Here is a 62,891-nt window from a genome sequence, read left to right on the forward strand (position 1 = left end):
GCAAAATACATCTCTAAACGAACTGGATATCTTTCAACATGTTACGATTTAAGGGAAAACGTCGAATCACTCAGTTTGTAAATATTGACTGATTCTTTTAAAGTTGTTTGACGCTTGACCTTATATTAAAAATGACTGTTAATATATTATATTAGATGAATGTTTTTCACATTTGTTTTTTTTTATATACGTTAATATTATTTCTTTAATAATCACAATACTTTACATTTTTTCTCTTGCTATAAAAACAAACATAACATAGCAATACGTCACTTTTTTATTTATTGGTTTCATATGTCTTATTTGTTCTAAGTAATATGTATTCTTTTGTGTTTATTGTTAAATATAAAGAAGTGAAACTCCAGCTGCTGGAGCAGTATTGTATTATCATTATATATAATTAGTTGGTCCTTTATTTAAGGCCAGTGACCAATTGCCAAACAGTACAAAACAGCACAATACAAAACAACATAAACATAAATAAGAATAAAGCTGGGGTCATCGCCTTAGAACGATCAATGCAAAGCATTTGGGGTTTAAACCGATTTTAGAGCGCTCAACCTCACACTTAGCCCAGCAATATTCATGATACATTTAAGTGTAAATAAAACTTAACCTCATAGCATTTTAACTCAAATTAAACAATAACAAAAGTGAATTAAAACGCATTCAATTGAATTACCATTTAATAACTCAATGGTAGGAAATACACCAGAGCAACAGAGTTACAACTTTTTGAGGAACGATGAAATGAAACTACGAACGAGTGTCAACTACATCCATTCTTTTAATAAAAAGAATTAAGAATATAGCATCATATAGTAAATATTTCAGATCATCATCGTGCAAATACAGGAAGAAGCAGCAATAATGGGAGTAAAAGATCCATATTACATAACTTTGTTGTTTATGTGACTGCTAAAACATGCAAAAGAAATCAAACAAGAAACGCCTGTCAGAGAGAAAATATTAATAAAATGTAACGCTATAAACCTGATGACCTAACGATGTAGACTATAACAATGAAGCGTGTCGTATAAAGAAATATAGAAGCGATGACGTCCAAAAAAATCAATGCAGCCAAAAACAGTGAAAGAGTATCGTATGACGCAATTGAGAAGCGAAAGTCATTAAAAAAATATAAGAACATACATTCCACATTAACAATGGTATGAATATGCCGAAAATTCCGTTATAGACAGTTTCCGTTACATATCATTTAGACGTATCAATAATTAAACTTAGATTCATTATTACCTTACATCAATTGCCTTTTATTGTTAACTGCTAAATAATTATCGATTGCATTATCTTCTGATTAGTTTGCACATGTGAAACTATTTATTTTCCGAACTTGATATTGTTTACTTTAATAATCTAAATTAATAAGTTAGAGATAATGATGATATTTTTTATATCTTTTTTATTACATCTAAGGCATGCATTGACTGTGTGCTTTTTGGGGGAAAATAATCCCCAAGCATAAACGTAAATTAACATTATGTAATTTAATAGTACATTGTTTTATGTTAGATATGTTCACTGTTTTATATTATACGTGAAGAGTTATTATTTCATGCAGTTCTTTAATTTAAACATATTTATTTCCAACATGAATATATTTGCACAAATACAATGTATACACCATTTAAGTGAATACATGTTTGAATAGGATTAGAACGAAAGATGCAATCTTATTTAGTTCTTCTCCATATAGTGTAATATACAGTGTATGTCGTCATGCGAACATAATTGGTTTACAATAAATTAAGTTACACAGATGTGTTAAGTGCGAATAATAAAGAAAATAAAATGAAAATATAGGACAATAGAAGCATTTGAAGCATGAGAATTGAAAGAACAACAGTTAGATAAATAATACAGAAGATGAATAGATTAGAATGTAGAGCCACTTTGAATAACACAAAAGCTGAATAGATATCAGAAAATGCAATAATTACACACTTGTAAATGTATATGTGTATAAAGCATCTGATATTTATAGACGGGAAGTAGGAAGTAAGAAAGTAATGGACGTTCTGTAGCAAGTCTTTGCAGTTCTTTGAAGGCCTCGAAATCTTGATTACCACTGTTTCCATGTATATAATACTTTGTTATAATACCGTTGTCTTAATGATCGTTCTTAAGTCAATACGCAGAGAGATCGTGCAACAAACACAGGTCAGTAACTGTGTTAGAATCATGTGCGATCAAATCAAGTAGTTCGCTTCCTCTGATATAGCTTTCAAAATGTAAAATACTTAATTTCTGTCCAGACTCTTGTTATTTATAGTGGATAATTTCATTATATTATTAATAATATACATATAAATTATAATACCATTTAATGAAATAAAATTAATTATTGCCTTAAAAATAAATCATGTTTTTTAGAGGAATGACTTCGCGTTGACACTTAAAAGTAGCAATACATGTAAGGGCAAACGGCTGAAAGAGAAGATGTTCCGTGCTAGAACGTCAGGTGGAAAATGTTATGCGAACAATCATAATTACTTTGCACTAGGGAAAGAAGTTGTAAAAAAGCATTTAACACGAAACATCAAATGGTCCAAACAGATAACTTAAACACCGCATTCAGTACCACTCACGTTCAACAACTTTCTTGTGCAACGTCACTATGTAAATATATATATTACGAGAAGACTAGCACGGTGACTGTGCCGCACTTTGCAGTCATGCTGGAGTTCCAAAAGTGGATTAGGACCATGAGCTCGTGTACAATAGACTTCAGAGAGACCAGCATGGGGGCAATGGTAATGTTATAAGACAGGAGTGTGTTCAGTTTTGTAATTTGGCCGAACAAGAAGCTAAGGACTATGGCTCACTGTCTGATGTGGTCAGGAACAAGTAGACTGCGATTGGAAACAACTGCTACAGCGAAATAACAGTAATCAAAAGTTGTTTCAGACTCGCAAATTTTTAGTTATAGTTATGATATTTGTGAGGAAACAGCATTATTGAACATTTACCATGCTCTAAAATAGCCATGATAGGCATCTTTTGACGATTTAAAAACCTGAAAATTATAAAGCATTGCAATGCGAAACGATTGAATAATTTGGGAGTTCTGTTGTTGTCGTTATATTTTGTGAAACTACGAGGATTCTTATATAAAGTATACAATACCGCCTTAATTGTGTGAGCACGGACGGCCGAGTGGTCTAAATGAAAGTCTTTTACTCCAGGACTCCAGGGGTGCGTGGTTCGAGCCCTGTTGAGGGTTACTTTTTTAAATTGTATACTTCTACATGCCAAAATCTGTGAAAATGCCCCTTTAATTGAAGGATTTATTTGACTCACTTAATAGTAAAAAAAAACACATCAGCAGAGAAACATGAAGTTAATTTTAATGCACAAATTACTAATTATGGATACTTTCTTGTTATTGTTATTGATTCTAGCTGTCTCATTGTACCGATTAAAATCGCATGAATATTAATTTTGACACATTAAAAGTAGATTTTTAGTTGATCTCTAGCCATCCAATCCAATATGTCGGTTTTAATACGTGTCTTCATTCAATAAGCGTTGTCAATTATACAGATAGTGTTCAATCAGTGGTAGGAAAACTAACCAATATCTATTTCTATTTTATTGAGGATTTTAAAAACCACAGAGCTATCTCCAGGGCCGATATTCACAACTTCTTTGGTGAAAACTAAATAACATTCCATATATTAATACAATCCTTAAAGTCGCAATCCATGGAACTCCAAACATCCATTCAGGAGAGAAAGTATTTTTCTTATCCGCTACCTTAATAACAGACCATCAATTATTAACATAAAATGATACAAACTTGGATCATCACTTTAGAACGGTCAATGCAACTCTTTGGGAGATAAAACCAGTCTATGTGCGGGCCGAAGACCTAAGTTTCTAACTAGTTCATGTTTATGTTTTTTGTATATATGAATGTCTTAAATATGTAAATATTTGTTAAATGATAAATGGTTTATAAGTACATGTATGTGAACAGAGAAAACATTGGATTGCATGCTTAAAATGTCTGAAAGTTCTTCTTAAATACAGCTTAATGTAAGATATTTCTTAGGAGCTTGTAAATACGCCCGTCACAGTACAGAACATAAAACATGATTGCAACGAGGTCTGCCACAGTATAGAAACGTTCGATACACATTCTATACAAATGTAATGATGTTAACCAATTTAAATCATCGATTAATAAAGATTTACCTAAGAATTATTATTCGATGCCATTGTTATTGCTTCCAAATGAACTATATCAAACTGCTTTATATTCAACCTCATTTATTCACAAACATGAATGTAAAACGTTACTACCAACTAATTTAAAATACAGTATTTTCATTATATTTCCTTTGCTAAGCGTTATGCAAATTGTATTCACGCAAAACTGCGTCAGTTGGTATGAGTTAACTTCCTCATTCAGTCAGATGGATTCTTTCGGTGCGTAAAGAACGGAAAATAATGTGGTTGTATAGGCTTGCGCGTGCTTTTATACTGGCTACAGTAACAGTAAATGGTAATTATATATAGGTTTATATTTATTTAAAGGTTAAAAGATCTTATTTGGTCAAAACTACGTTAATATCGCATGTTTTGAAACTGAGATTGATTCGATATACTAGGTCATCTAAAAGCGTCACCATGTCGTAACAAATTGTAAGATAGATAAACGGAAAGTTAATTAAGATGTTGGTTTTTAATATGTTAATGATTCTTGCACCTAATAAATCTATATAACGTTGCATCTATTCCATATATTTAATAACTCGTTAAATTTTTTGAAGCGGATAATTTATTGATGTGTCTGTACAGTCTTTACAGTCAACGCTTTTACTATTTTATACCAAGTAGGATTTTGCATATGGTTTTACATGTTCTCGCTGGATGAATTAAATGACACATGCTATAACCGTCTTTATATAAACGTAAACAACGTAAACGACAGTTGCATCAGCAGGTGATTCGTCTTATTATCACTTCATTTATTGTAAGTTACTGATGACCAACGGTTAGGTTTGGAAAAAGTACACTAGTTGAAACCCACAACAACATTTAAACCAATAAAGATGTGTTAAGTATTTTCCTCAGACATAATAACATATCGATTAATAACAACCGTGTTTTTTCAGTGAGGAAACTAGGCCTTACATCAGGTAGTCTAAAATAGAAATTCAACTAGGAAGTTTTTTCGATCATATTCAGGGAATTACGTGTTTAGTATCGTAAAATACAGTTGTTTAACAATTGTAAGGCCAGACCAGAAAGTTCTATAGTTTCATAAGGAAGTGATTTGTTATAAAAGCTTATATAATGTCACAAATATAATCGATTAATATAAATATCTCATATTTTTCCTCTTAAAAGCATTCAGTCTTGCATGAAGGTCATTTAAATGTCAACACGCCACACGTTAAGTGTGTGAAAAGGAAAAATATTTTCATTTCTTTTCATCGTTTAAACAAAATAGGGTAGGAAGATCGTCTAAATATTCGTGTTAATCGGTTTAACGATTCAAAAACTAATAAGAGAATGCGTTGACATGCATAATCTTCCGAATCTCTTAACCATATTTATTTGGTTAATTATAGATAATTACACCTTTATCTTTGTGAGGTTATCAGAAACGATCGTCAAGTTAAAAGTTATTGTAGTAAATTTAGTAAAACACACCAAAAACTCAACTTGGAGTACTGAAAGGATGGGCACAAAAATTAAAGGTGTGCTGGGTATACGGAAAATTACAACTTTTTAAGGCTTAATGGCTTTACGGAAGCTATCGAATGGGAAACAAAGTCACACTTTCGTGTATCATCACCGACACATGGCAGCTATAATATAGTATTGCATCATACGACATTACTCATTTCAACAAAAACAATATCCTACTATAATTAGTATACGTTTCAAAGTTATAATTATGTATGTACATTAAGATGAAAAAGACTATGACACAAAAACAGCAGTCGGGGTGGAATGGGTGGGGCGGGTGTATATTCTATAAACATTCGTATTTCACAACATCAGAAAAGAGCTAGCTTTGGTTTGTTATTGGAAGATTCAAATGTAGTTAAACATGTGTTTAAAATTGTTTAAAGTATTTCAGTACGTGTTGGTATACAAACATATTGTTTTATATACAAAGGGCGTTAACGACAATGTTTAAGATTTTAAATACAAGTTTACATCAATCGGGTCAATGCTCAATTGTTTAATCCTGAAACTGGGTTTCAAGCACCTTTCAACTGTTTTTTAATATATCTGAACGTCAACCACCAAACAGTTGTTATATACATCAATATCTGCAGGACCTATTTATAACAAACATGTTACCGGTCAAACTTTAACATACATTACAACTTGAAAGATTAACGTGTTCGTATTTTTATGCGGTGGATGGTGATTCATCTAAAGTGGGAAAATATACATCTGTTTAAGTTAAGTTCATACAAACTGTAATGAACATGATATTTGAAACGTTATTAATGTTCATATGAACTGATGTCGATTAAAAATGGAGTAAATTACATTATATGGACTTCGGTTTTAAAGAAAGCTACGCAATCTGGTATAGCAGCAATGTATTCTTAAGTTTAAGTGCATGCATACGTTTGCAATGCGGTCCCAATATGTTGCACATTGCAAGCCTCAAGTATAAGGTAAAATGCTAAAATTTTATGTATAAAATATCGATTCTATATTCAAAGGAAACTATCTTTCATGGATATAGTTTCTACTCACAAAACTATTGTGAACTTTTTATTGGTTGCAATAATATTCAGCGCAAAAAATTGTATAATTGTTATGTTATTACGCTATTACTTTTTTATCCCATGCTTAAAGTGTTTCCTATGTAATACAATCATTAATACGCGGGTTAAAGTCTACTACACTGTCCCCTTTTTTAGATAAAATCGTATCGCCATATATTGCATAGTGTATTGGGACTTATTTATCGTTTAGTACCTACTCATGCAATTTCTGGAGATATCTCTGAGGTAAATCGAATAAGTAGACCTTGTTCGTAAAAATCAGCCTTAGTCTGTTGCCTAGTGTAACTAGATACAGACTATAGATAGCTGCATGCTTGAATAACCTTACTATTACATTGTACAGTGAGCGGATACGCCAGTCTCACTTGAGCCACCAACGTAGTAACATCACTACACTACATAGTATAGCGCATATAAGTGTTTGTTATTACTATGATTATTCACATGAGTGAAATAACAACTAAGCATAACATCAACAAATGAAACAAAGTCCATTTACATCAAGCGAAACTTAAGTGAGTTTAAGTCAATTTTAAACATTTAATAACTGTATTGCAATCTCACAATATATTGCTTTAAGTTATAAGTCAAACAATATCAATAACAGAAGCGCGCCATAATGTTTTCACCAATGTTCAAAGTATTCCATTCATATTTTCAATAAACTTAAAAATTATATTTCATTAATAATAAAACGTGTTTAGCACATTGCTAGCAGAATAATCTGGTATAAATGTTTCTATCTTTGTTTTGAAAACTACTTATATATTTGTTATGGGTTAAGGGACATAAAGTAGGAATTGTATTTAACTGCTTTAAGTTTAATTCTAAAATGGCAGCGATCTATGTTTTTGATTAAAGATAATTAACATTTTGCATCCAAACACAAATGAACAATGTTTGTGTTTATATAGTTAATATTGATGAAAAAATGGAGTTTTAAATGTCAAATGTTAAACAAACTAATCATCGACAACCAGTATCAAGTACACATTCCAGAATATTTAGAATGTTTGGCAAACGATATACGATTTCAAAGCAGCGTTTTCTTTGTTTCAGCAAATTACTTTGTAAGCCATGATTCGACGCATTGGGATATGGCAACCTGCAAATTCGCAGAACCAAATCTTACTTACGTGGACGAAAGTTATCATGTCGACAAAACTATTGCGGCACAGATAGACGATACTGATGTTTGGATCGGATATCAGCTCGCAAAGATGCCGTTTCTATTCTTAGGTGATTATTTATTTATTTAGTTTTCAAACTGACATTTACTAGAGTTGTTAAGTCATCGTTATATTGTATTGTGTTTTCTAATCAAGAATACTTATGACATATAATGACAAAAAATCCACAAATATATAGCATGGTTAATTGTATTTTTAACCAAAACCTGAAGAGGTACTGACTTTCAAAAAAAGATATCTAGTGAAATTCATTACATTTATATTATATCTATAATACTCGACAGCCGGTACACACCTGTTTGTCTGAATGTGTTCTCAAATGAATTCAAGTAGTCAATAGTATAGACAAATTTGATCTGAAGTGTGCTTAATAACAGGAATCATGGCAAAACGGACCAAATCTATTAACGTTCATTAAATTGTATGTAAGGTCTTAAGGATCAATTTTAAGAACTAATGCGTTTTAAGTCAAACTAATAGGCAACACAATAATACTTTAAGTTTATATTATTGATAGAATCGTCGTGCTCGTTTTAGCATATTAAGTTACTTTGCATTACTATGTACACACCATCAATGCTTTTCACAAATATATATACTTAGTACTAGTTATTCATATACCGATTTTGAAATCCATATCTTAGCCATCTAATAAATACCTATAAGTTAATGTTCACGTCTAACCATAACGTCCCATTCAACGTTCTCATACTTGCTGAATTGTTGGAAAAACTATATAAAACTTAAAGTCTTCTTTCAATGTTGATATTCCAAAAAACCGGTTACGTCAACTACCCTCGAGTTAAATTTAATTCGCAGCCCTTACTGAAGTACACATTTTTGCACTTAACATACATGTTTTGATGTGCTATGAAATCGTATCTAAAACTACGTGAATCACGTAAGACTACTTTGTTAGACCGCTGCTTTTGTGAAATGTAATAAGACCACCATGCAAAAGATTGGCGATTTGTGATTAAAGTATATTAAGCATGAAAGTTATCCTTGAAGTGTAAATAAGCCTGGCTTATATAACAAATGTACATTGACTTATAATTTATGATTTAACCTTTTGTACTATTATGGACTTTATGGCAGTGTATCCGTTGTTATGGTACACATACATATGACTTACACAGGTTGTGGAAGATGGAATACCATTACAACATACAATATCAAGATTATTGGTGATTGTTTCCACCTGTGTGATGGTGGAACATTCGGAATAAAACCCACCAGTGGAGAAGATATTCTATCTATTGTGAGTTAATATGACAAGCATTCATTTTATGACAATAAAAAACAAGTTCAAATTATTTCTAACAATATATTCACCATTTTTGATTGTGATGAGTTAGAAACAATAATAAAATAAAGTTTATGAGTTCATTTGTATAAAACAAGGCGTGTTCGGCGTCCACACAAACTGAGCGAGACTTACAAGATCCGAAAAAGTCATACAATCAATAAGCATATGTGCATATATCATCGGTCTGCTAAATTTATGTTTATTTTGTCATGTCAAAGATCATACCACGAAGACATGTTGAATACATACATTATGAAACGCGTGACAATCACGTACTGCGTTTGTTATGTTATTTGCCTGAATCGACAGTGTTAAATATTTTTAGATTTGCAACGCAATCAATTATTTTTAATCGTTAAAATTATTCCTCCGTTGACATACGTCTCAACCTAGCGATACAATTTGTTTGTTTGCAACAGCACAATATTATTGATGACGCTGTTTTTATTATATTTATCGAGCGATTGTCAATAATTTTCGATGTTATGATCAAGCAGCGTGTTCGTTAACTTTTTTCTTATTCATTTCGACAGGCATACAAGGAGTGTAGATGCGTAGCATCTCCTGATCTTGTCAATTGGAATCAATATGGTTTGTGTGACAGAAGAGATAATTTTGCAATTTTCAGTCCAATTAATGGTAAGTACTTTAGATATATTTATTGCGAGCAATCAGATATTGTTGTACACGATATAAGTTATATACGTTAGCGTCAATCGAAAAATTCATTTTAATGGCGATAATCCACTGACCCGATTTTAACAAAATATAAATATTTGAACAACGTAAAATAGTTCGCTCCCGTACGGAAACATATAGAAATTCCATACACATTATACTGACGCTATGTACAGTAATATGTAACAGTTATCAAGCGAATTAGTGTTTTAATTTGCTAAACAAAAACTGTTTGCTAATTATAGATATTCACAGTATCCGAATGTATACGGCTGCATTCGGCTCAGCCCGGTGTACTTCGTTTTCCTTTACACTTGTTCTTTTGCATTATACATATAACTAAATTATATGTATACTTAGGACTGTATGGATTGCTGGCTGTTTATACAGAGTGTAAGCAGTACCACTGAGAATGAACAAAAACTGTCACGTGACCCCAAAAGTCAACGTCAGTAGGTTTTTTATGAAGGAAAACAGCCGCGACAGGTAGGTGTATTTTTTTCAATATCTTTGCTGATCGTACATTGGCTTTCATACGACCTAGTGCATGCAATAAAGCATGTATAAAGCTTTCGATCGGTATATTACGCTTTGTGTGTGTTGCTCTGGTTTTCGAGAACACTTCGACACAAATTTCCCATGTAGAAACAAACGTCAATGAATTTTCTAGGTTTTTTGTTTCATATTATGATCTGCACACCCAACATAACCTAACATATCATTAAAATGTTACCTAAAATGTTATACTCCTTTAGCATCGTCCTCTTTGCCTTCCTTTTTCCTATACTCTCTCTTATCTCACCGTCCTATTTGAAGCAGTTCTGTAGCAAAAGACGTAATCCAATGTTAATATCAGCATTGCAATATGTTTCTATGATCAAATGCATTAAACGTATCATGGCAGCGTTTCTGGCTCACCTCGTCTTCATTGGAACATATCATTATGTTGTACCTTAAACAGAGACCAGAAAACGCTGTCATGAATGCGTATCGGCCACCAGCTATTTTTCCAATTCTCATACATGTAGTATTTGCATGCCAATTATGGCCTAGTGTTGTTAGTCTCTTTTCATTACAAAGTAGTGTCTACCAGTCAATAAATATATCACGAAGTATTGAACACCCACGTAAGCGTATCCCGATAGGAAAAAATATACATACTGATATTATCTTTCTCAAAACTGTCTTACAATGTTTCCTGTTTGGTTTAACATGCTGCTGGATGTCTTTAGTTTTATAACGCTCGGGTGATATACATCCAAACCCAGGGCCTACCTTGCCTGAGACATCTTATAACACAAATGCAAATAATTCCTTATCCACTTCCGATGCCTCTGCAACACACCACTTAAGTTTTATTCATTATAATATTCAAAGTCTGATGCAAAAAATAGATGTTTTGTATACAGGGCTACGTGATTTTGATATAATTGGTTTTACTGAAACATGGTTAAATAGTTCTATTTCATCTACTGATATTCTTTTCGAAGGCTTCCACCAGCCAATTCGCAAGGATCGTCTAGACTCTTATGGCGGCGTTGCTATATACGTTAATGAAAATATTGCTTTCAAACGAAGACACGATCTCGAATTAAATAACGTTGAGTCTTTATGGATTGAAGTGTTCCCCTCAAAACATAAATCCGTTCTGTTTGGCTTGTTTTATAGACCGCCTAGTGCGGATAGATCGTATATGCATTCTATTGAAAATTCTATAGGACTAGCCAGAGACACACAAATAAATGATATCATTATTACAGGTGATTTTAATATAAATACTATCGCCGAATTATCAGCACGAACAATTAACGAATTATGTCTACAATATGACTTAACGCAACTAATAAATGAGCCAACACACTATACTGAACACTCATCTTCCATAATTGATCTTATCTTTGTAAGTAATCCGAATACCGTATTACTTTCTGGAACAGGTGAACCCATTTTAGACCAAACTATTCGGTACCACTGCCCTGTTTTTGTTACATTAAAATTCATTAAACCTTTACGTAAAACGTTATATCGACATATCTGGCGATACGACATTGGTGATTATTCAAAACTTCGACAACTAATGACAGATACTAATTGGGGTCTTCTTAAATGCGAAAATGTTGATATTTATGCAGAAAATATTACGAAGACAATTTTACAAATTGCTGGCTCATGTATTCCTAACAAAAATGTATGTATACGTTCTCGTGATCTCCCCTGGCTAAATAATATTATAAAGAAAAAAATTCGACAACGAAAGCGTCTATACAGAAAGGCCAAGCAACTAAATAGCGATATGCATTGGTTAAATTTTCGTCGTGTCAGGAATGAAGTCGTTTTACTTCTACGTAACTCAAAAAATGAATACTTTAACAATATTGCACGTAAACTGAAGTCATCTGACCTTTGCGCAAAAGACTGGTGGAAAACACTTCGAACATTTATTCCTACTAACAGAAACAATTCAATTCCACCTCTTTTCGACGAACATTTAGGTATCTTTGTAGCAAATGACTCCTGTAAAGCCGATATGCTAAACAGGTATTTTGCAAACCAATGTTCAATTGACGAAAGCAACCACGAACTACCAATAATCAAAAATTCAAACGCTAACACTCTTCAGAATTTTCATATAACACAGGAAGAAGTAACTGACTCAATCAAATGTCTTAAGTTAGGCAAAGCATCTGGTCCTGATGGAATTGATAATCGTATCCTCAAAGAAGCAATGCATCAATAAAGCTACCCATTGTGTGATCTTTTTAACTCTTGTCTTAATACTCACAAAATGCCTTCTTGTTGGAAAATTGCTAATGTGTGTCCGATTTTTAAAAAGGGTGATCCAGCGAAAGCGTCCAATTATCGACCAATATCATTGTTAAATACTATTGAGAAGGTCTTTGAGAGGATATTGCATAAACACATTTTTAATTTTCTTCGAGATAATTCATTCTTTGCGCCCACTCAATCTGGCTTCTTGCCTAGTGATTCGACTGTTAATCAGCTTACATATATTTATAATACTTTTTGCAGAGCACTAGACAATGGCCTTGAGGTCAGAGTAATCTTTTTTGATATTAGTAAAGCTTTTGATAAAGTATGGCATAAAGGTGTATTATACAAACTACAACAAGCAGGCATTCGTGGAAATATATTATCTTTCTTGACTAATTATCTTTCTGATCGCAAACAAAAAGTAATCCTACCGGGAGCGCACTCAATCCCTATTGAAATTCTCGCCGGTGTCCCTCAAGGTTCTATTCTAGGTCCACTTATGTTTCTTGTGTATATAAATGATATTATTGCTGATATACAAGCACATATACATCTGTTTGCTGACGACACTAGTCTGTTTATGGTCGTAAATTCGCCAAACGAATCTGCAGTCGTTTTGCAATCAGACATTGATAAAATATCCAGTTGGGCTGACAAATGGTTGGTATGTTTTAACCCCTCAAAATCCGAATCAATGCTTATATCTCGAAAACTGAATAAACCATCACATCCACCATTGACCATGCATAACGTGAATATACCCATCGTTGATGTCCATAAACACTTAGGTGTTTTTATCTCTAATGACTGCACTTGGCATGCTCATATTTCATACATAAAGGAAAAGGCATGGACACGCGTTCATATAATGCGTAGGTTAAAATCAATGCTTGATAGAAAAACTCTCGAGAAAATATATTTTTCTTTTATAAGACCAATCCTCGAGTACTCAGACGCTGTATATGATAATTGTACGCAATATGAAAAGATGACCTAGAAAAAATCCAAACCGAAGCCGCGCGTATAACATCTGGATGCACACGCTTAGTCTCAATAGAAGAACTTTATAATGAGCTAGGCTGGGAAACTATCAGCCAACGAAGACGCAAACACAAATTAATATTAATGTATAAAATGAACTCTAGTAATGTACCAAACTATTTGCAATCCCTTTTACCCGCTACAGTTGGATCGTTTAGCAATTACTCATTAAGAAATTCGTCACATCTCCAAACTATTCAAGCGCGAACGTCACTATACTCAAATTCGTTTTTACCATCCACTGTTTGTGAATGGAATAATCTTCCGGATGAAATAAAAAACGCCGAATCGATAAATTCCTTCAAAAGTCAAATTAACATAGATCGACAGACTCCGAATCCATTATTTACATACGGTGAAAGACGCTTTCAAATGCTACACACGCGCTTACGAACAAAGTGTAGCGCCTTAAACGAACACCTTTTCCGACGCAATATTGTTGCATCCCCGTTATGTCTATGCGGACTTCATGAAACAACGTCGCATTACTTTCTTGAATGCACTCGGTATGTACATATTCGTGGCGAATTTCTGAACTCAATATCCGCATATTCCGTTCCTTGCATTGAAACTATTCTATATGGAGACAACACTTGTGACTACTTAACGAATACTAAAATAGCCGATGCAGTGCATACATTTATTATTAAACACTCTAAACTATTTGTTTAAATACAGTTCGAGGTAATTATATACGTTGTTGTTTTTTTTTCACATGAACCAGGGGCGGATCTAGGATTTCTGGTTAGGGGGCGAAGCCCCCCGTAAGCTCCACGATTTTAGTGATTTAGAAGGCTTTGAAAACCACTTCTAGAGCATGTCACGCCTTATATACTTTCATCAAAATAACTTCTTATAATGCCCCAAAAGTGCATAGTTTATCGTTTAGGGGGTCCATGGGGGCGAAGCCCCCCGGAAGCTTCACGATTTTAATGATTTTGAAGGCTTTGAGTGTTTGACAACCACTTCTCGAGCATGTCACGCCTTATATATTTTCATCAAAATACCTTCTTATAATGCCCAAAACGTGCATAGTTTGTCGTTTAGGGGGTCTAGCTTCTCGATTTAAATGATTTTGAAGGCTTTGACAACCACTTCTCGAGCATGTCACGCCTTATATACTTTCATCAAAGTACCTTCTTATAATGCCAAAAACGTGCACAGTTTATAGTTTTGGGGGTCCAGGGGGGCAAAGCCCCCCGGAAGCTCCACGATTTTAGTGATTTTGAAGGCTTTGAACAGCTTAGGTGATTTTGATCTAGTAAAGTGTGAAACATCCAATGAATTGACTTTAGGGGGGGGGGGAGTACGCCGCGTCCGCCCCACCCCCCCCCCCCTGGATGCGCCTATGTGAACCATACAGTTCATACACTTGTACACATTTGTTGATTGACATCTACTAAGGAGACAACAGCAACCTTAATTATATATATTACCTTATTATCAAAACCAAAAGTAAATAACACAAAACATTATACACTGTATAATCAATAAATAATACTTCATTTTATTTACTTGTGAAAACCTTACTCAATCTTTTGAGATGTCTTTTTGTATAATTTGTATATAATTTTATTGAATTCCCTGAAATCTGTCGCTAATAAACAAATTCAGTATTAAGACTATGTAAATTCATGCGAGATATGCTTTTAAATGATGTCAGCTGATATAATTCATAAATCCCGTAATATTTCAAAGATATAGTTTCTTTCATTATATCTTCTTATACTAAATTAAAATATTAAATTTGTGGAAAAAATATATATTACTTTCAGAATGACACGAAGGAAAAATTTTCTGTCGTACAAGAAAGGTCGATCTGCTAATCCGATACAATGAGTTCTTATAGAACATTCTCCATTAGCATCGCCGGTATGATAATCAGTCTCCAAGAGCAAATGAAAGCTCAGCTCTTGTAAATGGCCTGCTTCTCAAGCTATTCGATCACCCTTGTACAAAGAAAAACGATTGGCCTATATAAATATATTTCCTAGTGCAGAATCAAACGATGATAATATGAATTGATACAAACAAATTGACGATCAGTACACTATATTAAGTTGAGTCTGTAACATTTATTTATAAATGAGTGTATAGCATATGCATTTTACTACAATATTTTGGTAAACTGTTAGGAACTATTTTCAAAATATAAATCTCTGTCCATAATTATTACAGAATAGCCAACACTTTATTTTCTCCCTGTCTACACAAGTCGTGTTTGTGGTAGAATTGCGAGCCATTGTAGAATTGTTTCGGTGTAAATGTGCATTAATACGAATTAGCATATAACTAGTCTTGTATGAATATACTATCAGATTTACGAAATGTTCTTACTGTGTTGACTATGTAGTTTCTTTTATTGGAATGTAAATAAAACAACTACGATTTCTCCCATTTACTTATTTTATTTTTGGCACATATCATTTCCACACACGCGCACGCAGGCGCGCATACTTGGGTGTAGCTCTTCGAATAAACCTTAATGTAATACTAAAATCAGAATGTAGCATTAAATAGGAAAGCAAACTACTTTCTAATTATGATAATTGCTACATAATTCGCCTTGAATTTAGTATACATTAATAGGTTATAAAAATAAACTACAGAAAAAAAGCAAAATATTTAAAATGGAAACGCACAGAGTATTTGTGGAATATCACAGCATAATTTTAAAATAAAATTTAGAAACAAATAACATAATCAGAAAAAACAAAATCACAGAAGGATATAAATAGTGCAGCATAATTTTAAATTCAAACAGTAAAAAAAAAAGGAACTTGGCTTTCGAGTAAAAACTTTTTTTTTTGTTTTTTTTTTTCAATCCGAAAGAAATTGTGACATCGCGAAGCACCATTCAAGCATTTGACTATATAATCGCACAAGTGTATTCATCGCCTTCGATGCTTAAAGTGTTTAAGGATTCATGAACAATTGCATTCAATAAGAATACAAAAGTACTATGCATCCGAACTTCTATGTCAAGTAAAACAAATAAATGATCTGCTAAATTGATTAAAAGTGACCCATGACTGATATGCATGAATGCATTGTGATTTTCGGGTAAACACACATATTCGTACCATGGTAATTTTCAATTATTACAAAAAAAAGACAGAATCTAGCATTTACCACCTCAGTATGATGATGCACTTTATGCAAGGTTCGTGAAATTTAATACAGCGGTTGTAAAACATCTCTGGGCGGAAAAGTTTGACGGAAGAACGGACGGACAACGCTAAAATAGTGTCTCTCCGCCTTCGGAGGGATAAACATTATACCTCCTCTTTTGGACGGAAAAAACAAAACAATGTGATATTATATTAAATGTAAAATGTACTACCGGTAACAATGGAAAATAATATTTAAAAACAAAACGAAATTTAATTACAAACATAGCGTGCAACAACTTGATCTAATCTAAATTATATGTCCAACCTTTCTTTCAATCGAGCGCCACACATTACATTTGTATCTTACGGCTGATTCCTCTCTTCATCGGTATTTAGCCAAATCTGTTTTGATGCGAAATTCTGAACAGCACATGTTGTCGCGTGTCCCAATGCACACTGCACCTTAAAAAATAAGTTCACAAATACCGACACTATTACACTTATTTGAAAGGAACAAGTATATTTTAAACGATACGCATTTCCGACTGCATTTGAATCTTGTGAACTCCAAGACACACACAGCTTAACATGTGTTTGTTTATTTTGTAATCCTTTATACTATTCGTAAAATTAATTTATTTATTTTTTGGAATTAACACATTTGTCAGAAGATTTACTGTTTACTGTTTACTTAACAAATACTCACATGCGTTTGGTAAGGTTCTCTTTTCTTCTAAATTGCTTCTCACAACGTGAATATTTGGACAAGCCGATGTGCCTGTCATCGAGCAGTTTTAACCCCCACTTTGTTTTGAAGGCGTCTCCACAAAAACGACACACATATGACATATCTGAAAACAGGGTAAATATACCGAATACAAACTATGCATCGTGTTAAGAAACTTAACACAGCTTATGTATAATATAAACAAATTATTCAAAAATATATACCTTGGAAAGTTTTTAAAAACATAATTTTTGCGGGATAATTATTTCTTGTTACAATTAGCCATTTAAAATGAATAAGATTTTAAACTTAGGAAAAGTCGGAAGTAAAATGTAATGTTAGCATTTTATGGCATATATTTATTATTTATAACAGTTGACTATCACTATTGAGAAAAATTACATGAACAACACACATACGCGCATCGAGCTCTTTTACCATTTTCGTTCATAAACGTCCTATTTCAAAGGAACCTTTTCACTTTTCGTACGTATTTATGTATACAGCACAGTTGCAGTTCTTATGTGTGCGTGGTAATAAATACTATTAAGGTTCTAAATCTCTTTTTTAGCAAAAATGCAATACTTGTTATTATATTAGTAAACATAGTAATAGGTGTGCCTAAAAGGTAGAACGAATGCCTGCATATATTCTACCGTTTGCATATTTATTCCTACTATTGACCTTTGCCATATCTGTTTTTACTCTTTAAACGTATATTTATTATCCGGTACACATACTTATGTGTTAATGCATAAACAAATGTTATATATGTTCGTCCGGTAAGACATAGACAGTTGTGTGATCGTTTATTTTTGTGAACACCGACTCTTTGTAATTTTACTACTGACGTTTGCTTCTACAATGGAAATTTGTATCGAAGTGTTTTCGAAAACCATAGCAACACACACAACGTGAGAAACACCGATCTCAAGCTTTATGCATGCCGTCTTGCCTGCACTAGGTCGTATGAAAGCCAGATGACGATCAGCAAAGATATTTTAAAAAAACTACCTGATGCGGCTGATTTCCTTCAAACAACACCTACTGATGTTGACTTTTGGGGTCACGTGACAGTTTTTGTTCATTACCAGTGAGTACGTCTTCTTGAAAATGCATTATCACAGAACACTTACTAGAACCGTGTTAATGTTTTACTTACACAAACAGTTTTTTTTAATTATTCCCATGTTGTTATGTGTGTAATTCTGTTCTCATTATCATAGTTTATGGAGAGTTGATGATTCTTCGGATAGTTAACTAAAGTTTAATTTGTTAATGCCATGAGGACAATGTATTAAGTCAATTGTCGAAGTATTTTTTTAGGAATTTATATGATAAGCTACAAACCATGGCATGTCTAGAAAACAATTACTGGAAGGTCATGTTTAACTTTCTTTCGTCAGTGTTAAGAATATGTGCGGAACATATGTGGTTGTATGTTCCTAAATTATTATTATATAAAGAAAATTAAGACAAGCACACTTTGCGCACTTGGTATATCATGTTTATCATACTTACACAATTAACATCGCAACAATCTCTCTAAACAGCGGAATGAACCTTGAAATGTCAAGAGTGAGACTGAGAGATCGACACTTTTATTGGTAATGTGTTTTATCTGATACAATTTATGCAGTCGTTGAAATCCACTTGCGAAGAATGGTATAAGCACATGCTCCAAAATACATGAACAATTTAGCTTCAAGCAGATGAAAAATATGTACATTTATATAAAAAAAAATATTTACACTCCACTATACTGCATACTAATGTAGATTCAATTAAATTAAGTTCACATCACTTAGTTACATTCAAATTTACCTTTTATTGGCCTTAAAACAGTCGTACTAGCCTTCGAATTACAGCTTAGGCTCATACAGCTGTCTGCAGCACAAAACAATACCGATATTAATGCAACTAATATAAACATTATATACAAACAATTTGTTTTTTCTGTATCTATCATTTTATATAAATGTGTATGTTGCATTTACGTTTAAAGTTAACACCTCAGAAGTGACCATAGGCCACAGAATTTCAGGAGATTGCCTTTTCTTCTATTTCCCAATGTTTTCGTGGGGGCCATGTGAGCGAATAGACAATATACCAATCATGTGTAGCACAGGCCCATATACAGGTATGTATGCTATTATCAATGCAAAATCAATTTTTTTATGATATTCTGTAGTAAAACAATTTATTTAAATGAACTTCGCAGTGGTTTTGTGTTTGTGTTATGCAATCGATAAATCTGGAGCTGAAACCATACTAGGCAAGCGTTTATGTTATGCTCCAGAAGCGGTTTTGAAAGTGTGCATGTAAGAGACCAAATACGTGCTTTAATGTGTTCTCAAAGAAAGAGGAAGATAGCTCAAGATTATTTTCGGAGATCATTACGCTTTGGCGTATTTAAATAAGACACAACTACATAACTTAATCAAATATAAAATACATATTGCACATTTTGCAGGATCAAATACAACAGCGGAAACTTTTAATTTTTCTTCAACGGGTGCAAATTATACTTGGAGTGCTGCCAACAGTATTTGTTTGAAACTGAACTATCACCCAGCATCAATAGCAAGTATAATAAATAGTAAATTCGGCAATCAACAAAAGCAGTATTATTGGACAGGCATTACCAGATCTACCGCCATCATCAAATCAACAAGTGCTGGTGTGAATGTTATTTGAGTCAATGATTTCTAGTTTTATAATTAATAACACATACAACCTAATGAAACGATTTTTAAAAAACCTGATAAAGAATTTCAGAACTTAGCCTTTGAAAGATATATATGCTTTTAATGTATAACGTTGACATGTTACACATATTTTATTCAATTTTAACCGCAACAATCAAGCAATTACTATGGTACAAATACAACATTTTAAAATAATGTTAAGTTTGTCATTATTCAGATACAATATACGTGCATGTCATTGATATTTGCTGTATTTGCAGATATATTAACAAATCATTTAGTGCAACAGTTTGCGTTTTTGAAAAATGGTAGTTGTGCTTTGCAATTCGCCGGCAATGATGTCATCAAAAGAGCTCTCTGTATACAAGGTAACAATACGACCGAAACTATTAAATTATAAATTTTGATTTTCAAAACAATTTTGTATATACAATATACAATAAAGCCACTGAATACAGAATAATCCATGATAATCAATTGCGTTATAGACTTATTTTACTATATTGATAACTTTAACAACAAAAGACATACACATAGGCAAATAACTACTAAAGTTAATCAAATGAAGCAATATAATGGTATGACATTATTTGTAATTGCGTTATTTTTGTTTAAAGACATTTTTATGCGGTTTTAGTACAACCGTACACAATACTTAAGGCGCCTTTTATGATGACTACTATTTTTGGGTGCCTCATGTTTGAATCCATGCAGCAAGAAAATGATTGTTTTATTGATTTAGAATCACTTTGAGAGCTTTTCTATCACTAATCTTACATACTATTCACAGCAACTGAAACTATCTCTACATCGTTCACACCTCACGTTACCAAATCAACTGTGATTTCGACAGACTTTCCAACAACTGAGATAAGCAAATCCCCCTACTCTACTGATAACGCGTCGTCACACGTAGTTTCATCGACAGGGGAATCGATCCCTAGAGGTCCAATGTCAGACGTGTTAACGTTTCTACTATAAAAAAATCTCTTGTTTAAAACCATTCGCTGGATTATATGACATTATTGTTAAAATTACGTCAAAATTGATTGTCAATAATTGGTCATTACACAAAATTCTAGCATGCATTAACAATTCTATATTAATGTACTTGGCGATAATAGTTCTGGTTGTAAACATACTTCCAGAGTTTCCAGTAATAGTTGGAATTGGTGTGGCAGTTGGAATTATGTTAGTAGTGGGTGCAGTCGTTGTCATCTTTGTACTTAGGAGAAGGTATGTTGGTATTTGATCTACCATTTAAAGATAGAAACACAGGTAACATGTCTTAACCGTAATGGACAGCAATGATACATATCGGTATGAAAACTTGTCTTGATAATTATGTTTTTATTGGAATTCGTCAAATTATGTACATATTTGTATGCAGTACAATGCACTGACTTGTCCCGATAAAAAAAGAAGACACTTTAGGTAATGCTTATGAATTTCATTGTTGAATGAATAATGTATGTCTTGTTCAACTAAATTCATCTGCACGATTCCGGAAGTTTTCACTATATATATATATATATATATATATATATATATACTTTACTGTTCGCTTGGTTCAAATATTTACCAAATTTGCTTAAGAGGCATCACATTCTTGAATAGAAACAATTTAAGAAATAAATTACTGCACTGCGGGCAATATGCCATAATGATTAGCAGCTAGACAGGTTCTTTATTGACCTAAGCCTTGTGTACATATGGATCACAGCCTTGTATATGTACCTCAGCCTTGAATATGGACCTCAGCCTTGTATATATGGACCTCAGCCTTGTATATGGACCTCAGCCTTGTATATATGGACCTCAGCCTTGTATATTGACCTCAGCCTTGTATATGGACCTTAGCCTTGTATATGGACCGAAGCCTTATATATGGACCGAAGCCTTGTATATGGACCGCAGCCTTGTATATGGACCGCAGCCTTGTATATGGACCGCATCCTTGTATATGGACCGCAGCCTTGTATATGAACCGCAGCCTTGTATATGGACCGCAGCCTTGTATATAGACCTTAGACTTGTATATGGACCTTAGCCTTGTATATGGACCTCAGCCTTGTATATGGACATCAGCCTTGTATATGGACATCAGCCTTGTATATAGACCGCAGCCGTGTATATGGACCGCAGCCTTGTATATGGACCGCAGCCTTGTATATGTACTGCAGCCTTGTATATGGACCTCAGCCTTGTATATGGACCTTAGCCTTGTATATGGACCTCAGTCTTGTATATGGACCTTAGCCTTGTATATGGACCTCAGCCTTGTATATGGACCATAGCCTTGTATATGGACCTCAGCCTTGTATATGGACATCAGCCTTGTATATGGACCTTAGCCTTGTATTTGGACCGCAGCCTTGTATATGGACCTCAGCCTTGTATATGGACATCAGCCTTGTATATAGACCTCAGCCTTGTATATGGACCGCTGCCTTGTATATAGAACTTAGCCTTGTATATGGACCGCAGCCTTGTATATGGACCTTAGCCTTGTATATGGACCGCAGCCTTGTATATGGACCGCAGCCTTGTATATGGACCGCAGCCTTGTATATGGACCGCAGCCTTGTATATGGACTTTAGCCTTGTATATGGACCGCAGACTTGTATATGGACCTCAGCCTTGTATATGGACCTTAGCCTTGTATATGGACCTCAGCCTTGTATATGGACCTTAGCCTTGTATATGGACCGCAGCCATGTATATGGACCGCAGCCTTGTATATGGACCGCAGCCTTGTATATGGACCTTAGCCTTGTATATGGACCGCAGCCTTGTATATGGACCGCAGCCTTGTATATGGACCGCAGCCTTGCATATAGACCTTAGCCTTGTATATGGACCGCAGCCTTGTATATGGACCTCAGCCTTGTATATGGACATCAGCCTTGTATATGGACATCAGCCTTGTATATGGACCGTAGCCGTGTATATGGACCGCAGCCTTGTATATGGACCGCAGCCTTGTATATGGACCGCAGCCTTGTATATTGACCGCAGCCTTGTATATGGACCGCAGCCTTGTATATTGACCGCAGCCTTGTATATTGACTGCAGCCTTGTATATGGACATCAGCCCTGTATATAGACCTTAGCCTTTATATGGACATGGCTCTCATTTATTTGCAATTGTAGTCGAAATTGGGATGTCTATTTATTCTCAAGCGATGGCAATTTCAGTTAAATAAATCAGCTTTTGTACAAAGCAACCGCTCATCAACTATTCAGTCTGCTTCCGTGGAATCTGGATTTCCACGCTGTTTTTTTTTGGAAATACAATCTACAATGACTGTTGACAACGTTGTTATATCACAATGAACAAAATCTATTTGTTTGAATACACAAACAATAATAATATGTTATATTCATGCGCGTTGTGTTGTTCATGTACTTGTTGTTTCTGATTACACTATTTATTTAGAGTCAATAAACAAAGAACATATTCATTTAACGAAACGGACTTTTAAAGACGACATTTATAAAATATTGAACCACTCCTTCAAATTGATGAATGAAGGAATGAATGATATGGAATATTCGCATTATTGCGCCTTATCGAGTCTTCCTACAGGAAATAAGAGTTCCCAATGTGTAGCTAATTATTTTTCTCGTTACAAGCATGAAATTAAAAAAAACATGTTTTTAAGAAATCAAATACGATCTCCCACTAAATATCGTGAACATGTATTTTTTCTTGAACACAAGTATATGGCTAAAAAAAAGGCATGAATTAAATTAATATAGACAAAATGTTAAAAAAACTCGTGCAGAAATACAAATACATACGTTAAGGGTTTGCATGAAACATTCAGTCTGCCAGAGACGTAGAAAAAAATATGTTTAAGCGTCGTTCTCATCTCTTCAAAATATGTTGCCATGCGCCAAGCGCTATCGATATCACCATTGTAAACTTAAAATCATGTTAAAACTCGAAATGTTATTATACTATATTATTTACATGTAGATTAAGTGGTGGGTCAGTTGTATAATGTTTCATAAAACTTGTTAAGCGATTCATCATAAAGAGTTGCTTGTTATCCTCCGCCATAGGCGGAGGGATATTGTTTTGGCGTTGTCCGTCCGTCCGTCCTTACGTCCGTCCGTCCGGCACTTTTGTGTCCGGAGCCATATCTTGGAAGTGCTTTGGCAGATTCCATTGTAACTTGGTATGAGTATATATATGGATAAGAGGATGATGCATGCCAAATGGCATTGTACATCATCGTATAATAACGGAGTTATGGCCCTTTGTATTTTGAAAAAATGCTTTATTTGTATGTCCAGATCCATATCGTGTGTCCAGAAGTATAATGGCGGGGGATATCAATTCAACGAATTTGCTTGTTTCAAATGCATTCAGATGCCCAAAACATCCATTTTATTTCATTTTTGTCACTGTGTTGTTGTGTAGCAAAATGTTAGCTGCGGGAAATAGGTTTGGACATTTCATGTAAATGATGATGACTTAATACATAATTGGAAAGTAAAATATAACAAGTAAAAGTGATTTGTATACAATATTGTAATATGAATGTAATTTGAGTGGTTGTGATTATTTCAGGGGAGTTTTGCCGTGTACATTCGGGACGACAACGGACGAACCTTACGCCAGCACCATCTCGTTTGCAAACAGATCGAATGAAGAAACCGTTGATAACCATAACTATGTGATGATAGATACACGCACACAATCAGTTGAATATATAAATGTACAATCCCATACTGAAAGAGCGTATGAAAATAAATAAGATAGAAGTTGAATTTTAAAGAATTTCTCTGTCATTTTTAACACACAATTTGTATTTTTAGAGCATATGCTTCGTTCAGTATAAGTTATTGTTTAATTTTTAATATACACTTCTGATATATATGCATCGGTCCACATACATGTATCTGTTATGCATTTACTTGTAGGAACTATGTTCAAGCAATTTTGCGTTGTTTTATATATTTATATTAGGGATGCAAGAGGTTACAAAAAACAATAACCGGTTAACCTTTTGCCGTAACCGGTTATTAACCGGTTAACCGAAAAACCTTTAGTAGAAAAAATGTTTTAGTATACGTTAAACATGTCATACCGCTCGTACATGCACTCTATAGAAACGAAAGCAATTGCTTGCGTTGATAACATATCGGTTTCTTAATAAAAAAATATTATAACATTTGAACATAACGACGACGAAGAAAAGAAAAGTTGTAAAATACCGTATTTTTTTACAATTATTAGTTTATATTGATTCAAATATCACGACTGGTATAATGCATTACTCGAAATAAAGTTGTTAAGTTTTCATATTTTCAGTATATTTGGTAATACATTTTACTGGGTAAGTCTACCAGGTAACTACCAGTTAACTATAAATAACGCAAGTAGATTGATTATCATCGACACGCGGTAAACCCAGAAATGCAAATTGTGCATGCGTAGTGAATTGTTTTTATATAATGATCAACCTACTTGCGTTATTTATACTAAATAAATCGTTATGTCACCTATTTTCTCGATGTACTTTAGATTTCACATCGCGAAATTTTTTTACCGAATATACTGAAAATATGAACTTTTTTCAAGTAATGTAATATACCAGTCGTAATATATTTTAATCAGCATAAACTAACAATGGTAAAAAATACGGTATTTTAGAACTTTTCTTTTCTCTTCATTCGTGGTTGATAGTCCCTTAAAAGCATATAAGTAAAAAGTCATAAGAACTACACAATGTTCATGTTCACGTGCCATAAATTTATTTTTGGTTGGGCCGCTTATATTACGTTCGGGTCGTATCGCTCACAATAATGTTGCGTTTTTGTGTTCATTTTGTTTTAATTTCTTAATCTAAAATTAACTTAATATAAAAATGTTTTAAAATAATTGTTAAACTAGTTTTGGTGTACCTCACAGTTCAAACAAATCAGCAAACGTACATGCATATGCAGAACATTGGCAAAAACAGTGTTCATTTGGTCAAGAAAATGACATTGTCCACTAGCTTGTGGCTGATGCGGTTGCGAACCTTGGTAACAAGTTTTCGAGAACATTCGCTCCGATGGCACGGATGTCGATGGCATAGATAAAAGCTTCGGGCCACATTCGCAATTGTTGGGAAACGTTGTTTTTTTTCAAACCGGTCGTCATCGGGTTTACAATTCACGCGCGTGCTTGTTAACGTACCATATGGCGCAACTTTTAAGCAATTGCATAAATACTTAATGTAATGACTTTATTGTCTTAAAATAACTTTTTAATTGATATTTATTAATTAAATGAGTTTGAAAATTGCTTTCTTTGTTAAAACTTGCCTCAATCAGTAGTGGCTGAATCGGTGGTGACATAAATTACTTATATTAATATTAATTTATGATAAAACAAATACGACGTCAACTCGACAGGTTTTTAACTACAAATGCACTTCTTGTTAAAAGTGTTACTTAAAAACATTTTCTTTTCGCGAGCAGTCAGTGTTTGATATTTGTAATCTAAATATTAAAATAAGTCGTCCATTGTTTTAACTGATTTTTATCGCGAGTTTGATAAACGTGTCAATCACGTCTTCGCTTATTGCCCCCACTCCCCGCAGTTCGCTAGTTAAATTTTCGCGAGTAAAAAAAGAACAATAGCACCAATTATCAAAACATACCCCCTGTTGTAACCACAAAGGTACTGATTTATTGCTGTGATATTTTGTTTGTTGACACGTAATTTATTACCGTCGGTGGTGCGGCATGTTGCTCTAACTAGTCGCCAGCGCAAGTTGGCAGTATATCGCACGAAAACTTAAAATCGTACGGATTATTCAATGAACAGAGCATAATCATAATTTTATATCACCATCACAGCCCTGTAATTTTCATAATATGCTAATGACAATAAATTTTCTTTAAATACTGTTTGTAATAAGACGCATGCTAACGTTCTAGCTTGGCCCAACGACGAATTTGAGTTATCGGTTTTGTAACCTTGTATGTCAATTGTTTAAACAAAACGGTATCTTCTGCGCTTCACAATTAAACGAAATTTCAAAAGCAGGAGCCTTGTCGGCAACATGGTGTTAACATCACGTTAATTCAGGACAACAAATTGAATGTATATTTAGGAAATATTGTTTTTTAGAGTTTATATATATTCAGAGAAAATATGTAATTTTGCGGAATTGATATGTATGTATACGACATTGCATTTTGTATTGCTTTAGTTGTTTTAATTTATGCTTGTCTATATGACGTTGATACTATTTTGGCATTAAATATAACGTGTGACTTTGTGTTATGTATCATTCTATAATTTATTATACTCATAAACATATTGCCTTTTTATTGCTCATCAAAACTATATCAACTATAAGAATTTGATTTGGTTCGGCTTAGGTTGAGATCAAAGGTTGACAATAATGGGGTCGTGCTTCAAATTTCATTTTTTTATTAAAGCGCTTTACTAGGAAACACATAGCTTATCCTTTCAGCGCGTACTTCTTGCGTATTTTATGATTTTATCCTGCCTCTATTGCAAACATTGATATAATAAAACAGGGTCGAATAAACTTGTTGATCTTTGACAACCGTTAGCACGTATTCCTACGCGCCGATTAACATGTTTTAATATTTGACCTTTTACAAAATGTACATGTTGCATTTTTTTCTATTTCTAACAATAAACATATTAATTTTATACTTTCCGGTGGTTTATAGAGAAATATTAGTGAATTAAAACTGATAATTTCACTGTTTCAAACAATGAAAATTATCAGTGAAAATTATCGATAATTTTCACTGTTTATGTTAAATGACGTCATTTTTTGGACGAAATGACGTCATTTTCCCAACGTAATTCTTTAGTTAAACTCTTTAACAATGTATATAAACTGTGAAATAAAGCATAAAATAAAAAGAAAATTTGTTGGGTTCGGTGGATTATCGATTTTAATTCACTCGTGATCATATAAAATGTATATTTTCACTCGTGGCTGCGCCACTCGTGAAAATATTATTTTCTATGATCACTCGTGAATTAAAATCGATAATCCACCGAATCCAACAAATATCCTCTATATTCTCGGTTCATTTTTTATTTATCCTAATATTTTCAGTAGGAAAGTATTTAATTGAACAGTTTAATGCGGAACTATTTTTACGTGACACAATCGGTAGTTATTCTGTCGTCAGGAATGATGTCTCCATGTTGCCGGCCCGACTTGAATAATTATTTTGATATGTCAATAATTCGTTTGTCTTTGATAAAATGTGTTAAAAAATAATTTAAAATGAAGCAGGATACAGCGAATACATTGTTGGCGCCTAGATAGAGAAAATTTATGCGGTTTGGCCCGAAAATGAAAATAAGGCGAGCGTTTTTCTGGGCATCAACCATGTATTCTCTATTCATCCCATTGCTGACTTTGCAATAGTTGTTCTGAATTGGTAAAATGCTTCAAATGTTTAATTGCACGCATAGAGCAGATTCACTGTACATTGCGCTTTATATTAATTCATAGATATCTCACATATAGCGTCGCGCTTCGTCACTGAAAATAGCTTAAATAATAAAATTTCACGCATTTAAAGCGCTTAAAAAATAAAAAAAAAATTTGAAGAAAATAACTGCATGTAGTGTATTTCGATCAGCAATTCCATGAAATTCAAACAGCATTTTATATAATAATTTGCACAAATTTACAACTCGACAACACTGCATTAAATGCATAAAGCCTGGTATCAACGGTGATTATGTTATTGTGTATTTATGTTCAATTATTAGTTTAACAATAGAAGTGAAGGAGAGTTTTTCTGAATTTGATTCTAAAGGTTCATGAAAAGTATACGGGTCGTTGCTACTTCATGTAGCATCTATCATCTTGATAACGTGTACGTGTGCATTTTACTTTTAAAAATCAGTTATGATTATGATATCTTTCAAACAATGTTGATGGAATCAACCAAGAGTAAGCTTATTGTCAAGATCAATACATCGTGTGTGATTTTACTGTTCACTGCATTGAATTCAAGCGGAAATAAAATCTTTGAATACTAAATGCGTTGGCGAACCTGCGCGTTTTGTCTCCTATTAAGACGAATACAATATTTTCTAACTCCTGGGATGAAACTCATGTTCTATATTGCTTATGTAATACCTGTATTGGATAATGGATGTGTAACCGGGAAATACATGTGATATTAACATTAAATTGAAACTGTAGAGAAGATTTAAAAGAGTTATGTTAAGAGTTGTTTAAATTTAAGTAAAAGCAATTTGTTTTAATTGCAATCACTTTCCTTTCAAACAATACGTCAATATTTTACAAGCATTATAATTTGCAAATTAACACCACCATATACTAATGATGACGTATAATGCAATTTAGCCATCATCTTAAAATGACAATTTAACCATTATATTTGATAATTGTATGTCCACATTTTACTCTTGCTATGACAGCAAACTCATTAGTTTAGTGTTTTTTTTAATTATTATCATTATGATTATTATTTATTTTTTATTTTATTTTTTTTTTTTTTTGGGGGGGGGTTGATTTTTCTTCTCCTCCTAAGAAATAAGTCTTCTTTTTAATAACACATCGGTTTAGCTATTAACAATGTTATAGCAGTTACTTCACATTCACGCTATTAATATGTCGATATGTATATGTCGATATGTACGTCATATACAGTACCTGTCAGGTACCATGTGGAAGTATAATTATTAACCAAACATAAATGGTCATTTACCATTAATTATTGTTTTATGTTAACTGTTAAATTAGTATCGTTTGATTTTATCGTCTGATTAACTTTCACAACTGAATTAAACTATTTATTTTACTTAATTTTCTGATCTGAATTTTTTGTAACTTCTATAAACCAAATTTAAGGGGTCTTTTGACATATTTTGGCATGTATTAAAGTCTGTCATTTAATGATTTAAATTGATAAATGTAAACATTGGATCTAAAAAGCTCCAGGAAAAAATATAGAATAAAATTTAAAAAAAGAAAAAAAGTAACCCTCAACAAGGCTCGAACCACTGACCCCTGGAGTCCTGGAGTAAAAGTCTTCCAGTTAGACCACTCGGCTATCCGTGCTCATACAATGAAGCGTGTATTTATACTTAATATAAGCAATCCTCGTAGTTTGACAAAATATAACGACAATAGCAGATATCTCCAAATTATTCAATCGTTTCGCGTTGCAACGCTGTATAATTTTTCGGTTTTTAAATCGTCAAAAGATGCATATATGGCTATCTAAGAGCATGGTAAATGTTCAGTATTACTGTTTGCTCACAAATATTATAACTATACGAACATTTGCGATTCTGAAACAACTTTTTTTTATTTTGTCATTTTACCAAAACATGAAAAGGCACCTTTAAATGAGCTTCCTTATGATGATTTTTGTTTCGCTTTTAAAAGATTTTTATTGTATATACATAAAAACATCTTTGCTTTTTTACATTTTACATAACACATGAAGATAGATTTTGTGATAAGAATACATTGTTCAAATGTTAGATAAATTTTCGACAACCACATTGTAATGTTAGGTAGTATCTGCACTTGATGTGTAAACGGCGCTTTCCCGTTTGTGTGTTTATATGAGAAACACTATTATCTATGTATTTCAACCCGTTGATAACAAGCTGATCTTCATAAAATTTTGGATAAAATGCACGACCTATTAAAGATATGAGAAACATTTTATGTTTTATAAAACGTACATACATACCCCTTTTCAATAGTTAATCAACGTATGAGCAGATCTTAATTTTAAACGGAGATTCTAGTTTGTCCTTTGGAGTTTAAAGATCTCTAAAACATTAATACATGAATATGTTATGACTACGCCTAGAATCTTCAACTTATCATGTCATACGTCTTCATATAACACTCCTTTTCTTAAAATTACGCGTTATATCTCTTTTTTCAAAATTGCTCAGTCAAATATTGTATAATCAGTGGTAGGTAAATACAAGGCAGTGAATATATTGGAAGCATTACATGGTTGTTTATTTTCAAGATTGTGTGATGTCAATTAACGACTGCGATACCCAAAGTATAAACACATACTTTCCTTCAATATTTTAGTTATTATTGACTGTCTGAAAAAATAAAATAAGTGAATTTAATAAATTTGCACCTATGCAAACATCATTTTTATCAATATACAACTGGGCATATCAAGAATCATTATAAGATGACATTGTATTACGGCTTCCGAATAAACTATTATATAACCTGTTTTACCGACCTCGCTTATCCGCAAACATGAAGAATAACACTAACCAACTGTATACTACCAACACATTAATTTTTAGAATACATTATGCAAATACTGATTCGCTTGTTAGGCTGCTTGTAAAACGTAATAACGCGTAACTGCTCTAGTTGGTCTGAGTTTACTTTCGCTTTCAGTCAGTTCGAATCTGAAGGAGCATAAAAAAGGAAGTAAAATGTGGCTTTGTAGCGCATGGTATTTACATTGTGTCGCCCATGTCGCGAACGTAGTTTATTTCTTAAAACGAAAAAAAAAACATTAATGCGCTGTATCGGTTAAGTGTAGATAGTTCAGTATTGAACCGAATTTTGTCGCGGTTTACCCCTTCCACGAGGACTGCGTGTTACTCGGGTGCTAATGCCACAGTGAAAGGACGTTGCCATGGATGAAACGCTTTAATCGGAGCTATTTTGTTTGGGAAGCGGACAACGACAACGAGCGAGGCATGGTATTGTAATGCGCATGGGGGGGTTAGAGGGTTAGGGTTAGGGTTAGGGATAGGGGTCGGGTTTGGGTTAGGGTTAGCCTTAACCCATACCTTAACCCTTACCCGACCCCTAACCCTAACCCTAACCTTACCATAACCCAGGGTTATCTCCCCTATACCATGCCTCGCTCGTTGTAATTGTCCTCTTCCCATTTTGTTTGCGAATGCTGCACTTTGTGGCCTTGCGTGTGTTTTTATACTGGCTACAGTTAAAGTAAATGGTAAATATATGCAATTTTATATTTCATTTATGTACATTTTAACGAGATTATTTCGTCAAACTTCGTAAATATCGTATATCTTAAAGGGATCGTCAACCACAAACGACGAAAAAGAAAAGTTCTAAAATATCGTATTTATTTTTACAATTATTAGTTTATATTGATTAAAATATCACGATTGGTATAAGACATTACTTGAAAAAAAGTTCATATTTCAGTATATTCGGTAATAAAATTTCGCGATGTGAAATCGAAAGTACATCGCGAAAATAGGTGACATAACGATATACACACTATAAATAACGCAAGTAGATTGACCATTTTATATAAAAAAATATATACAATTCACTTCGCATGCCCAATTTGCATTCCTGGGTTTACCACGTGATGATGATGATAAATCTACTTGCGTTATTTATAGTTAACTTGTAGTTACCTGGTACCTGTACCCAGTAAAGTTAAAATTTATTAAAACTTAACAACTTTGTTCAATTAATGTAATATACCAGTCGTGATATTTTAACTAATATAAACTAATAATTATAAAAAAATACGTTTTTTTAGAACTTTTCTTTTTTCGTCGTTTGTGGTTGACGGTCCCTTTAAAGCTTGGGATATTAATACGAGTGTGCTTTGTTTATCTTAAAGCATCATTCAAATTCTTAGATACGTAAACGTACAATTAATTAAAACCAGAGGTTGTTGTTAAATGTTTGTACAATATCAACGATTAAACCGATTCAAATCTGTTTAAAAGAATGCTTGACAAAGGGAATACATTTTCCTCTTAAAAGTATTTGGACTTACACGGAGGTCAAAAATGTTCTAAATCTCTATTAAACAATATATCTTTAGTTAAATGTATTAACTAAAACGTATTTGTGAATATGATGGAAGTAACCAAAATGTTAGTCAAGTTAGAAGTTAGTGAAGGTAATCAAGCAAAACTGACCGAAAACTCATCTTGAAATACGAAATGGGTGCGCACATAAATTAAGTGGAAAATAACAACTTTTTAACGCCTAATGGATTTACTGAAATTATCGAATTGGAAATGTAGCCACACTTTTGTGAAACATCACTGACACATGAGAGCTTTAAAATATTCATTTCAGAATACGACATAACTCATTTTAATACAACACCAAATTGAGCTATAATTAAAAAGGAGCATTGAAACCCCAGAGCTATAACCAGGGGCCGGTATTCACAAATCTCAGGCAGATTCCTTAAAATGAAGAAGTTCCTTAATAACAAAATAAACTCCTGAGTCTCTAACAGGAGAGACATTCTTGTTCTTATCCACAACCTTTATAACAGAACACCAACTATAGACACAAAATGATAAAAACTAGGATTACCGATGTGGAACGGTAAACGTAAAGCAAAGGGGGTTAAAGGGGATAGTGTGCGAGCCGAAGTCTTTGGCTAATTCTTGTTTAGGTATATTTGCATTTCATTGTCTAAAACAACGAAAGGTTAAAAAATGATAAAAAGTAGGGATGGCAACGAATACCGATTTCGGTATTCGAATATTCGGTCACCTTTCCGAACGAATATTCGGTTATTCGGTCAACATCTGTTGGAAAAAAAGTCAACTTTGTTTACCGTCATTGTGTCACACCGGTCTTACTGACGTAGTGATAATAACGTAGTGACGTCACCATCTATGTATAGAATGTGTTTACCGTACCATTACTCCATGAATTCTACTTTCGTTTTTACCGGAAGTTCACCGGAAGTGACTAAATATTGAAACAACGTTGCCGTCGCTAATTCGAAGCTGATTTTGTTGATTACTTTTTATTGTTAAAATTGAATGACAAAAACTGTTTTTAAACTATTAATATCGTACATCAACAATAGAACGAGAAACATAATATTACATGACGACAAAATAATTACATGACAAAACAGTTAGATCTACTTATAATTAAAGCTGAACTTAAACGAATTATGAACATAGCCACAACACACTTTTAACCTGTTTAACAGACTAAACAGTCAGTCTTTTAAAGTTGCCACGTTAAAAAGACACTTGGATCGGCAGATTCTTATCGGATGATGTCGTGAAATATTTCCAAGCAGCGGAAGGTGTAGGTGGCATTTTGCTTGGCCAGATATTTACTGTATGCGTGTAGCAATTATAATATTTTCAATTAAATGAGGGTGCAATACCAAAAACATTTCTTTAAGTATAATACCTGATTGAATATTGAGTAATTAATTTATGTTTTGACCATACGATGCGCAAATACTCATTAGAGGTTGAGTAAATTATTTTCTAAAAGCTTTTTTGATTGATTATAACCATACGATCTGTTTTGTTTTTCACACCATGTCGGCTCTTTCTTTACTCATTTAATCTTTGATCATTTAAAATGTAATTCGAGTTATTAGATCAAGACGGGTCGGTGTTTTAATTGCCATACGGTCTTATTTGTTTTTTTACACAAAGTTGGCTTTTCCTTTACTCATTTAATCTTTGATAATTTTAAATGAAATTCGAGTCATTTGGATCAAGTGCAGGTCGGTGTTTTGATTGCCGACGCCATTTGCACCTATCATAATTTTGACACAAAGTGTCTGGCTTTGTTAGCGGGATTTATGACCGGTATACTGTCATCACCATAGCGACGCATTATCGCGCCAACCGGAATAAACATTATGACACGAGGAACAACTTTTTTGACAAAGTTTGAAGTAAATTTTACTAATACAAAGTCTTTGAAATTACTCGATTTTTTATTTTTTCTTCCGAATATTCGATTCGGAAAACAGTATCCGAATATTCGGTCCGGGACCGAATATTCGGATATTCGGATATTCGTTAACATCCCTAATAAAAAGTATATCATTATGTAGGAAGGCATAATTGTATTTCACACCGAACATTTTATCAGAATTTTCCATTAAATTCAGCTTGAGTTAACATGTCGCTTTGAAATTTTTTCAGAACTTTAGAGTCACTAACACGTAATACTAATATACTATTGTGCCTATGAAGAGTGAGTTTTCATTATTCGATGACATTGTTATGGCTTCAGAATAAACTATCAAAAAAATGTTTTAACCGATTTCGCTTACTAAAAACCATTGCCTTACCTACTTGATATTACCGATACAATTTAAATCCATTGTGCTAATACTAAGTCGCTGTTTAAGGTGCACGTAAATCGTAATAACGCGTCATTGACCATGCAACTTCGCTATTTAGTCTGAGTTGACTTCCTCATTTATTCATTTTGAATATTTAGGAGCGTAAAGATTTAAGTACGGGGAATAATGTACCGTTTCAAGCTTGCGTGTGTTTTTATACTGACTTCAGTATCAGTAAATGGTAAGTATATGTAGTTATACATGAATCTTTAAGTACAGGTAAACATTTCTGTTTTCGTCAAAAGACGTAAATATTTTATGTCTTAAAACTTATTTATATCGATACGATATAGTGGTTTCATCTAAAATCATAATTCGTTCGTATCCAATTGCTAGATAATTACACGGAACGTTTATTAAGAGGTTGCTATTTAATATGTTATTGATTAGGGTCACTAATAAACCTTATATCGATACGAAGTAATGGTTTCATCTAAAAGCGATTTCTGTCGTACCAAATATTTAGATAATTAAACGGAAAGTAAATAGAGATTGTTATTTAATATGTTATTGATTAGGGTACCTGATGAGCTATGTAACTATTGTTATATAAAGCCCATTTATTTTATAACTCGTTCAAATTTAACCTCGGATGTTTTATAAACTAGTAACCATAAAGTATTCTTAACAGTCCACTTTTATTCTTTTTTATGCGAAATGGGATTTTGCATATGTTTTTACCTTTTGCATTCATTGTTACCTTACATTAATTGCCTTTTATTGTTAACTGCTAAATTATTATCGTTTGCTTTTATCTTCTGATTAGTTTGCATATGTGAAACTATTTATTTTCCGAACTTGATATTGTTTACTTTAATATTCCAAATTAATAAGTTAGAGATAATGATGATTTTTTTTATATCTTATGTTTATTAGATCTAAGGCATGCATTGCCTGTGACCTTTTTGGGGGGAAAAATACTCAAGCATATACGTAAATTAACATTATGCAATTTAATAGTACATTGTTTTAATGGTAGATATGTTCACTGTTTTATATTATACGTGGAGAGTTATTATTTCATGCAGTTCTTTAGTTTAAACATATTTATTTCCAACATGAATATATTTGTGCAAATACAATGTATACTACATTTAAGTAAATACATGTTTGAATAGGATTAGAACGAAAGATGCAATCTTATTTAGTTCTTCTCCATATAGTATAATATACAGTGTATGTCGTCATGCGAACATAGTTGGTTTACAATAAATTAAGTTACACAGATGTGTTAAGTGCGAATAATACAAAAAATAAAATGAAAATATAGGACAATAGAAGCATTTGAAGCATGAGAATTGAAAGAAATACAGAAGATGAATAGATTATAATGTAGAGACAAGTTGAATAACAAAGAAGCTGAATATATAGCAGAAAATGCAATAATTGCACACTTATATATGTATATGTGTATATAGCATCTGATATTTATAGACGGGAAGTAGGAAGTAAGAAAGTAATGGACGTTCTGTAGCAAGTCTTTGCAGTTCTTTGAAGGCCTCGTAATCTTGATTACCGTAATAACTCTATGTTTTCGGAAACTTAAAAATATTTTTTTATTTTCGTGTCCGAAAACTTAGATACGAAAAATATTCACAAAATACAGGTGTCCGAAAACTTAGATTCGAAAATTAAAGTGTCCGAAAATAGCGTCAATTGTATCAACGACTACCGGTAATAGCAAGCGCTTGTAAAATACCATGCCATGTAGTATACATTACAGTTATATATGTTTGCACTGCGTTTTAAATAATTTGAAATGCTTAATTGATTTGACAGACAGTTACTACAAAGTTGTATTTTGACCAACGAGTTCAAAGATGAGCATGTCATGTACCGATAATCGCTAGTATGAACCTGTAATTAACGCAATAAAAAAAGCAAACTATGAATTCTTTGTTTGTTCATTTCCGATAGTTGTTGTCTAACACCTTCCATTGTTCTTCTTAAAACTTGCAATAGGGTGCATCACACGTTGAAGCGTTTTGTATTTGTAATAGTTATTTTACTGAGAATGGGTAGTACAATTGCGGTAGATAATTGAACTGTTAATTGGCACTACCCCTGGTAATTGTCACAACGCTTATCGGTATGCTATCGGGCGAAACCATTGTTTTATACCGGATTACAAGGTTATTTACCCAATGAAGCAAATGTAATGGTCCGTTGCCCTCAGGAATGCAGGCACCTGCCATGTTTTATGGTGATAATCTGGTTGTAAAACCCCATGATCGAAGTGTTATTAGATATCGAAAACAGAAATTTGGTAAAATAGCGCTGTAAAATATACTGTCCGAAAACTTAGAGACATTAATTATGGACGAAAACTCGTGTGTCCGAAAATTAAGAGTCACAAAAATTAATTATTTTTGCTAAAAAAAGGGGTGTCCGAAAACTTAGAGTGTCCGAAAACATAGAGTAATTACGGTACCACTGTTTCCATGATTATAATACTTTGTTACAAGATAAGTATTGATGCAAAGCATCAAAGGGCGTCGGGAATTTCAGTGTAAAAGGCACTCAATGAAGTTACATTGAACGATTTTTTTTCTACTATAAATATTAATATATTGGCCGATTATTTAAACAAAAAAGAAAAAGATACTGGTATAACCATTATCTATGATTTTGTGTTATAACCCCCAAATAACCATTATTTATGATGTTGTGTTATAACCCCCGAATAACCATTATCTATGATTTTGTGTTGTAACCCCCAAATAATTCATAGTTCATTTTATTGTCATTGGTTTCCTCTTTTTACTGGTATCCGTGTGCAGATTTCATTAATGAAACAGAACTGTGTAGGTTCTAAAATATCTGCTTCATCTTGTAAGCGTAATTTCATATTTTTCTCAACTTCAAGGAGAGATGATTCTGAACTTATTCTTACGTTGCTCATTTACGATAGGGGTTGAGTACTCATTGATAGGAAAACACTGTAAAAGTTTGAAAAAAAATTGAATGAAAACTGTAAATTATATTAAGAAGCTGCATTTCACAATACTTTGAAATTCAGTAAAAGATCATAATAGATTTATTGCTCCGACATTCATCATTTTCAATAGGGTTCGAGTAATAGTGATATAAAAACACTTAACAAGTTTGGAAAGATTCAGACGAAAGTTGTGAAATCATTTAAACAAGTGGAAATTGTTTATTTTGTCGAATTTAATAGAAAAAAATTCTGGACTTATTGTCCCGATGTTGCTCATTTTAAATGAGGTAAAAATGCTCATTGATATGAAGACACTGTAAGTTTGGAAAGAATCTGATGAAAAATGTTGACATAATCACCTAACCAAGCAGTTTTTCACTTTTATTTTTAAATTCAAAGAGACATAATTCTGGACTTATGGTCCGATATTGCTCATATAGAGTTTTGGTTGGGTCCTCATTGATAAAAAAAAACTGTAAAAGTTTGGGTTGCTGGGACACAGCTCCTGCTTGATAAGCGGCTGCTTCCTTTATCACAACTCATTGTTACAATCAATAATACGTGTCGCGCTTCGCGCTCTATATGTGGTAGGGATAGGCCTATGATAGACAACCATAAAATACATGGATAATAGATGTGTTGTTTGCATTTATTTGTTAATATAAAACACGTGTACTTTTTATAAGATATTTAAGTGATGTAAGAAATTTTAATTAACGTTGTCACCACGTTGCACCCATTAATTTTAATACAAATGTCTAATTGTAGTAAAATGGATTTTAAAATATCTACATAAAATAAAGCTTTATTATATTTATTAACCTGACTGAAAAAATTGTCAGCCGCCGAACTGTTACGTTCGTGTCGGAACCCGGGATTGAACCGGGGCCTTTAGATGACTGTTGCGTAAACAACTTCAGTCTAACGCTCTCCCAACTGAGCTATTCCGGCTGACATTCACTTATGTACTGCTATTTGGTGAAGTTGTGTATAGCGATCGATATTATATGTCTATTAATAAACTAATACATTGTACGTTTTCGTACCACTACGCCTTCCAATAAACTTGCTTGCGCGATAGGTCGTCAAATATCGTACTACAGTGATTCTCCACTAAATAAGAAAATTAGAAAAAACACAAAATAAATATATTTTGATTAGGTTTTGTTTTTATACAAAACATCATTTGTTTTTATACAAAACCAGAAAGTTTCGCGTATTTGCCCAGTCCCTGTGATCTTTCCCCTGTGATCAGTTGTGGATCAGTTACTGTGAAACCATTTATTTTCGTCGGCACAAAATTTCGCCCTTTTCATAAAAATGACTATTTCGTCCGCTCTTAAATTCGTCCATTTCTGGTTTTGAAAAAAAAACGTCCGATTTGTTTGTAATACATGTAATACGCGGTTGCGAAAAAATCGTGCTGGGGAAAGAGAGGTGACACTTGGTAGTCACTTGCAGGAGGTGGGCCTTGTTTGGCATATGCCAATTAACAAGTCTGTTATTTTAGGTGATAGTAACTGTCCCTTATTATTTTATGTCATTGACACATTCTTTGTTATGATGTCAGGTGTTGATCACACATCGTCATATTTTAATTGCGTTTAATAGTATTGTCTTTAATCCGGATTCGCCGCGTGTAGGCTGTATAATCTGCAACACCCCTGAAAAACACAATACACACAATGGGTAATAAAGTTGTTAACAATTAGCGCTAATCAACACTATTATACCTAAACGAAGTCGACGCATTCGATACAGCCTTATTGCATTCGCGTTTTACAGGAAATGTCAGTTGTCAGTACACTGTATAATGAACATCCCTTTGTGTCAAAACCGGATTTAACTTGAGTGTGAATAGTCGACTGTTTCATGTTCTTTGTATCAATACCATCTGTGTATCTGTATTATAAGTATACCAGTCAACAAACAAGGTGCGCGCTTCCGCATATGGGTATTCGGACGTTCAAAAAATTGACCTACGGTTTAGCGTTCACGCCGTCGAACGCATTAAGCAATATAACTCGTTTTTTTCACTATTTCTTTATTTGCAAAAAATACTAGTGGCTTATAACTTACCTTGCAATCTTTTTTCTCTCGCATTTTGCGAGTATGCGCGTGTTAATTTCGAGCCCTGTGTATATGCGTGGATTACGCTGGATTTAAATGCCTCATGCCTACGGTAATTCAGTCTTATTTGTTTCAAATATGGGACATGATTGTTCGTTAGGATCTTAAATTCGTCCATCGGTCGAAGGACGAAAAAGGCGAAAATTAATGTCGGACGAATAATAATGGTTTCACAGTATTAATTAAAACAATTAGCTTTGCATTATTGCCAGTAAATGTTGTAATAAATGTAATAGGCACAAATGCAGTACTTATTAACACTAATTTACACAAAAAATCACCACTATGCAAGATATTCTTACAACAAAAATATATACATTGATCCGTAAAATAACTTCTCCTCCCATAAGCGAAAAAAAATGCATTACATACTAGTCGCCGCCCTCCAGGGCGACGCCAATAATACCGTTGTCTTAATGATCATTCTTCAGTTAGTACGCAGAGAGATCGTGCAACAAACACACTTCAGTAACTTTGTTAGAATCATGTGCGATACATATCAAATCAAGTAGTTCGCTTCCTCTGATATAGCTTTCAAAGTGTAAAATACTTAATTTCTGTCCAGACTCTTGTTATTTATAGTGGATAATTTCATTATATTACTTTTAATATGCACAGGAATTATAATACCATTTAATGAAAAAAAAAATTATTGCCTTAGAAATAAATCGTGTTTTTTAGAGGAATTATTTCGCGTTGACACTTAAAAGTAGCAATACATGTAAAGGCAAAAGCTGAAATAGAAGATGTTCCGTGCTAGAACGTCAGGTGAAAAATGTTATGCGAACAATCACAATTACTTTGCACAAGGGAAAGGAGTTGTAAAAAAGCATTTAACACGAAACATCACATGGTCCAAACAGATAACTTTAACACCGTATTCAGAACCACTCAAGTTCAACAAGTTGTTGTGCAACATGACTATGTGGATAATAGATTACGAGCAGACTAGCACAGTAACTATGCCGCACTTTGCAGTCATGTTTGAGTTTCAAAAGTGGATTAGGACCATGAGCTCGTTTACAATAGACTTCAGAGAGACCAGCATGGTGGCAGTGGTCATGTTTTAAGATAGGAGTGTGTTCAGTTTTGTAATTTGGCCGAACAAGAAGCTATGGACTATGGCACACTGTCTGATGTGGTCAGGAACAAGTAGACTGCGATTGGAAACTACTGATACTGCGACATAACAGTAATCAAAAGTTGTTTAAGATTCGCAAAGTTTCGTTTTAGTTATGATATTTGTCAGGAAACAAAAATACTGAACATTGTTCATGCTCGTATAGGGGTATAACACTACGACCCGATTCCTCACGATTTGTCCCGATTTCCAATATGTTGAGGTCGGGGACATTCGTAGCTCAATCGGCAAAGTTCCTTACTCATTCGTAGCTAGTCTTGGGCGGGTCGTTAGTGATTCCTGCAACTCATGAGCTCCCGAAAAATCGTGGCCAGATTTTAAACGTGTTTAAATTTGGCCAGAACCTCAAAGACTGAATTTAATCGCAGTTGACTCGTAACAGCGTCGTAGTGCGTTCTTGGGCGTCGTAATGGATTCGTAGGTAATTCGTGACTCAATCGGGAAATCGGTGAACACGTGATCTGTCTACGAATCAGCTACGACTTTGTCAAGACTCTCATGAATTCATCCCGAGTGAGTTGCGAGCCCGCTAAGTTTCTCGCGATTTAGATCAAGACTCTCACGAGTTCACCCCGAATGAGTTGCGAGTCCGCTAAGATTCTCGCGATTTAGATCAATATCAATAGATATTGGCGCCTAATTCATGGGTGCGTTCTGTGAGGTCCTAGCTTAGTCCTGACCGATCTGCATCGTTCGTAGTACAGTCGCAGTAGATTCTTGCACATCGTAGTTAAGTTGCGACCCTATTTTCAATACTTCAACCGAACCCCACGATTCGTCGTAACTCAATTGTACCAGAGTCGTAACTGAATCGTAAACTGTCACGAGTCTTCCCGATTCAATAAATGTGATAAATCTAGCGAATCGTGGGCTTGTTTTCGTAGTGGAATATGGCCATAAAATAGCAGGTATATGCATCTTTTGACGATTTAAAAACCTGAAAATTATAAAGCATTGCAACGCGAAACAATTAAATGATTTGAAGAGTTCTGTTTGTGTCGTTATATGTTGTGAAACTACGAGGATTGCTTATATAAAGTATATAAAAAACGCCTAAATTGTGTGAGCACAGACGGCCGAGTGGTCTAAATGGTAGTCTTTTACCCCAGGACTCCAGGGGTCAGTGGTTCGAGCCCTGTTAAGGGTTACTTTTTTCTTTTTTTTAATTCTATTCTTGATTTTCTACTGGAGCTTTTTAGATCCAATGTTTACATTTATCAATATAAAGCATTTAATGACGAACTTCAATACATGCCAAAATCTGTGAAAAGGCCCCTTTAACTTTGAAAATTCAAGGACTTATTTTACTCACTTAAAAGTAAAAAAACACATCAGCAGGGAAACAGGACGTTAAACTTAATACGCAATTTACTAATTATGGATACTTTCTTGTTATTGTTATTGGTTCTAGCTGTCTCATTGTATCGATTAAAAATCGCATGAATATTAACCCATTTATGCCAAGTGGACTCTCCCTGTCTTCGAAATTGGATCAATTTATTTCCAAAATTAGGGATGTCTAGTATATTTATTTCTATATAAAGAATATTTCTTACAGAAATTCCTTTAGGCGAACAGTGCAGACCATGATGAGACGCCGCATGATGCGGCGTTTCATCTGGGTCTACGCTGTTTGCCAAGGCCTTTTGTCTAGACGCTAGGCAGAAATGGGTTAATTTTGACACATTAAAAGTATATTTTTAGTTGGTCTCTAGCCATCTAATCCAATATGTCGGTTTTAATACGTGTCTTCATTCATAAAGTGTTCAATCAGTGATAGGAAAACTAAACAATATCTATTTCTATTTGATTGAGGAATTTAAAAATCACATAGCTATCTCCAGTGCCGGTATTCACAAACTCTTTGGTGAAAACTCAAAAATAATCCTAATATTAATAAAATTTCTTAAAGTCGCCATACACGAAACTCCAAACATTCAATCAGGAGAGGAATTATTGTTCTTATCCGCGCTACCTTAATGTAAGATATTCCTTAGGAGCTTGTGAAAACTCCCGTCACACTACAAAACATAAACAGGAATGCAACGAGGTCTGTCACAGTTTATAAACGTTTAATACACGTTCTATACAAATAGAATGATGATAACCAATTTAAATGATCGATTAATAAAGATTTATATACGAGTTATTTTTCGATACCATTGTTATTGCTTCCTCATGAACTATATCAAACTGCTTTATTCAACCTCATTTAACCGCAAACATGATTGTAAAGCGTAACTACCCACTAATTAGAATACAGTATGCAAATAATATTTCGTAGGCTAAGCTTTATGTTAATCGTATATACACGTAACTGCGTCAGTCGGTCTGAGTTGACTTCCTCATTCAGTCAGAGGGATTCTTTTGGTGCGTAAACAACGGAAAACAATGTGGTTTTACAGGCTTGTGCGTGCTTTTATACTGGCTACCGTAACAGTAAATGGTAATTATATTATAGGTTTATATTTATTTAAAGGTTAAAAGATCTTATTTTGTAAAAACTACGTTAATATCGCATGTTTTGAAACTGAGATTGATCGATATACTAGGTCATCTAAAAGCGTCACCATGTCGTAACAAATTGTAAGATAGGTAAATGGAAAGTTAATTAAGATGTTGGTGTTTATTATGATTATGATTATGGCACCTAATAAATATAAATAACGTTACATCAATTCAATATATTTAATAACTCGTTTAAATGTTTGCATCGGACGATTTATTGATGTGTCTTTACAGTCTTTAAAGGGGCCTTTGCACAGATTTTTGCATTTTTTAACTTATTCATTAAATGCTTTATATCGATAAATGTAAACATTGGATCGTAAAAGCTCCAGTAAAAAATCAAGAATAAAATTAAAAAAAGGAAAAGAACATTGCCCGGACCAGGTTTCGAACCAGTGACCCCTGGAGTCCTGCCAGAGTCCTGAAGTAAAAACGCTTTAGCCTACTGAGCTATTCCGCCGAGCACACATGCTGAACGTATTTTATACCTTATATAAGCAATCTTCGTAGTTTCACAAAATTTAACGACAAAAACAGAACTCTCCAAATTATTCAATCGTTTCGCGTTGCAACGCTTTATAATTTTTAGGTTTTAAAATCGTCAAAAGATGCATATAATGGCTCTATTAGACCATGGTAAATGTTCAGTATTACTGTTTCCTCACAAATATCATGACTAAAACGAAAATTTGCGAATCTGAAACAACTTTTTTCAATTTTGTCAATTTACTAAAGCGTGAAAAGATCCCTTTAAAGTCAACGCTTTTACTATTTATACCAAGTAGGATTTTGCATATAGTTTTACATGTTCTCGTTGTGATGAATTAAATAACACATGCTATAACCGTCTTTATATATTAATGTAAACAATGTAAACGACATTCGCAACAGCAGGTGATACATCTTATTATCACTTCATTTACGGTTACTGATGATTAACGGTTAGGTTTGGGAAAAGAACACTATATAAAACCCACAACGACATTTAAACCAATAGATACGTGTTACGTATTTTCCTCATACATAAGTACATATCGATTACATCAGATATTCTAAAATAGAAATTCAACCAGGTAGTTACTTTAATCATATGAAGGGGATTATATTATCCTTAAACAGTTATAAACAATTTATAAGGCCAAGCCAGAAAGTTATATAGTTTCAAAGGGAAGTGATTTGTTTAAAATGCATGTATGATTTCACCAAGTCAATCGATTAAAATCTCGCATGAAGAGAATAATTGGCAAAGGGCATATAACCAGTATCAAAGCATTTAATAAAAACCATCATTGTTAAAATATCTTTCCTCTTAAATGTATGTAGACTTGCATAAAGGTCATTTTAATGTCACAAAACACGTGTTTAGTGTGCGGCAAAAATATGTTCCTTTCTTTTCATCGCTAAAACAAAATAGAGTAGGAATATCGTCTAAATGTCTGTGTTAACCGGTTTAACGATTCATAATTTAATAAGAATTTGCGTTGACATGCATAAATCCTCCAAATCTGCTAACAATATTTATTTGGTTTATTTTATATAGTTACATGTTTATCTTTAGGAAGTTACCAAAATCGATCGTAAAGTTAAAAGTTATTGTAGTTAATTTCGTTAAACAGACCGAAAAACCCAACTTGGAATACTAAAAGGGTAGGCAAAAATAAGGGTTTGTCGGGTATGCTAAAATAACAACTCTTTAAGGCTTATGGCTTTAAGGAAGTTATCGAATTGGAAATGTAGTCACACTTTCGTGAATCACCACCGACACATGATAGCTATAATATAGTTTTGCTTCATACGACATTACTCATTTTGAGACAACAATATCATGCTATAATACTTATAAGTTACGTTTCAAAGTATGCTATGTGTATGTCCACGACGACTAAAAATAAAATAAAATAAAAAAATCAGTATTAGATAACAGATTCGAAATAGCATGTCGGAAATGTTCATTCAATTACAGTCTATTTTAAAAAAATATACAGAAATTTATTAAGAATTTTTGTACAAATTCATTCAAAAAAAAATTGTACTTCAAAGTATCAGAAACAATTTCGTGGTAGCTATGGTTTGCTATTGAAAGATCCTAATGTAGGTCAACAGGTATTACAACTTGTGTACATATATCTCAAAGTCGACAACCACGAAGTTGTTATATAAGTGAATATTTGCAGGACGCATTTATGAAAAACATGTTACCGGTCAAACTTTAACATGCATGGCAATTGGTACAATGTAGTGTCTGTAAATTGTATATGTTGAAGTCTTTATTTGCATTGCGAGTGATACATTGAGATTGGGAAAACATATCTGACTGTAAATATGGTTTATTTGAACTGATGTCGATTTTAGATGGATTAAAAAACATTGAATGGCCATCGGGTTAAAAGAAAGTTACGCAATATTTTTAGCAGTGTCATAAACAGAATAGGCATCTTAAGTTAATATATATTCAAACATGCACAAAACGGTCCAAATTTTTTGCACAATTTCCCGCGACGATATCCGTATGTTGAATGATTAATTATTATTCATGAGAAATACGACGTGCTTCCGACGCTGCCCGAAGCAAATCTCGCGTTGACTCGTAAATGTTCGGATATCGTCGCGGGAAATTCACACATGGAATATATTGTTCCACAAAAAATTTAACGAGCATTTTGAATTTCGTTGAATCTAAGTTACCAAACCACATATAGAGGTTGAAATTGTAGGTATTGCTCTAAGGAACACTGAATGTGCATGTGTTAATTTTATTTTAGGAAATAGTTTACGACATATTCGTTGATTTTGAGTCTTAATGGGACGATCTTACCTAATATATTCTAAATAGTACTATGTTTAATTTCCATCTATCAGTTTTGGGCAGAAAAAGATAACTTAATACATATGAAAGAAGAGAATATCCCAACCAAAAACAGGCCCAGGATGTTGCTTCCTAATCGCCCTGAGTTGGGGATATGACACATTTGACAAGAGGGCAGAAAATGTAAAAGCATGGATAGATATGAAATACATGAAACACGACCCAACTGACCAACCCTCATTCCTCACCACTCCCAATCTGTTTTTGTGCATAGAGGATGTTCATAGAAATATCACATGAACTGTTCAGCAGCAATTAAAAGGAAGTGACTATTGCCCAGATCTATTTACTCTCTGTCGCAGCACCACATTCAGCTCTTCTTTGTCCCCATGATAAAATTCCAAGAAAGTAAAGTTGGATGTCTATAGAATCCAAATCAACTAACTCAAGCAAAATCTTGATACAGAAGGACGAAACATCAACATCATAATGCGAGACACGCACCATCCAAGCCGAAAAAGAAACGACACATTCGGCATTCGGAAGACATTCTTCGCTCCAAACTGGACGCACGAAATAAAGAATGTGCACAACAACCCGGCCCATGCCAGAGAGGAGGCTGATACCAACTCAATCCAAGAGGACAACATCTAACTCCAAGGCCCAAAACACAAAGATCAAGCTGGAAAGTAAAGAAGGCGTTGAGGGAAAATTTAATAAAATAGAAGATGGAGAGAGACACCACCAAGCAATGGAAACTGAGCAAAGCCGTACAAGATGATGCAACACGGATCGGAAGATCGACTTAGAAGAAGAACACAAAAGCAGCTTTAAATATTTGCTCAAGCAAACGAAAAGCATACGCAAAGGGTAGCAAACCCAGTAACGAGGGAACAAGAGAAAGAGTTCCACAGGAAGAAATAAAACGGATCGGCAAAGAAAGTGTCGTCATGAAGCCATCGCAAAAGAGATCACAATTAAAGAAGTGACGAAGGCAAGTAAGCAACTGAAAAAAAGGCCCGGGCGTCACCATTACAAACCATCCTAATCTTCGACAAAATAGCCCCCCAGTAACTGTTCGACATATTCTATGTCAGCTGGTTGCAGGAAGGAGGCCAGGCTGACTCCTGTCCTAAAGAAAGGAAATAGCAAGCCAAAAGTCATGAGCTAGTGACCTATTAGTTGAGTGAGCCGAATGTCTAAGAACAAGGTGCAATCACATCATGCAGTGGTACCTGGAGATAGAGAGCATCATAGCGGTAGAGCAAACCGGTTTAAGAAGATACAAATGTACGAAAGACCAGACTACAAACCTAGTTAATATCAAACGCATTTTGGGACATGAAGGAGACTCTTGCTGCCTTCATAGACCTACAGAAAGACTTCGAGAAGGAATAGCAGACGGGCTCCTCGTAAGCTTTTCCTTAGTTGAATCGAAGGCTAGTCGTGACCTGCGCAACCTGTGTGTCGGAGACGGTCTTTGTGGAAAAAATAATTGCTGCGATAAGGGGTCCCACAAGGAGAAGTTTTGTCACCCACCTTGTTTATACTAATTAACGAAATCACATCAGAACTACCGAAAGGAGTACAAGCAGCCATGTACGCAGATGACCTAGTGTTCTATTGAACAGAAGAGTATGCAACAACCGTTAAATACAGATTGCTGGTTTTGAACAACATCGCAACTTTGGATGCCAAATGAGTTACCACTCACAATGTAAGAGCGAAGACGAAAAAGCCTGACACTTAACATGAGAAAGGCAGCGGCACAGTGATGGGTAAACGAAAAAAATCATGAAGACGGTGTACGATGGCACATTCAAACTTCAATTTAATACGGCTGCAAACCTTGACGAAGGCTTCCACGGGCTGTACGTGTTATCATCTGTGCAGTGAGATCAACGCCAATAAAAGAGATGGAAAAGACCACTGGCGTTTCTTGCGACACAACGAAGGCGACGAAAAGCCATGAAGCATATCACAAATCAATGAAATGTTGGATTCTTTGCGAGTTACCCAAAGCACACCAAAGTAAAGTGAACAGCCTCGGAGAAAAGACTGAAAAGATCTATCTTTGTCTGAAACAAACAAAGCGATGCCGAGGAAGCATCAGGATCAGCTTCCGGCAGATTTACATCCACTGGATCGTACTGACGTTCTGCTTTCTCCCCAATCAACATCTTAATTATATATACCAAAGTCCCCAATCTCACCACAAAATACTTAAACAGTGATGCGTGTATACAATCTGTATTTCTAAAAATAATAAACATTTTGTAACTTAACTTGTGTTGAAATGTAAAATTTTAGGCAAACTAGACGACGATATATATTATACAGTACATTTTGCAACATTTTAAGTATATATTTTGAAATTGCATAAGTTATCAACGCATCATGTTCTTTGTTTTAGCAAATTACTTTGTAAGCAATGAATCGACGCAGTGGAGAATGGCAACCTGCAATCTGGCAGAACCAAATCTAACTTACGAAAACACAAGTTATAGAGTCAACCAGTCAACTGAGGCACTGATAAACAATACTGATGTTTGGATCGGATATCAGCTCGCAAAGATACCGTTTCTATTCTTAGGTGATTATTTATTAATTCAAATGTCCTTTACTGATAATGAGCATTAACTTGAATTTTTAAAACAGTATTTATGTATTGTGTTTAATTTTCAAGAATACTTATGACATAAAATGGACATAAAAGTAGTCCACACAAATGGCATTGTTAATTATATTATAACCAAAAGTTGAAGACATACTAATTTTCAAAAGATATATATATCTTTTTAAATCAATGATATGTATCATATGTATTGAATACTCATAACTGGTATCCCGAATGTGTTTTTACATGAATGTGAGTTGTCAATAGCATAGTAGAATTTCCTATGCAGTGGGCTAAATTACAGGACCCAATTTATTGACGTACATTAAATTGATTGTAAAAGAACAAAATATAGTTGTAAATCAAAAGGAATAAATAATAATGTTATATTTTAATTCATACAATTTTTTATATTTTCATGCACGTATGAACATATTTCGCATTACCATGTACGCAGTTGCATAATATCACACGATCAATGCTTTTTACGAATTATGGTACTAAGTACTAGTACTATTAAAACATTCTACAAATAAACAAAACTTACTAAGCCATCTAATAACAACTAATAATTAAATATGCTCAGTCAAAGAAATAGTCTCGTTAACTGTATCAATCCTTGCTGAATTGTGGAAGAGAATTTTACAAAATTGATGTAATCCGTCATTGTTGATAATTAAGAAAAATCGGTTTAGTGGATGACGCTGAAATTTAAAATCATTCGCTGACTCCAAGTATATTTAAAAGTACTAATTTCACAGTGAACATTTAATTTTTGAAGTTTTATTAAACTTTTTCTATTCCTTGTGAATTACAATGGGCTTCTTTCTTAGGCCACTACAGATTTGAATGTAATGAGGCCAACTTGCAAGAGATTGGGGTGTTCTGTTTAATAAAATTAACATGTAAGTCGTCATTAAATTGTTAATCCATACCGATGAATACTTTAGAATTATTTTTTCTGCAGTATTATGGAATGTATTGCATTGTATTTACTGTATTATTTAAACAGGTTGTGGAAAATGGACTAACATCCCCAATAAAACATACAATATCATGACAATCGGTGATTGTTACCACCTATGTGCTGGTGGAAAATTCGGAATACAAATCAACAGTGGCGAAAATATTCTATCTAACGACGTACGTACATATGATTAACATTCATTTTATCGCTATAAAATTGTTTTGACATTATTTAAATAAATTTAGATATTAAATAAGTTTGTGTATTTATGAAGTTTTCATGACATTCCTAAATATTTAACATTATCGGTCATACGAATAAAATCCCTTCACGTCCTAAATTATGATGCTTACGAAATCAGCTGAAATTTAGTTGATGTGTTCATGTCAGTAGCAAGTTAACTTAAAACCAATAACAATGTGGGCATCATTAGGCTTTTGAGTTTATGTGATTTTCCCATTTAAAAGATCATGCTACGAAGACGTGTTGCATATAAAAAAGAAAAAACGCTTGTCGAACACGAACTGGTATTGTTAGATTTTTGCTATGCATTCCCATTGTCAATTCTCTGTAGATGACGCGATATGCAATAAACGAAAATGTTTTTTTATCGAACTGAATCAAATGTATGCGTCCTGTAATACTAAGTATACGTCTCCACGTCACTCTTAAATTATATTGTTTGCAATACGATAATATAATTGATAATGTTTTGTGTATGTAATAAATAACAAAACCGACCTACATTCGCTTTAATTTTATAATCTTAATTTTGTGTTATGATCAAACGTGTATTCGTTCACTTTAAAGTAATTTAATTCCACAGACATCAAAGAAGTGTAGATGCGTACCATTTCCTGATCTTGGCAATTTGAATCAAAATGGATCTTGTGTTAAAACTGGCGTTCTTGCTACAATTTTCAGTCCAATTAATGGTAAGTAACTTATATTAAATACTTGAATTGTGATTAATGATACTAGTTTGATAATCATAGTGATATACGGTTACGGCACGCAAAAGGTTAATTCCTTTGCAACAGATTATCACATCTGATCGTACTTTATTATTGTGCCTACTTTGTTGCTTGAAGCCAGTTATTTCCCACAACCTTCGCAATACATCACCGTTATTGCTTGGGAATGCGTCATGACACTGATCGATTTTGTTCATGCTTCATAATGCAATACTTATTCTATAAAATAATTTTTTTAATGTTATTTGATTTCGTGTTTGCATGCAAAATACATCACAAACAATTGAAATACTTCTCATGGATGTTTGTATTTCCCATTCAGTTTACCATCCCAACTTTCTGAACTGTAATCGCTATTGTTCAATATCGAATGAATCATGTCTATGTGTTAAAATTTCTCTCATGTATGATTGCAAACTTCGTTTAATGGTTGACACTTTTGAACCAATTCGGCCATATAGACTGCGATTTGCTCTCTGTTTGCGTAAATATATTAAATGATGAACTTATATTTTTGTTATATTAAATATCACCAGTCCCAGAGCTCCAGATAAGATGCGTATTTGCGTATTTATGCATTGAAAAATAAATTTAAAAAACACCTTAAAAAGCGGCCCGGTACGTAACATTACGCAATACAAATCTTGGTACGTATTTTTGATCGATTAAAGTACGTAACCGGTTTAACCAGTAATTCAATTGAGTGTTTAGTGTACGTTAACCGTTGAATCAAAAGTAAGTCAACCAAAAGAACCGTGTAATCAAATAGGCGGCCAATCGGGTTTTAGGTTCAAAAAAGGGATATTTCAAGCGAACAGCGGCTCCTGTAGGAAGTAATTGTCTATGACAATATGCCAGTAGAGATCAATCTTATGATGCTTAAAGAATTGTTAAAATTATTTTAAGCGATCTAATTGTTGAAGAAGTCAATAGTTAACTTACATAGACCACAGGTAGTGTGACTTATTTTTCAATTGGAAAGCATTGCCGTAACTTAGTTTAATTGCGAAATGACGTTCTTGTACTATATGAATACTAAATGCATGAAGACCCAATCAAGACAGAGATACAACACATTTCAGTTGAATATTTTAAAGACAGTCTGTTCATATCAACATTTAAAATTTAATCTGTTTACATTTGTTTATCACAAATATTAATATTTATTGATTAAACAAGCCATGTACTATGTCAGTTTTCTATTTAAATGATTAAAAAATACCCATCAATATTCCTAAATACCCTTTATGGCTAAAAGAAAAGAGTAAAATACCCTTTAACAATAATATCAGGGGGTAAAATACCCTTTAGACTAGATCCTTATCTGGAGCTCTGAATCACGACAAGTAACAATTCCTCGCTTCGGATTTCGCTAATTGATTAAAATGTTATTTCTCGTAATTTTATCTAAAACTTTTTCGAGTGTGTAATGTTTATTGCACATCAATCCATGTTTACATCATCTTCCTCAATTGCATTACTGTAAAAAAAAACGTGTGGTTTGTTTTATTTTATTGTTGAGGGTTTTGGGTTAACCAGTTTAAAAAAAAATACATATTGGCATAATAAATAGAATATATTCTTGGTGACTTTTGAAATCATGTGATATCAGACTCGTACGATATCACATGTTTTCAAACAATCAACCATATCATTAATTCGCATGGCTGTCTCTCAAATGCAAATACGTGTATCATTTAAGTGAATACTACTTCAATCCATAATAACTCGAAAAGCAACCAGTACATTTAAGCCCGACCACAATGCTTATAATAAGGGTCAGCAGCAGCACTTCCAAACCAGGTATGAAATGCACGGAAAATGTAATCTTCCCATCATGACGCTGGAATGCTGCTTTGTTAACCCACGTAACGGAGTAAATTATTTTCCAGTTTTTTTTATAATTACGTTTACCTCCCTTTTGATATTTATTATTAATAAACTGTATTTGTCATTATAATAATAATTTCTGTCAGTATTTCTACTTGTTGCTTTATTTTAAGTTCACATATTTTGTTGTAGAATGTAATGTATTTATGATTTAAAAAATACATATAAATAAAGTATTTTAATAATCTGAATGTCGGTTAACATCTGTTAGTCGAGATTTGTGTAGATCCTAATGAGTAGATGAAGATTATAGACCTTTGATAAAGTAAAGGATTGAAATCCGGACGGTTCTTTTTTTTTAAATAATTATTTATAAATGTTGTCACTTTTTCAATAATGTAATCTATAAGAATTACACAATAATGAATTTGCAGCCCGTGTTCCTTTTTATAACAACCTTCTTTAAGGTTCATGGGGGGGATAAAATTCATTAAAAATTCGCTTTGGTTTTTCTTCATTCAATGTGGTACAATATGGTCAAACTATATATCATTTTAAAGCTAAAGACGGATAGAATAACATAAACACATTTTTGACATTCAATATTTGTGTGCTTTATTCATATTTTGGTTTAAAACCAATACATTTTTACACTAATTTACAAAATCTCAATCTAAAGTTAGGAAGGATATGCACTACCTTAAGTTGAATAAATACAAAGCTATATACATATACAAGGTCAAGTTAGCAACATTTCACAGAAAATTATTGTCATAAAACAACAAATGAGTTTTTTGCCACTGCCTATTTTGGATAAATTTCCTAAACAAAGTTCTAAAAATAACTAAAACGTAACTACTTTTTAAAAATCCAGGTATGGTGGATAGTAAGAGTCACAATTCTTCTTCAAAGGCTTAACAATTTTGTTATTTACCTCTCAACCAAATTGCAAATTTAAACCATCTAAAATTGAAATAGATTGCAGACGACATATAAAATTGTAAAGAATTATAAAGAAATTGGCAAACCGATTGATTTTATATTTCGATTACTTCTACCCATTTTGAAAGCGTGGCCCTCGCTGTGCTCCGTAGAAAAACGTGCAAAACAAATCGGTCGAAACCACGTGCAGTAGTGAGAAAACCGGGTATGTGTATACACATACCTGAGAAAACACAAACATATTTTGACAGTTGGTTCGCAACTAGTAAAACAACTATTAACATTAATCAGCAAGAGATCGCACTCAATAACAGAAATGACCACGTAGAGATATCATCACTTACCCTATTTCAAATATTTTCCAGCTGAAAATTGTCCCCCACACGTCTTTTTTAGTTTATTTGTATTGTTTTTTCTGGAGCCGAAGTGCATCTCACATAATATCCATCTAACTTCCGTTGTTTTCACTTTCGTTATTAAAAACTTTGTTTAAAAGAATTATTTCTCCTTTTAGATTGTTAAAGCGATGTGTTATTATATATTATCAATAGAATAGTATACCGTGATGAATTTAACGGAGTTACGTATCGATCTTTCTGTCAGTCTGTAAGCGTACTATTTTATGCGCAATAATATAAGTATGGTGATTCGACAACAATTGTAAACATTGGTGAAATGCTTCTTACATAGTTATTCTTTTGAGTGTTTATGAGGTCTGATCGTGCAGTTTGCAAACATCAACGGAAAGATTACAATCCAATGCATTTGTCATCGTCAACCGTTTGGAATGTCAATTAGGCGATGAGTTAGTATTTAGCATGTTTCTTTCTATGTTATGAATTTACAAATGGCTGCCCCCATGGTGATGAAATGACATGTGTTCGAGTTTTGATATTTCTAGATATGTAAACTTTTTTTACTATTTAAGCGTAACTTGCCCTCGTCAATGTCGATATTATTCACTAGTTATATAATTTTCCGCCGAAATACGTGGAATAAACATGATTCAGATTTTTGAAAATAATGTATATTTTAGTGTTAAAATCGCTTTGTATTTTGATTGATTTTGTGGATGGTATGATACGTTGATGTACAAAATTGTTAGCAGTTTGAAGGAAAAACATCCTTTAAAGCATATATGTATACATTTTCAATGTGGCACTCTTCCTTTAGTCAAATTTGAGTTCAATGCTTGGGGTCCCACATTTTTCAAAATGAAGCCTCTACATGAACCTTAAGTGAACATAGGGCTTGCATATAATAACGACGCTATCCAACTCATTTACTGCGCATTAATGAGAAAATATTACGGGTATAAAAACCCAATTTTACATAATTGTATTGAAATAAGTTTTAAGTTAGAGTTAAGAAAACTATTTAAAATCCAGTGAATTGATCTTAGAAGACTATATTTTTAAGTCTCATGCAAGATTTTTTAAGACAAAATCGACATTCTAAGATTTAAGTTTATCACCCAATACTAATATTCGAATTATAATTGCTCATATGTTAAGATAATTGCCATTAAAACAAACAGAAATATAAATTTCTTTAAACAAAAATGTCTTCAGGAAAGTTCAAAATAACACCCCGAAACATGGGGTGATCGGCTACTTAGTTAGGCGCTTGTTTTGTAAAAACAACGAGTTCTTCTCATTGACAAGAAACGATTCAGTTAAAACTTCGGAAAACGCTGTATTTTCGGCATGAATCTGAATGAGAGACTGAGAAATTGTAACTGTTTTAGTTAATTTGTTTCTTTTGATATCATTGATGCAGTCGTCGACGAATGTCATTAGAATATGCTCCAAATAAATTCAACTCATGGATAATCGATCAAAAAATATTAAAATTAATAATGAACAATTCGTTTATGCTATTTACACTGATCAATACTGCATAATAAAAATGTTAAGTCAATGTATTAATTTTTTTATATTTTTTTTTAATTTTTTAATATGCTTTAGTTTGGGGCTGAAGAAAGTTGTATAACCCTCCGAACTACGGCATCAGACTCACTCTGGCGTCTTCATAACAAATATAATGAAAACATTAAATTCAACTAATTCAATCATTTTGGACAGACAACTTGTTTAGTTTTCTGTGTCATTTTATTGATTTATATCAATCGATATTTGCAACAGTTGTAATTATAACATGTATTAACGTCTGCAGTTAATTCGTCGGAAGTGTCCACAAGCAACCCCAGTTCAGGAGATTGCCTATTGTATTATTATCCAAAGTTTTTTTGGGGGCCGTGTGAACGAAAAGTTCCTTTGCAAGTTATGTGCAGCACAGGCCAATATTCAGGTTGGCAATATTTTATCTGTGACATATCTAATTTGTGTTTTATGAAAAGCTGTTTTAAAATATTTTAAGCAGTTGCAAGTCGCAGTTGTTTTATGTATTTGGTATGCGATTTAGAAACATGAAACTGAAAACAATCAGAAAGCGTTTATTTTGTATTTAAGAAACGGTTTTGAACGTGTACAACTTTATATCTAAAAATGTGCTTGAAATTGTATACTCACAGAAGGAGAAATATATTTCGGTCATATGATTATTGTATATCACATACGCTTCAAAATATTTTAATATTGCACAACGACATAAATTGAACATGTGTAAACTATTAAATATTCAACGGGGTCAAATACAACTGCAAAATCTGTTCCCTATGGTGTTACGGGCGGATATTATTATAATTGGAGTGAAGCCAACGGTATGTGTTTGAACCGGAAATCTCACCCAGCATCGATGGAAAGTATAACACATGGTAATTTCACCCAAGAACAAACGCAGTATTATTGGACAGGCATTATCCGGTCTATCGCCATGATTAACACAACAATTGCTGGTATGAACGTTATTTAACTCAATGATTTCTTTTTTTTATGATTTAATACACTCAACAACCAAATGTAACGCTGTTTAAACGACGATTTAATATTGCAATGTATGCGTATAATTTATAGAATTTACATATTAAACATATTTTATTCAAATTTAATCAGAACAATCAAGCAAATGTTCGTTTAAAGAATACATTATTTGTTAAATGTTTCAAATTTGTTATAATTTTAAACTATTTAAAATGCGCATACATTTTATTGCCGATTGCTCTATTTGCAGACATATTAACAATACATCCAATGCATCAGTTTGCGTTTTGGGGAAAAGGTAGTCATGTTTTGCAATTCGCAAGCGAATGTGTCAAGATAAAAGCTCTCTGTATAAAAGGTAACAAAAAACTGCTAATGATATTGCAGACAATTCCAAGATATCAATCAGCATACATATATACAATGAATACCGAATGGCTGCATGATAATAAATTGTAAAATCATTTTATGATATTGACTGTGTTACATTTTGACAAAAGCAAATAACTGCGGTATAAAGTGGTATCACTTGCAATAACAATTCTTTAAAATTTACGAGATAATGGTATGACATTGTAATGGCTGGATTTTGTTTAAAGAACATAGTTTTCGGTTTTCGTGCAACCATACACTTAACTAGAAAAGTCGTTTATGTTTATAATTCAATATTAGTGTTTATCGCACATTTAAATTAAAACAGTAAGGAAATAATTATTTTATTAATTCAAAATCACGTTATTCAATCACTTATCTAACAATCAATTCACATCACCTATACTATATCTACATCTGTGAATTCAATAGGCTCGCCAACGACTGAAAGAAGCAACTCTTCCTACTCTACTGATGACGTTTGTATATATGAACATTCAGCGACAGAGGCATCGGTCACTAGAGGTCCTATGTCTGACGTTTATGAAGACAATTACTCTAAAAATCTATTGTATAGAACCATTTGTTAGATGTCGTTTACATTATTTTTAAATGCATAACAATCGATTGACATAACATCAACTTCGCTATATCATAAAAAATCTATATCGATGTGTACAGGGCGATATTTCTGATCTATAAAATATATTTTCAGAGTTTCCAATAGGTGTTGCCATCGGTGTGCCAGTTGGAATTCTGTGTATAGTGGGAACAATCGTTGCCATCTTTGTACTTAGGAGAAGGTAAGCTGGAATTAAATGTGCTGTTGAAAGATACAGGTAAACTACACGGGAAAACGTGAGTGTCAAATGTGGAAACACATTTTTTCTCGTAAAAAATACATGAGATTTAAAGAAAATTTGTTAAATACCGTGTAAGTTCATGTTTAATGTTATTCGTCTTACACTGAATTAAACTAAAGTGTAGGGATAAACACAACACATGAACAAAATTGATTTTTCTGAAATGTCAAGAAATACAAACACGAAAGTAATGGTCGGCTTGAAAAATGAAGGTCGGTCAGGTTAGATGAACCACACAACTTTTTAAAGCGTCCTTGTCATTTGTTTTCCATCGTTTTCCATATACATTGACAAATTACGTATACAATCACAAGCGTGCTATCATCATTGTAAATCAGACATCTCCATTAAATAATTCATCAGCGCATGTAAAAAAAATTATCTTAATATACATTGTTTAGATTTACATGCTGTGATTATATATTTATTATGTTCGTTTATTCATTCACTTGACATTATAGTAAGACACAATATTAAGCTAATATTTATATTTAGTGGTGGATCAGTTGTGCATTTCTGTCATATGAAATAGTAAAATATTCATTATAACAAAGTTGCCTGTTTCAAAAACATGTTTAAGCTCAAAACTTCCCTTACGGTCACTTTTTTATAATCATATTGTTTTAAAATATATTTGTTGCGTGAAATAGATTTTTAAATGACAAGTAATACTTACGACTATATACATTTGGATTAGAACTTGTAATACGCACCCCTGATTTGTGCCAATTGTATTATGAGTGGTTGCAATTATTTCAGGGGAGTTTTGTCGTGTAAATTGGGGACGAAAACGGACGAACCTGATGCCGGAAACCTCGCGTTTACAAGCAGATCGTATCAAGAAACCGTTGGTAATCAGAACTATTTCATATTAGAGAAACAGGCACAATCATTTGAAGGCAATACGGATCATTATAGCACATCAGATGAACCAAATGTGGACAATCGTGAGACCGACCATTACTGTTCAATAGAGGAACCTTATCAAACTGTGAAAGATGATTACGACTACACAACCAATGCCTTAAGAACTGGACCCAATACCAGAAAACCGGACGATATTTATAACAAACTCAAACTAGACCGGCCGGGAGACTATGACCACGTAGGAAGACCCGGGAATAACATGCCCGAACCAGGCAGCGACTATGATACATCTGCTTGTGCGCAAAAGATCGCTGGTGGTGACGACTATAACCATATCTCACTACGAGTCAGTGCATAATTTACACGATGGAATCAAACAAAGACTTTGTACATGGGGACTATGACGCTATCAATGGAATGAAGGCAGAACTTCCATCTAGCTCGAAGCGGCGGGATATGCTCAAATAAAAATATAGATATAAATTAAGTGAATAAGTGATTGAATGATTAAAGTCACAAAACGTTGTGGGTGCATATTTTATGACCAAAACGCAAAATGTACATAGGTGTAGCCCTTATAATACGTATAAATATATTTGTTCCTAATTATGCGATGTGATACCTGTCAGATTCATATAAAAATATATACACTTTATACTAAATATGACACGCTTTCTTTATTGTTATTGTTAATAATAATATAAATATTAAGCATAGGCATGTATTTGTTAGTTATGAATGTGTCTGAATGTATTTGTATTGTAGAGTCCGAAAATATATAAATCTCACCCAGTCTAATCAAAGCTTGCGTCAAACTGAGCAGAGTGTGGACAAATAATGAATAAGGTAGCAAAATTTGGTCTTTAAATGTGACATTGAATGCAATACAACTGCACGCCTAGTCTTCAAATCTAAAAAGATGAGGACATATAGTGTTTATTTCGTGTTAGCTAACAGTTATTCGTTTACGTATATAAAAAAGCAATGTTTTAGAGTAATCAAGATATGTTGGTGTTGCGGATCATTTATGTAGTCAAAGGATGGAGAATATAAATATACAAATAAGTTTTAGAGTAAATTAAATCAAACATCAAGCAAATACTTTCCATATCAGTAAGGACAAACCATCGCACTCATACGAAAAAAAGATTCTTGATATGGAAAGAATTTGTGTTGATTAAAACTATTCTTATAAAATGCAAGTTTCTACATCAATAAAATATATCTCTCAAGCAGTGAATTATGTCAACAGTGAGAAAAATGACTAATAAACATTTTAAAGCAAAACATATTAGACGTTAATCGATTATTAAGAGGTGGTTGCTATTATTGCACGGCCTCGATTTTAGCTATGCTCGAAACCGTTTTTTTTTTGCAAAAAGCGTGACATAGCATATTGTATTGTAACACCACTTTTTATAGTCCCAGTGAAATGTTTAATGACAACCTTTTGTTTTGTCACAGTATTATGTCTGTCTTTATATTTTGGAATATTATGTATATGTTAAAAATAAGGTACCTGTAGAAATATAACGATTAAGGCTTGTGTAAATTTAATTTCCTGACCACTATAAACCTTTTTAAAAACATCGACAAGTGTAACCTTCAGTCTACATATACCATAACATAACATGTTTAAGAAGTAGTCTTGTTTGTCAACGTATGGACGTTATCTTTTAAAACAATCAATAAATAACGCTCAATGACTTTCAGAATTGGATCAGAGACAGCTTGAATATTGTTCTTTTCACTAACAGTAATTAAATAATTTTTACATTCAAGTTATGTTCGTATTTTCTTCATAACTGGTATTCATCGGCCTTAAACAACTCTGAGTTCAGCTGCTGCGTGCCTACTAAACATTCATGACTTAATTCACACAAAAGCTGCCAAACAAATAAACGTCGTTAAATCAAACACTATTTATTAACTGACAATTGCTCAACATACACATTTACATTACTTTTACCAAATCATACACTAACAAACACTTCCTTATGTCAACTTTCATACCGTTAAAATCAAAATAAGGATAAACGCTTAAATTACAGTTGGTAATACAATATTTCACCTTGCTCAACATTTACTTCATTCTTCACTCATTATATATGCAAATGACATAGAAAACGTAAAAACAAAGTCTGGAGTTGTTTTTATGGTTAAGGCAGTAAATGTTTGATACTTTTAATCCGACACTTTTCTACTAGTTAATATATTGATGGTCTCCCAAATAAACTATTTCAGGCCTTACTTTTTGACGACTTACCGAACAAAACAAGTCAAGAAATACATGATTACCTCACATCATAATCTGTGGTTGTATGTACTTGAAATACAAACAATGTCGGCTTTGTTTTCTTATCAGTATCGGGTATAACAAAAACTTTTTATGCACAAAAATTACGGATGGACAAATATGACATGTGCATGTTTTAATTAATTTATTTACCACGCCTTATTTATTTACTGGTGTGAACGACTCATTGATTTATGGTAACGACTTAACTAACTCGTGGCCTGATTAAGTAACGAGATAACTTATTCATTTTAACGATATTACACGTCGTGTGAACGAAATACTCAGTAAGTAGTGAAAAAAGCATAACAAGAAAATTATAACACATTTTTATTCATGACGTGTTTCATAATGAATTAAACACGATAGGCTAGAAAAGTTTCATATGGTATAAATATAGCTTTAACTGCACAAAAGCTGTGTGCTTTCTTAATTGTTAATCAGGCGAGTCTTTACTATGTCGTTCACGGGAGTAAGCTTAATTGCTCCCACGAGATCGCAAAATCGTTTCCACGACTACTTCTTTATATTAGTTAGTCGTCAACACAAGTTAGTTATCTCGTTGAAACGACTTAATCAGCAAACAATCTATATGGGCCCATGACGGAGGCAAACATATAAAGAACGCCTTTTCTTTCAGATGTTCTAACCTCCTCCCTGTCAAATCCTCCCTCCACTATCTATTTGTTTGAGCTGCATGAAGTATCCTATATATCTGTAAAATAATATATTACAATGAATGCATATATGCTTACACATAATGTAAACTAACAGTAATGCTATATACTTGCATTTACATATTACTGCTGGAGAACTATTAGATCTATGCTCCATTCTGATCCATGTTGGCGATTCATGTGTAGCTGTATACTTTCTGTATACGTATTTGTCTTAACCAGCCCAGAATGCTCGTTTTAGATTGGCTAAAAAAGGTCACATTCTGACTGTGTATTTATCTAAATTATGTCAATTGCTCTTCATATTGATTGAACACGTTAAATGAAATCACGGAAGTAAACAAGACGAATACAGTATACAGACAGCTTACTTTAAAAGTTGTGTGCTGTTTTACGTTAACGTCTTCATACCGACCCGGTGTGATACAGGTTAGTAAATGTATACTGAGCGATATCTAAGTTCTCACGTAATTATAAGTTACTGATCATTTATCAAACCGTACGGAGTTGTTATAAAGCCGTATGCCTACTGGTATGTGTTCAAGTAATAAACCAAAAAAATGATGCTACCAATATAAACACTATGATAACAAAAACAGACTGATAA

At 33.3% G+C, this 62,891-nt stretch overlaps 3 protein-coding genes and 1 long non-coding RNA gene across 4 annotated transcripts; all 4 read left to right on the plus strand.

The window, feature by feature from the left end:
• Positions 1-4,444: 4,444 nt before the first annotated feature.
• Positions 4,445-10,369, plus strand: LOC127859730 (uncharacterized). Its single transcript, XM_052397238.1, has 5 exons — positions 4,445-4,528; positions 7,842-8,021; positions 9,112-9,233; positions 9,815-9,920; positions 10,350-10,369. The coding sequence occupies exons 1-5, from the start codon at positions 4,474-4,476 to the stop codon at positions 10,367-10,369; spliced, it is 483 nt and encodes a 160-aa protein (XP_052253198.1). The 5' UTR covers positions 4,445-4,473.
• A 9,171-nt stretch (positions 10,370-19,540) lies between these two features.
• On the plus strand, positions 19,541-25,878 carry LOC127861289 (uncharacterized). The gene is made up of 6 exons (XM_052399739.1): positions 19,541-19,752; positions 20,086-20,292; positions 20,581-20,688; positions 21,111-21,266; positions 21,469-21,556; positions 24,901-25,878. Exons 1-6 carry the CDS (start codon positions 19,683-19,685, stop codon positions 25,085-25,087), a joined length of 816 nt encoding a protein of 271 aa, XP_052255699.1. The 5' UTR covers positions 19,541-19,682; the 3' UTR covers positions 25,088-25,878.
• Positions 25,879-44,018: 18,140 nt separating this feature from the next.
• LOC127861294 (uncharacterized) lies at positions 44,019-50,751 on the plus strand. Its single transcript, XR_008040155.1, has 3 exons — positions 44,019-44,129; positions 49,411-49,590; positions 50,627-50,751. It is a non-coding gene; the product is annotated as an uncharacterized LOC127861294 (long non-coding RNA).
• A 6,717-nt stretch (positions 50,752-57,468) lies between these two features.
• Positions 57,469-60,023, plus strand: LOC127861290 (uncharacterized). Its single transcript, XM_052399740.1, has 4 exons — positions 57,469-57,567; positions 58,014-58,106; positions 58,297-58,384; positions 59,204-60,023. Exons 1-4 carry the CDS (start codon positions 57,480-57,482, stop codon positions 59,667-59,669), a joined length of 735 nt encoding a protein of 244 aa, XP_052255700.1. The 5' UTR covers positions 57,469-57,479; the 3' UTR covers positions 59,670-60,023.
• The last annotated feature ends 2,868 nt before the right edge of the window (positions 60,024-62,891 follow it).

Source organism: Dreissena polymorpha, chromosome 15 (genome assembly GCF_020536995.1).
Source record: "Dreissena polymorpha isolate Duluth1 chromosome 15, UMN_Dpol_1.0, whole genome shotgun sequence".
NCBI lineage: Eukaryota > Metazoa > Mollusca > Bivalvia > Myida > Dreissenidae > Dreissena > Dreissena polymorpha.

What these genes read in the sequence shown, in the direction of transcription:
- LOC127859730 (XM_052397238.1), top strand. Translation starts at nt 4,474, where the DNA reads ATGTGGTTGTATAGGCTTGCGCGTGCTTTTATACTGGCTACAGTAACA. An exon ending in GAGAAGATATTCTATCTATT is followed by an intron (nt 9,234 to 9,814) that starts GTGAGTTAATAT and finishes TCATTTCGACAG; the next exon opens with GCATACAAGGAGTGTAGATG. An exon ending in AATTTTCAGTCCAATTAATG is followed by an intron (nt 9,921 to 10,349) that starts GTAAGTACTTTA and finishes CTGTTTATACAG; the next exon opens with AGTGTAAGCAGTACCACTGA.
- LOC127861289 (XM_052399739.1), top strand. Translation starts at nt 19,683, where the DNA reads ATGTTTTCGTGGGGGCCATGTGAGCGAATAGACAATATACCAATCATG. An exon ending in CATCAAATCAACAAGTGCTG is followed by an intron (nt 20,293 to 20,580) that starts GTGTGAATGTTA and finishes CTGTATTTGCAG; the next exon opens with ATATATTAACAAATCATTTA. An exon ending in AGGGGAATCGATCCCTAGAG is followed by an intron (nt 21,267 to 21,468) that starts GTCCAATGTCAG and finishes ACATACTTCCAG; the next exon opens with AGTTTCCAGTAATAGTTGGA.
- LOC127861290 (XM_052399740.1), top strand. Translation starts at nt 57,480, where the DNA reads ATGCATCAGTTTGCGTTTTGGGGAAAAGGTAGTCATGTTTTGCAATTC. An exon ending in AAAAGCTCTCTGTATAAAAG is followed by an intron (nt 57,568 to 58,013) that starts GTAACAAAAAAC and finishes TGAATTCAATAG; the next exon opens with GCTCGCCAACGACTGAAAGA. An exon ending in ATCTTTGTACTTAGGAGAAG is followed by an intron (nt 58,385 to 59,203) that starts GTAAGCTGGAAT and finishes CAATTATTTCAG; the next exon opens with GGGAGTTTTGTCGTGTAAAT.